Here is a 72089-nt window from a genome sequence, read left to right as displayed (position 1 = left end):
TAGATGGGTCCTCCTTTTTTATCCAGTCTGAAACCCTGCGCCTTTTGATGGGGTCATTAAGTCCGTTCACGTTCAGAGTTACTATTGACAGATATGAGTTTAGTGTCATCATGATATCTATTTAGTCCTTGTTTTTGTGGATTGTTCCACTGAACTTCTTCTTAAAGGGGAATTTTAAGAGTCCCCCTTAAAATTTCTTGCAGAGCTGGTTTGGAGGTCACATATTCTTTCAGTTCCTGCCTGTCTTGGAAGCTCTTTATCTCTCCTTCCATTTTGAATGAGAGCCTTGCTGGATAAAGTATTCTTGGTTGCATGTTCTTCTCATTTAGGACCCTGAATATATCCTGCCAGCCCTTTCTGGCCTGCCAGGTCTCTGTGGAGAGGTCTGCTGTTACCCTAATATTCCTCCCCATGAAAGTCAGGGACTTCTTGTCTCTTGCTGCTTTAAGGATCTTCTCTTTATCTTTGGAATTTGCAAGCTTCACTATTAGATGTCGAGGTGTTGAATGGTTTTTATTGATTTTAGGGGGGATCTCTCTATTTCCTGGATCTGAATGCCTGTTTCCCTTCCCAGATTGGGAAAGTTTTCAGCTAGGATTTGTTCAAATACATATTCTGGCCCTCTGTCCCTTTCGGCGCCCTCGGGAACCCCAATTAAACGTAGATTTTTCTTCCTTAGAGTGTCATTTATTTCCCTTAATCTGTCTTCATGGTTCTTTAATTGTTTATCTCTTTTTTCCTCAGTTTCCCTCTTTGCCATTAACTTGTCTTCTATGTCACTCACTCGTTCTTCCACCTCGTTAACCCTCGTCGTTAGGACTTCTAGTTTGGATTGCATCTCATTCAGTTGATTTTTAATTTCTGCCTGATTGGATCTAAATTCTGCAGTCATGAAGTCTCGTGAGTCCTTAATGCTTTTTTCTAGAGCCACCAGTAGCTGTATAATAGTGCTTCTGAATTGGCTTTCTGACATTGAATTGTAATCCAGATTTTGTAGCTCTGTGGGAGAGAGGGCTGTTTCTGATTCTTTCTTTTGAGGTGAGGTTTTCCTTCTAGTCATTTTGCTCAGTGCGGAGTGGCCAAAAACAAGTTGTATTGGGAGAATGAGAGAAAGAGAGAGAAGGAAAGAAAAGAGAAAAAGAAAAAAGAAAAAGAAAAGAAAAAGGAAAGAAGAGAAGAAAAAGGGAAAGAAAAAGAAAGAAAGGTGAAAAAAAAGGGGGTGGGGGAAGCAATCAGAAATCAAAAAGAAAAGAAAAAAGAAAAGAAAAAAAAAAACACGGGGGAGTATTTCTGTAGAGTTTAAGTCCCTTGACTTCCCCTGGAACTGGTCCGTCCAGCTGGTCTTCTGGGGGAGGGGCCTGTTGCGCTGATTTTCAGGTGTTAGCACTTGGGGGAGCTGCTCTGCCCCTGCCTGCTGCAGGGCTCAGAGGGGGTTGTTTACCCCGTGAGGTCTCAGGAGGAACAGTTGCAGTTGCTATGGCAACTCTGGAAGCCTGGATTCAGCCTCCGCAGGAACTCGGGGCTCTCGGCTCTCCGTCCGCAGGGCCTGGAGGCTCCGGGGCGGGGCCGTTGATCTGCTAGCTCGGGGCAGGAGCGTCCTTGCTGTCCTGGGCCCTCCCGGCCTCTGCCTGTCCCGGGGGGAGGCCGGATCCTGGGCTGTGTCCCGGCGCCCTGTGCTCCCGGGCCTGCGTTGTTGGATTTGCGCTCCCGCCCCGCAGCTCCCTCCCTGGAGCCGCTCCCGAGCCCCTCCGAACTGCTCCGGTGCGTGCTGCAGCCCTTAGGGAGCTCGGCGCACTCTCCTGCGCTCGCAGGTGTCTGTTAGTGTCCCCGGGAGCCCGAGGGCATCCCCGCCCTCCTGGGTCCTGCTCCAACTCCCTGCGAGCCCCTTTCCGCCCGCCCGGGAAGGTTGGTGCAGCTCCTGCTCCTCCGGGACGGGGCTCTCCTGTCCTGGGGACACTCGCCCCGGCCTCAGCCCGGCTCCTCGCGGGGCCCCTCCCCCTCGGAGGCCTTTTGTTTCTTTATTTCTTTTCCCCGTCTTCCTACCTTGATAGAAGCGTGAACTCCTCTCACTGTAGCATTCCAGCTGGTCTCTCTTTAAATCTCAGGCCGAATTCGTAGATTTTCAGGATGGTTTGAAGGTTATCTAGGTAATTTGTTGGGGACAGGTGATTTGGGGACCCTACTCCTCCGCCATCTTGCCCCTCCTCCCCCCGCAGATCTATTTTTAACTCTTTGAGGAACCCCCACACAGTTTTCCAGAGTGGCTGCACCAGTTCACATTCCCACCAACAGTGTAAGAGGGTTCCCTTTTCTCCACATCCTCTCCAACATTTGTGGTTTCCTGCCTTGTTAATTTTACCCATTCTCACTGGTGTGAGGTGGTATCTCATTGTGGTTTTGATTTGTATTTCCCTGATGGCAAGTGATGCAGAGCATTTTCTCATGTGCTTGTTGGCCATGTCTATGTCGTCCTCTGTGAGATTTCTGTTCATGTCGTTTGCCCACTTCATGATTGGATTGTTTGTTTCTTTGCTGTTCAGTTTAATAAGTTCTTTATAGATCTTGGAAACTAGCCCTTTATCTGATATGTTATTTGCAAATATGTTCTCCCATTCTGTAGGTTGTCTTTTAGTTTTGTTGACTGTATCCTTTGCTGTGCAAAAGCTTCTTATCTTGATGAAGTCCCAATAGTTCATTTTTGCTTTTGTTTCCCTTGCCTTCATGGATGTATCTTGCTAGAAGTTACTGTGGCCGAGTTCAAAAAGGGTGTTGCCTGTGTTCTCCTCTAGGATTTTGATGGAATCTTGTCTCACATTTAGATCTTTCATCCATTTTGAGTTTATCTTTGTGTATGGTGCAAGAGAGTGGTCTAGTTTCATTCTTCTGCATGTGGATGTCCAATTTTCCCAGCACCATATAAGAGACTGTCTTTTTTCCTGTGGATAGTCTCTCCTGCTTTGTCGAATATTACTTGAGCATAAAGTTGAGGGTCCATTTCTGGATTCTCTATTCTGTTCCATTGATCTATGTGTCTGTTTTTGTGCCAGTACCACACTGTCTTGATGACCACAGCTTTGTAGTACAACCTGAAATCTGGCATTGTGATGCTACCAGCTATGATTTTCTTTATTAAAATTCCCCTGGCTATTTGGGGTCTTTTCTGTTTCCACACAAATCTTAAAATAATTTGTTCTAATGCTGTGAAGAAAGTCCATAGTATTTTGATAGGGATTGCATTAAATGTGTAAATTGGCCTGGATAACATTGACATTTTCACAATATTAATTCTGCCAATCCATAAGCATGGAATATTTTTCCATTTCTTTGTGTCTTCCTCAATTTCTTTCAGAAGTGTTCTATAGTTTTTAGGGTTTAGATCCTTTACCTCTTTGGTTAGGCTTATTCCTAGGTATCTTATGCTTTTGGGTGCAATTGTAAATGGGATTGACTCCTTAATTTCTCTTTCTTCAGTCTCATTGCTAGTGTATAGAAAAGCCTCTGACTTCTGGGCATTGATTTTGTATCCTGCCACACTCCTGAATTGCTGTATGAGTTCTCGGAATCTTGGGGTGGAGTCTTTGGGTTTTCTATTTAGAGTATCATGTCATCGGTGAAGAGGGAGAGTTTGACTTCTTCTTTGCCAATTTGAATGCCTTTAATGTCTTTTTGTTGCCTGATTGCTGAAGCTAGGACTTCCAGTACTATGTTGAATAGCAGTGGTGAGAGTGGACATCCCTGTCTGGTTCCTGATCTTAAGGGAAAGGCTCCCAGTGCTTCCCCATTGAGAATGATATTTGCTGTGGGCTTTTCGTAGATGGCTTTTAAGATGCTGAGGAATGTTCCCTCTATCCCTACACTCTGAAGAGTTTTGATCAGGAATGGATGCTGTATTTTGTCAAATGCTTGCTCTGCACCTATTGAGAGGATCATATGGTTCTTGGTTTTCCTCTTGCTGATATGATGAATCACATTGACTGTTTTACGAGTGTTGAACCAGCCTTGCAACCTGGGGATAAATCCTACTTGGTCATGGTGAATAGTCTTCTTAATGTACTGTTGGATCCTATTGGCTAGTATCTTGTTGAGAATTTTTGGATCCATGTTCATCAGGGATATTGGTCTATAATTCTCCTTTTTGGTGGGGTCTGTCTGGTTTTGGAATTAAGGTGATGCTGGCCTCATAGAATGAGTATGGAAGTACTCCATCTCTTCCTATTTTTCCAAACAGATTTAGTAGAATAGGTATGGTTTCTTTAAACGTTTGATAGAATTCCCCAGGGAAGCCATCTGGCTCTGGACTCTTGTGTCTTGGGAGGTTTTTTGATGACTGCTTCAATTTCCTCCCTGGTTATTGGCCTGTTCAGGTTTTCTATTTCTTCCTGTTCCAGTTTTGGTAGTTTGTGGTTTTCCAGAAATGCGTCCATTTCTTCTAGATTGCCTAATTTAACGGCGTAGAGCTGCTCATAATAGGTTTTTAAAATCGTTTGTATTTCCTTGGTGTTGGTAGTGATCTCTCCTTTCTCATTCATGATTTTGTTAATTTGAGTCTTCTCTCTTTCTTCTTTTTAATAAGGCTGGCTAATGGTTTATGTATCTTATTAATTCTTTCAAAGGACCAACTCCTGGTTTTGTTGATCTGTCCCACAGTTCTTCTAGTCTCGATTTCGTTGAGTTCTGCTTGAATCTTTATTAACTCTCTTCTTCTGCTGGGTGTAGGATCTATTTACTGTTTTTTCTCTAGCTCCTTTATGTGTAAGGTTAGCTTTTGTATTTGAGTTCTTTCCAGTTTTTGGATGGATGCTTGTATTGCGATGTATTTCCCCCTCAGGACTGCTTTTGCTGCATCCCAAAGATTTTTGAACAGTTGTATCTTCATTCTCATTAGTTTCCATGAATCTTTTTAATTCTTCCTCAATTTCCTGGTTGACCCTTTCATCTTTTAGCAAGATGGTCCTTAACCTCCACGTGTTTGAAGTCCTTCCAAACTTCTTGTTGTGATTACTTATAATTTCAAGGGATTATGGTCTGAGAATATGCAGGGGACTATCCCAATCTTTTGGTATTGGTTAAAACCTGATTTGTGACCCAGTATGTGGTCTATTCTGGAGAAAGTTCCATGTGCACTAGAGAAGAATGTGTATTCAGTTGCGTTTGGATATAAAGTTCTATAGATATCTGTGAAATCCATCTGGTCCAGTGTATCATTTAAAGCTCTCGTTTCTTTGGAGATGTTGTGCTTAGAAGACCTATTGAGTGTAGAAAGCGCTAGATTGAAGTCATCAAGTATAAGTGTATTATAATTTGTCTTAATTTTGGTTATGAATTGATTGATATATTTTGTAGCTCCCACATTCGGGGCATATATATTGAGGATTTTTAAGTCCTCTTGTTGGATAGATCCTTTAAGTATGATATAGTGTCCCTCTTCATATCTCACTACAGTCTTCGGGGTAAATTTTAGTTTATCTGATATAAGGATGGCTACCCCTGCTTTCTTTTGAGCACCATTTGAATGGTAAATGGTTCTCAAACCTTTTATTTTCAGGTTGCGGTGTCCTTCTGTCTAAAATGAGTCTCTTGTAGACAGCAGATAGATGGGTCTTGCTTTTTTATCCAATCTGACACCGTTCCTTTTGATGGGGTCATTAAGCCCATTCACGTTCAGAGTTACTATTTAAAGATATGAGTTTAGTGTTATCATGTTACCTATTCAGTCCCTGTTTTTGTGGATTGTTCCATTGGACTTCTTCTTAAAGGGGAATTTTAAGAGTCCCCCTTAAAATTTCTTGCAAAGCTGGTTTGGAGGTCACATATTCTTTCAGTTCCTGCGTGTCTTGGAAGCTCTTTATCTCTCCTTCCATTTTGAATGAGAGCCTTGCTGGATAAAGTATTCTTGGTTGCATGTTTTTCTCATTTAGGACCCTGAATATATCCTGCTAGCCCTTTCTGGCCTGCCAGGTCTCTGTGGAGAGGTCTGCTGTTACCCTAATAGTTCTCCCCCATAAATGTTAGAGATTTCTTGTCTCTTGCTGCTTTAAGGATCTTCTCTTTATCTTTGGAATTTGCAAGATTTGCAAGCTTAACTATTAAATGTCAAGGCTTTGAACAGTTTTTACTGATTTTAGTGGGGTATCTCTCTATTTACTGGATCTGAATGCCTGTTTCCCTTCCCTGATTAGGAAAGTTCTCAGCTATGATTTGTTCGAATACATATTCTGGCCCTCTGTCCCTTTTGGTGCCCTCAGGAACCCCAATTAAACATAGGTTTTCCTTCCTCGGGCTGTCATTTATTTACCTTAATCTATCCTCATGATTTTTTGTTGTCTCTTTTTCCTCAGTTTCCCTCTTTGCCATCAACTTGTCTTCTTTGTCACTCACTCGTTCTTCCACCTCATTAACCCTCGTTGTTAGGACTTCTAGTTTGGATTGCATCTCATTCAATTGATTTTTAATTTCTGCCTGATTAGATCTAAATTCTGCAGTCATGAAGTCTCTTGAGTCCTTTATGCTTTTTTCTAGAGCCACCAGTAGCTTTATAATAGTGCTTCTGAATTGGCTTTCTGACATTGAATTGTAATCCAAAGTTTGTAACTCTGTGGGAGAGAGGACTGTTTCTGATTCTTTCTTTTGAGATGAGTTTTTCCTTGTACTCATTTTGCTCAGTGCAAAGTGGCCAAAAACAAGTTGTATTGGGGAAAGGAGAAAAAGAGAGAAGACAAAGAAGGAAAGAAAAAAAAGCAAAAGGAAAAAAGGAAGAGAAAAAGGGAAAAAAAGAGAAAAAAGAGAAGAAAAGGAGAAAAAAAGAAAAAAGTGGTGGAGGAAGGAAGCAAACAGAAATCAAAAAGAAAAAAAACAAAAAACAAAAAACAACCAAGGGGGAGTATCCTCTGATTCTGTATACTGTAGGTCCCTTGACTTCCCCTGGAACTTTCCAGTGCTGCTTGGTCAATAATGTTTTTCCCCTGTCCGTCTAGCTGGTCTTCTGGGGGAGGGGCCTGTTGTGCTGATTTTCAGGTGTTAGCACTTGCGGGAGCTGCTCTGCTCCCCGCCTGGTGCAGGGCTCAGTGAGTGATGTTTATTTTGTTTATCCGGTGAGGTCACTGTGAGGCTCAGTGCGGGTTGTTTACCCCGTGAGGCACCAGGGGGAACAACCACAGTGGCAGCGGCCAGCTCTGGAGCCCTGGAGTCAGCTCCCACAGTAACTACAGAGCTCTCCATCTGCAGGGGCCTGGATACTCCGGGGTGGGCCGGTGATCTGCTCAGCTCGGGGCAGGAGCGTCCTTGCTGTCCTGGGCCCTCCTGGCGTCTGCCTGTCCCGGGGGGAGGCCAGATCCTGGGCTGTGTCCCTGGAGCCCAGTGCTCCCGGGCCTGCGCTGTTGGATTCGGCTCCGGCCTTGCAGCCCCCTCTGCGGAGCCACCGCCCGAGCCCCTCCGAGCTGCTCCGGGTCCAGCCGCCTGTGCTGCAGCCCTTTAGGGAGCTCAGCGCGCTCTCCCCGGGGCGCAGGTGTCTGTTAGTGTCCCAGGGAGCCTGAGGGTCCTGCTTTAACTCCCTGCGAGCCCCTTTCTGCCCGGGAAGATTGGTGAAGCTCCTGCTTCTCCGGGACGGGGCTTTCCTGTCCTGGGGACACTCGCCCCGGCCTCAGCCCGGCTCCTCGCGGGGCCCCTCCCCCTTGGATGCCTTTTGTTTCTTTATTTCTTTTTTCCCCGTCTTCCTACCTTGATAGAAGCGCAAACTCTTCTCACTGTAGCATTCCAGCTGTTTTCTCTTTAAATCTCAGGCCGAATTAATAGATTTTCAGGATGATTTGAAGGTTATCTAGGTAATTTGGTGGGGACAGGTACTTGGCGACCCTACTCTTCCGCCATCTTGCCCCTCATCGTCCAGTTGAAGAGTTTTTAATCCTGATATATTTATTCAATAAGATAGAAAAAAAAAGAATCAGGAGTTAACCAGGAGGTTGAGTTATATCTCTTAAAAGATTAATAAATTATGTTAGGATCTATCTGACAATGTGACAATACTTTCATTTGATTAATCTATAGTCTCTGGAGAGAAAATATATATCCATATTGAAAGTATAGGACCATTACCCTATACCATTTTCTGTTTTATCTCACTTGGAGCAATTATTTTAATACACAACACATACAAACCAAATCTATTCTATGACTTGTCTTCATTAATCTGTAAATGCTCCCAAATATCTAGATATTTTAAAACAAAATCCATTCCTCATTACTATTATCCAAAATATATTTCCTTTCAGAAGTCACAAAAAATACCCTAAGAAAAGAATACTTTTGTCATTTTCCTGATCTGGATGACTTCCCAATATCTGCAGTTAGTTTAATGCAGTTTGATGTAAAAGCATCAAATATTAACAACAAATAATTGAAAATAAGAAATAGATATAATAAATACATCAGATTAATATATGTAAAATATTAACAACTACATTGACCAAGGGAACAAATTAGCAATAAGTAGTATTGGTTAGCTATTTAAAATGCACTAGAAAGGTGCTAATTTTCAAATGAAATTCCTCAATATAGCAAAATATCTAAAAAGTCACGATGATATTTTTTGATTTACACATATAGCATGCACACAAAGAAAAATATAGATGTACTTAAAAGGATGAGCAGATGATATAATATAAAAGCCATTCCTCAGCTCTAGATAAGGTGGACTTGTAAAATCAGAATAACTCCTTCTCCCTAAGCAACTAGATACTGTCTGAAAACAAAACAAAAAGGGCAGTGCAAATAAGTTTCCTTTCTTATTCTAGTCAAAATGTATAATGTACAGAAAAGAATAAGGCAAGATGAAGCAAGAAATGTAAACTGTAGTCCTTAAAACTGACAGGGAGATGACCATATTTTAGGAGGAACACAGAAAAAAATTTAAGTCTGTTCTGTAGAATGCATAGAAAATTATGACTGTGTGTTAATAGATCTCATAAGAAAAATGGAAATTATAAGCATGAATAGTAATTCTAGAACTTAAAACTACAATATATCTTTAAAAATAATAGATGGAGCAAAATGACAAAGTAGGAAATTCCTAGCTTGTGTGCCCCAAGACAAACAGTGGATGGCAGCCATCCATGGATAAAAATGCCTTTGTGAGAGCTTTGGGATCTAGGTAGGAGATTGTGAAATTCCAGTAGAGACCCAAGACTAAAGAAGGCTGCTTTAAGAAGGCAGGCTCATACCCTCCTTAATAGTAAACTCACTAAACGTAGTCTTATTTGCAGATTGAAAATAATATCATCCCACTATGGGTTCAGCTCCAACTCTGCTTCGTTGTGGTCTTGCACGCAGCCTCGTTCACCAAGAGACCCTAGAAGAGCTATGCTCACCTGTGACCCTGGTAGTAGTTTGTCAGTCTCAGACCTGACTGTGAATACTGAAGTGGCTCTATGGACTGGCCCTAGAACTGTCTGCCACAGTCTGGAGTCATTCTTGCCCACTCAGATACATGGGAGGAAACACACCCATCTCTGCTTCTGGTTACTGACCCACTGACTTTAGTCTCAACTGCAGATCCTCACATAGCCCTAAGACTGATCTACTGGCAACAGTGTATAAAGAAAGGAAGATAATTTTTTTCTGTCAAATATGTGGACATCAGTGCTACTCTACATAAATCATGAATCAAGAATCAGGCAAACATGAAACCACCAAAGGTAACTAAACAAGCTTCAATAAATTAACCCCAAGTAAATGTAGATTTATGAATTTCCTGACAAAAAATTCAAAATTATTGGGTAAGGGAGGATGGTGGTGGACTAGGAGGATCCTAGACTCACCTCATCCCATGAACACAACTAGATAATATCAATCATCCTAAATACCCCAGAAATAGACCTGAAGGGTGACAGAACAAAATCCACAACTAAAGGGGGAGAAGAGGCCATACTGAAGAAGCTAGGAAGTGTAGAGACATGGTTTATGGGAGAAATGGGTTGCAGGTGCTTCAGAGAGAAGGGAACCATGGTCACAGAGAGCAGGGAGAAAGACTGGAGTACACAGGGGAATACACAAGGAGAACATTTCCCCAAAGCCATTGGCTTGAAAAATAAGATGAGTTGAGCTTTACAAGTTCTTACAACCAGTGGGGCTTTTTTTTTATAAATTAATTTTTATTGGTGTTCAATTTACCAACATACAGAATAACACCCGGTGCTCATCCCGTCAAGTGTACCCCTCAGTGCCCGTCACCCATTCACCCCCACCCCCCCACCCTCCTCCCCCTCCACCACCCCTAGTTCATTTCCCGGAGTTAGAAGTCTTTATGTTCTGTCTCCCTTTCTGATATTTCTCACACATTTCTTCTCCCTTCCCTTATATTCCCTTTCGCTATTATTCATATTCCCCAAATGAATGAGAACATACACTGTTTGTCCTTCTCCGGTTACTGTGGCCAAGTTCAAAAAGGGTGTTGCCTGAGTTCTTCTCTGGGATTTTGATGGAATCTTGTCTCACATTTAGATCTTTCATCTATTTTGAGTTTATCTTTGTGTATGGTGCAAGAGAGTGGTCCAGTTTCATTCTTCTGCATGTGGATGTCCAATTTTCCCAGCATCATTTATTGAAGAGACTGTCTTTCTTCCAGTGGATCGTCTTTCCTCCTTTATCGTATATTAGTTGAGCATAAAGTTCAGGGTCCACTTCTGGGTTCTCTGTTCTGTTCCATTGATCTATATGTCTGTTTTTGTGCCAGTACCACACTGTCTTGATGAACACAGCTTTGTAGTACAACCTGAAATCTGGCATTGTGATGCCCCCAGATATGGTTTTCTTTTTTTAAAATTCCCCTGGCTGTTTGGGGTCTTTTCTGATTCCACACAAATCTTAAAATAATTTGTTCTAAGTCTCTGAAGAAAGTCCATGGTATTTTGATAGGGATTGCATTATACGTGTAAATTGCCCTGGGTAACATTGACATTTTCACAATATTAATTCTGCCAATCCATGAGCATGGAATATTTTTCCATCTCTTTGTGTCTTCCTCAATTTCTTTCAGAAGTGTTCTGTAGTTTTTAGGGTATATTTTGAGAACCATTTGAATGGTAAATGGTTCTCCAACCTTTTATTTTCAGGTTGTAGGTGTCCTTCTGTCTAAAATGAGTCTCTTGTAGACAGCAAATAGATGGGTCCTGTTTTTTTATCCAGTCTGAAACTCTGCGCCTTTTGATGGGGTCATTAAGCCCATTCACGTTCAGAGTTACTTGAACTTCTTCTTAAAGGGGAGTTTTAAGAGTCCCCCTTAAAATTTCTTGCAGAGCTGGTTTGGAGGTCACATATTCTTTCAGTTCCTGCCTGTCTTGGAAGCTCTTTATCTCTCTTTCCATTTTGAATGAGAGCCTTGCTGGATAAAGTATTCTTGGTTGCATGTTCTTCTCATTTAGGACCCTGAATATATCCTGCCAGCCCTTTCTGGCCTGCCAGGTCTCTGTGGAGAGGTCTGCTGTTACCCTAATATTCCTCCCCATGAAAGTCAGGGACTTCTTGTCTCTTGCTGCTTTAAGGATCTTCTCTTTATCTTTGGAATTTGCAAGCTTCACCAGGAGGGCGGGGATGCCCTCAGGCTCCCTGGGACACTAACAGACACCTGCGAGCGCAGGAGAGTGCTCCGAGCTCCCTAAGGGCTGCAGCGCGCACGGAGAGACCGACCGGAGCAGCTCGGAGGGGCTCGGGAGCGGCTCCGCGGAGGGGGCTGCGGGGCGGGAGCGCGAATCCAACAGCGCAGGCCCCGGAGCACAGGGCGCCGGGACACAGCCCAGGATCCGGCCTCCCCCGGGACAGGCAGAGGCCGGGAGGGCCCGAGACAGCGAGGACGCTCCTGCCCCGAGCTGAGCAGATCAGCGGCCCCGCCCCGGAGCCTCCAGGCCCTGCGGACGGAGAGCCGAGAGCCCCGAGCCCCGTAGTTCCTGCGGAGGCTGAATCCAGGCTTCCAGAGTTGCCATAGCAACTGCGCCTGTTCCTCCTGGGGCCCCACGGGGTAAACAACCCCCGCTGAGCCCTGCAGCAGGCAGGGGCAGAGCAGCTCCCCCAAGTGCTAACACCTGAAAATCAGCGCAACAGGCCCCTCCCCCAGAAGACCAGCTAGAGGGACCAGTGATACTCCCCCGTGTTCCAATACAACTTGTTTTTGGCCACTCTGCACTGAGCAAAATGACTAGAAGGAAGACCTCACTTCAAAAGAAAGAATCAGAAACAGCCCTCTTTCCCACAGAGTTACAAAATCTGGATTACACTTCAATGTCAGAAAGCCAATTCAGAAGCACCATTATAAAGCTACTGGTGGCTCTAGAAAAAAGCATTAAGGCCTCACGAGACTTCATGACTGCAGAATTTAGATCCAATCAGGCAGAAATTAAAAATCAATTGAATGAGATGCAATCCAAACTAGAAGTCCTAACGACGAGGGTTAACGAGGTGGAAGAACGAGTGAGTGACATAGAAGACAAGTTAATGGCAAAGAGGGAAACTGAGGAAAAAAGAGACAATCAATTAAGGGACCATGAAGACAGATTAAGGCAAATAAATGACAGTCTAAGGAAGAAAAACCTACGTTTAATTGGGGTTCCCGAGGGCGCCGAAAGGGACAGAGGGCCAGAATATGTATTTGAACAAATCCTAGCTGAAAACTTTCCCAATCTGGGAAGGGAAACAGGCATTCAGATCCAGGAAATAGAGAGATCCCCCCCTAAAATCAATAAAAACCGTTCAACACCTCGACATCTAATAGTGAAGCTTGCAAATTCCAGTGGGGCTTAAATACTGGAGTCTTAAAGGTTAGTATATTTGGCAGTGATAGAGTCCCAAGGACATTATTCTGCTCCTGGAGAGAAGGTAAGCAAAAACAGTATAAAAACAGCAATATGAAGAAAACCTGGGGCACACAGTGGGAAGATTATTTTCTCTTCTTGGAGCATACCCCTGATAAGGATTATTCAGAAAGATACCTCTTTGGGAACAAAGAGCTGGCCAGAGCCATTTCTGTCGCTAGACTCTCAGCAAAAATACACAGCCACCTGTGGGAATCAGTACTCATTGACACTGGATACATAACTTGCATGTACCAAGACCTACCACCCTGGGACTGGTGGTAATCTGTAATCTGGTGGGACTGCCTCCTCAGTCACACATGCATGAAGCCCAGTATAGTGGGCCCATTCCCCCAAAAGACCAGCACAAATTAGTCTCACACCATGTCACCAGAAAGTTCTGTAGGGCCTCAGATCCAGTGGAAGTGGTGACAGGTATAATTTCACAAGCAAACAAAAACACACCTAGTTAAAACTTGCCACATTCAGGTCAGGGACAAACATTGCCCATAGCAGGCAAGGAGAGCCTCTGCAGATGACTGGCCTGAAGGATAGAACATCCAAAATGCAATAGCAGAGCATATACAACACACCAGACACACTCCTTGAAGTGCCAGGCTCTGGGCACTGAGAAGAAAAGAAGAAGAAAGAAGAAGAAAAGACTTCTTCTTCATAAGGCTATTGCTTTCAGGAGTAGTAGTCATAACTACCACAGGGAAGAAGGCAGAGACTTCGACAAAATGTGAAGATGGAGAAGGTTATCCCAAATAAAGGAACAAGCTAAGGTCATGGCCAGAGATATAAGCAAAAGACATAAATAACATGTCTGATGGAGAATTTAAAGCAACAATCATAAGGATATTCACTGGGTTTGAAAAAATAATAGAAGATATCAGGAGACCATTACCAAAGATATCAAAGAGTTAAAAAATATCCATTAAAGATGAAAAGTACAATGTTTAAGGTTTGAAATATACTTGATGAAATGAACAGAAGGCTGAAGGAAACACACAAACAAATAGTGATGTAAAGACAAGGTAGTGGAAAGCAATGCTAAAGAAAAAATAGAAGAAGTATGCAACACAAGAATAGACTTAGGGAACTTACTGACTACATCAAACATAATAGCAGTCATATTATAGGAGTCCTAGAAGAAGAAAGAGAAAAGGGGGGTAGAAAATTTATTTGAAGTAATAATACCTGAGAATTTCTCTAATCTGGGGAAGGAAACAGACATCCAAATCTAGGAGGCAGAGAGAACTCCCATTGAAATCAACAAAAGCAGGCCAACACCAAGATATATTGTAACTAAATTTGAAAATATATTAATAAGGGAAAAATCTTCAAATAAGCAAGACAAAAGAAGTCTTTACCTTACAAGGCAAAAACCTAATAAATCTACCTGGAGATTTCTCAAAAGAAATTTGACAGGCCAGAAGAGAGTGGCATGATATATTCAAGCACATATATTCATGTGCTGAATGGTAAAAATGTACAATCAAGAATACTCTACCCAGGAAGGATATCACTCAGATAGAAGGAGAGAGAGAGAGATAAAAAGTTTCTCAAACAGAAATGAAAGGAGTTGTAAGGACTAAATGAGTCCAGCAAGAAATATTAAAGAGGACTCTGTGTGGAAAGGAGAGACCCAAAGTGACAAAGGTAAGAAAGGATCAGATCAGAGAAAAATCTCCAGAAACATTATTTTATTGTAATAGGATCATAATAAAAATATCTGTCAATTATTACTTTTTAAAATTTAAATTCAATTAGCCAACATATAGTATATACTTGGGTTCAGGTGGAGTGTTCCATAGTTTATCAACTGTATATAACACTCAGTGCTCCTGTGCCCTACTTTATGCTCATCACCAAATTACCCCACCCCACCACCTCTGCTCCAGCAACCTTCAGTTTGTTTCCTATAGTTAATAGTCTCTCTTGGTTTTTCTCCCCTCTGATGACTTCCCATTTAGCTTTCTCTCTCTTTTTTAATATGTATATTTTTATTGGAGTTCAATTTGCCAACGTATAGTATAACATCCAGTACTCATCCCATCAAGTCCCCCCTCAGTGCCCATAATCCAGTCACCCCATCCCCCTGCCCACTTCCCCTTCCACTACCCCTTGTTCGTTTCCCAGAGTTAGGAGTCTCTCATGTTTTGTTGCCTTCTCTAATTTTTCCCACTCATTTTCTCTCCTTTCCCCTATAATCCCTTTCAGTATTTTTTATATTCCCCGTATGAGTGAAACCATAAAATGTTTGCCCTTCTCCGAACTTAGCATAATACCCTCCATTTCACTTAGCGTAATACCCTCCATTTCCATCCACACCGAATCAAATAGTGGGTATTCATCATTTCTAATGGCTGAGTAATATTCCATTGTATATATATATACCACATCTTCTTTATCCATTCATCTTTTGCCCTATGATCCTTTGTGTTTTTGCTTGTATTCCCCATATGAGTGAAACCATATACTTGTCTTTCTCTGATTATTTAATTCAGCATAATACCCTCCAATTCCACCCACATTGATGTAAATGGTAAGTTTTCATCCTTTTTGAGGAGTAAGAAATATATATATTTGATTTGTGAATGTTGACATTTTATAGGCATTTTAATAATCTTTATTTTTCCAAATATATATATTCTATTATCCATCTTTCTATCTCTATCTATCTCTATATAGATCTTCTTTATCCAGCCATCTGTCAATGATATCTTGTCTCCTTCCACATTTTGGTATTGTGGGCATTGCTGCTATGAATATTGGGGTGCAGGTGCCTCTTCAGATCACTACATTTATATCTTTGGGGTAAATACCTAGTAGTTCAATTGCTGGGTAGATCTAATTTTAACTTCTTGAGGAATCTCCGTACCATTTTCCAGAGTGGCTGTACCAGCTTGCATTCCCACCAATAGTATAAGAGGATTCCCCTTTCTCCACATCCTCTCCATTTGTTGCTTCCTGTCTTGTTAATTTTCACCATTCTCACTGGTGTAAGGTGGTATCTCATTGTGGTTTTGATCTGTATTTCCCTGATTGTAAGTGATGTGGAGCATTTTTTCATCTCTTGGCCATTTCTATGTCTTCTTTGGAGAAATATCTGTTTATGTCTTCTTCCCATTTCTTGACTGGATTGGTTTTGGGGGGTTGAGTTTGATAAATTCTAGATCTTGGATGCTAGTTCCCTATCTGATATTTCATTTGCAAATATCTTTCATGAATAAATAAATAAAATGTTTTCCAATTCTGTAGGTTGCCTTTTACTTAGGTTGACTGTTTCCTTTGCTGTGCAGAAGATTTTTATATTGATGAAGTCTCAATTGTTTCATTTTTGCCTTTGGAGATGTGTCTAGCAAGAAGTTGCTGTGGTCAAGGTCAAAGAGGTTTATGTCTGTGATTTTGATGGATCCCTGTCTCGCATTTAGGTCTTTCAAACATTATGAATTTATTTTTGTATATGGTGTAAGAAAATGATCCAGTTTCATTTTTCACAAGTGGCTGTCCAATTTTCCCAACACCATTTATTGAAGAGACTGTAATATTTCCATTGTATATTATTTTCTGCTTTGTTGAAGTTTACTTGACCATAGAGGTGAGAGTCCATTTATGGGTTCTTTATTCTGTTCCACTGATCTGATCTGTGTGTCTGTTTTTGTGCCAGTATCATACTGTCTTGATGATTACATCTTTGTAAACACAGCTTAAAGCCAGACATTGTCATGCCCCTGGCTTTGGTTTTCTTTTTCAACATTCCTCTGGCTATTCAGGGTCTTTTCAGGTTCCATAAAAATTTTAGGATTATTTGTTCCAGCTCTGTGAAAAATGCTGATGGTATTTTGATAGGGATTGCATTGAATATGTGGATTGCTCTAGATAATATAGACATTTTAATAATATTTATTTTTCCAATCCACGAATGAGCATGGAATGTTTTTTACATCTCTCTGTGTCTTCCTCAATTTCTTTCATAACTGTTCTGTTCTATAGTTTGTAGAGTACAGATCTTTTAACTCTTTGGTTAAGTTTATTCCTAGGTATATTATGATTTTTGCTGCAATTTTAAGTGGTGTCAATTCCTTAATTTCTTTTTCTTCTGTCTTGTTGTTAGTTTACAGAAATGCAACTGATTTCTGTGTATTGATTTTTATATCCTGCAACATTGCTGAATTGCTGTAGGAATTCTTGAAATTTTGGGGTGGAGTCTTTTGGGTTTTCCACATAATGTATCATGTCATCAGAAAAAAAGTGAGAGTGTGACTTATTCTTTGCCAATTTGAATAACTTTTATTTCTTTTTGTTGCCTTGTTGCTGAGGCTCAATCTTCTTGTACTATGTTGAACAACAGTGTTGAGAGTGAACATCTCTGTCGTGTTCCTAATCATAGGGGAAAAGCTCTCAGATTTTCCCCATTGAGAATGATATTTGTCATTTCTAATGGCTGAGTAATATTCCATTGTATACATAAACCACATCTTCTTTATCCATTCATCTCTTGATGGACACCGAGGCTCCTTCCACAGTTTGGCTATTGTGGACATTGCTGCTATAAACATCGGGGTGCAGGTGTCCTGGCATTTCATTGCCATCTGTATCTTTGGGGTAAATCCCCAGCAGTGCAATATCCACCATTTGCTTCGACCTGGATGGAACTGGAGGGTATTATGCTGAGTGAAATAAATCAATCGGAGAAGGACAAACATTATATGATCTCATTCATTTGGGGAATATAAAAAATAGTGAAAGGGAATAAAGGAGAAAGGAGAAAAAATGAGTGGGAAATATCAGAAAGGGAGACAGGCCATGAGAGACTCCTAACTCTGGGAAACAAATGAGGGGTGGTGGAAGGGGAGGTAGGCGGGAGGTGGGGGTGACTGGGTGATGGGCACTGAGGGGGGCACTTGACGGGATGAGCACTGGGTGTTATTCTCTATGTTGGCAAATTGAACACCAATAAAAATAAATTTATGTAAAAAAAGAGAATGATATTTGCTGTGGGCTTTTCATATATGGCTTTTATGATATTGAGGTATGTTCCCTCTCCCTATACACTGTGGAGGGTTTTAATCAAGAAAGGATGGTGTATTTTGTCAAATACATTTTCTATATCAATTGTATTATATGGTTCTTGTCCTTTTATTAATGTGATGTATCACTTTGATTTGTGAATGTTGAACCATCCTTGCAGCCAAGAAATAAATCTCACGTGGTCATGGTGAATAATCATTTTAATGTACTATTGGATTCTATTGGCTAGTATCTTGGTGAGAATTTTCATCCATGTTCATCAAAGATATTGATCTGTAATTCTCCTTTTTGGTGGGGTCTTTGTCTGGTTTGGGGATCAAAGGAATGCTGGTCTCATAGAATCATTTTGGAAGTTTTCCTTCCATTTCTATTTTTTTTAAAACAGGTTCAGGAGAATAGGTATTAGTTCTTTAAATGTTTGGGAGAATTCCCCCAAAAAGCCATCTGGCCTGAACTATTATCTGTTGGGAGATTTTTGATGGTTCAATTTCTTTGCTGGTTACGGGTCTGTTCAGGTTTTCTATTTCTTCCTTTTTCAGTTTTAGTTTTTTTTTAAATTTTATTTATTTATTCATGATAGGGATCCCTGGGTGGCGCAGCAGTTTGGCGCCTGCCTTTGGCGCCTGTCTTTCTCTCTCTTTCTCTGTGACTATCATAAATAAATAAAAATTAAAAAAATAAAATAAAAAAATATTTATTCATGATAGAGAGAGAGAGAGAGAGAGAGAGAGAGAGAGAGAGAGGCAGAGACATAGGCAGAGGGAGAAGCAGGCTCCATGCACCGGGATCCCGATGTGGGATTTGATCCCGGGTCTCCAGGATCGCGCCCTGGGCCAAAGGCAGGCGCTAAACCTCTGCGCCACCCAGGGATCCCTTTTTAAAAAATTTTATTTAGTTTTAGTAGTTTTTAAGTCTCTAGGAATGCATCCATTTCTTCCAGATTGTCTAATTTGTTGGCATATATTTGCTTCTAATATGTTCTTAAAATTGTTTGTATTTCCTTGGTGTTGGTCATGATCTCCTCTTTTTCATTCATGATTTTATTAATTTGGGTCCTCTCTTATTTTTGATAAGTAATGCAAGGGTTTTATCAATTTTATTAATTCTTTCAAAGAACTAGCTTCATTGGAGCCTCGGTGCCCATCGAAAGATGAATGGATAAAGAAGATGTGGTTTATGTATACAATGGAATATTACTCAGCCATTAGAAACAACAAATACCCACCATTTGCTTCAACGTGGATGGAACTGGAGGGTATTATGCTGAGTGAAGTAAGTCAATCGGAGAAGGACAAACAGTGTATGTTCTCACTTATTTGGGGAATATGAATAATAGTGAAGGGGAATATAAGGGAAGGGAGAAGAAATGTGTGGGAGATATCAGAAAGGGACACAGAACATAAAGACTTCTAACTCTGGGAAATGAACTAGGGGTGGTGGAAGGGGAGGAGGGCGGGGGGTGGGGGTGAATGGGTGACGGGCACGGAGGGGGACACTTGACGGGATGAGCACTGGGTGTTATTCTGTATGTTGGTAAATTGAACACCAATAAAAATTAATTTATAAAAAAAAAAAAAAAAGAACTAGCTTCATTGATATGTTCTACTGTTCTTTTAGTTTCTATTTCATTGATTTCTTCTCTAAACTTATTATTTGTCTTCTCCTGCTTGTTTTTTTAGGCATTATTTTCTGTTCTTTCTCCAGATCCTTTAGGTGTAAGTTTAGCTCTAGTATTTGAGACTTTTTAAATTTTTTGAGAAAGGGTTGTATTGCTGTGTGCTTTCTTTTTAGGAATGCCTGTACTGCATCCAAAATGTTTTGAACAATTGTGCTTTCATTTGTTTCCATGAATTTTAAAACTTCTTCTTTAATATCCTAGCTGATGCATTCATTTTTCAGTGACATGCTCTTTAATGTCCATGTATTTGAGTTCTTTCCAAATTTACTCTTGTGTTTAAATTCAAGTTTCAAAGCATTGTGATCTGAAAATAAGCAAGGAATAATCCCCATCTTTTGGTATCAGTTGAGATCTGATTTGTGAACAAGCATGTGTTCTATTCTGGAGAATGTTCCATGTGCAGCCAAGAAGAATGTGTATTCTGGTGCTTTAGGAATGCTTTGTATATATCTGTGAAGTCCATCTGGTCCTGTATGTCCTTCAAAGCCCTTGTTTTCTTGTTGATCTTGTTGAAATGGTAGATTATCCATCCATTTCTGTGAGCGGAGTGTTAAAGTCCCCTACTATTATTGTATTATTATCAATGTGTTTATTTTTTTAATAATACATTTATTTTTTATTGGTGTTCAATTTTCTTCAGAGAGTTAGAACAAATTATTTTAAGATTTGTGTGGAATCAGAAAAGACCCTGAATAGCCAGGGGAATTTCAATGTGTTTCTTTAAATTTGTTATTCATTGGTTTATATAAGTGGCTGCTCTTATCTCTATGTTCTTGTTGGATGGGCCATTTAGGTATGATATGCTGTTCCTCTTCATCCCTTACTACAGTCTGGTTTAGAAACTAATTTGTCTGATATAAGTATTGCTACCCCAGCTTTCTTTTGATGTTCATTGGCATGATAAGTCATTCTCTACCCCTTCACTTTCAATGTGGAGGCATCTTTGGTTCTATAATGAGTCTCTTGTAGATAGCATATGGATGGGTCTTGCTTTTTTATCCAACCTGATACCCTGTGTCTTTCAATTGGGAATTTAGCCCAATTACATTCAGAGTAACCATTTAAAGGTACAAATTTAGTGCCATTTTATTACCTGTAAAGTCCCTGTTTCTGTAAATTGTCTCTGTTCCTTTCTGATCCATATTACTTTGGGCTCTTTCTTTGCTTACAGGATCCTCTTTAATCTTTCTTGCAGGGCTGTTTTAGTAATCACAAATTCTTTTAGTTTCTGTTTGTCCTGGATGCTCCTTATCTATCCTTCCACTCTGAATGACAGCCTTGCTGGATAAAGTATTCTTGGATGCATGTTTTCCTCATTTTGTAATCTGAATATATTATGCCAGTCCTTTCTGGAATGTTAGGTTTCTATGGATAGGTCCGCTGCCAGTCTAATATTTCTAGCCTTGTACATTAAAGACCTCTTGTCTGAGTTACTTTCAGGATTTTCTCTTTATCTCTGAAATTTGAAAGCGTTACTATTATATGTCAGGGTGTTGGTCTATTTTATTGATTTTGAGGGGGTTTCTCTGTGCCTCCTGGACTTGACTGCCTGTTTCCTTACCCAGATTAGGGAAGATTTCAAGTATGATTTGGTCAAATATACCTTCTGTCCCTCTCCCTCTTTCTTCCTTTGGGACCCCAATAATTCTAATATTATTTCACTTTATAGTATCTCTGATTTCTTGAAGCCTTCCCTAAAGGTGCATTAGTGTTTTACTTTCTTTTCCTCAGCTTCCTTCCTTTCCATCATTTTGTCTTCTATGTCACTGACTCTCTCTTCTGCCTCATTTACCCTAAGCTGTTAAAGCATCCATTTTAGGCTACATTTCAGTTAAAGCATTTTAAATTTTGACCTAATTAGATGTTATTTCTGCACTAAGAGATTCTCTACTGTGTTTTATGCCTTTTTTTTGCAAGCCCAAGTAGTAATTTTATCATCCTTATTCTGAATTCTAGTTCTGACATTTTACTTATATCCATATCAATTAGATCTATGGCAGAAAGTTATACCTCTGGTTCTTTCTTTCACCATGAATCTCTCCTAGTCATTTTGTCCAGAGAAGAATAGATGAGAGAACAAAATAAAAAATATCAGTGAAATACACACTAGACAAATCCAAAGAGGTCAGAAACCAAAGAAAAGAAAATAAAATTAAAAGGGAAAAAAGAGAACATATAATTTCACACGTGGATGAAATAGAGTGATCCACTTGGTCCTGTGTCAGAGGACACGAAATCCCAAAATTGTAAAGAAAGAAAAATTGTAAAGAAATTGTAGACGAATATGATTTCACTACAAAGAGGCTACCATGGTTCTGAATGAATGTCAAAATCATTTCCATGAAAGTACATTGAAAAGCAGTTTTGTACTTTCGAGGGCAGTCATTCAGAAAAAAATGCTAAAAGGGATGGACACCAGATGCCTCACTGGGCAAAGTTTAATCAATCAGAGAACACATCAGAAAAACCTGGCAAAACCAAGAAAGCACAGTTTCTTAAATTTATGTGATGAAGTATTATGAGTCAAACCTCAGCCTGCAATACAGCTATCAGAATCTTCAGATAGTCCCCAAGTGTAACCAATGGCATGAGTAAATTCCTACATCTAACAAGCTGGATGCCATAGGTGTAAAACCACGACAATAGAAATTCTATTGTGACTCAAGTGAAAACCATGGCATTCATCATTGATGAAGCTTACAGAGTTACTGGCTTCAAGCTCACCATGCATGACAAGGGAAAATGTTAACTGGGGCCAGTGAGAAAGGATGCCTTACATTGAGAGATGATCCCATTTAGGCAAGTTAAAAATGTTTCATATTAAAAAAAATGTTTCATATTCCTGGCATGATATATTGAAGGGCTAACACTCAAGAAAACTCTTAATCTATACTTAGGTAACCAGAAAAGTAAAAATTATTTATTGTTTTGTGTTTAATCTTTTTCTATTAAAGAGCATTCATTTTTTATTCAACTTAATAGTTAAATTCTAATTAGTTAACAAATGGTGTGATATTAGTTTTAGGTGTAGAATTTAGTGATCCCACACTTACATACAATACCCAGTACTTATCACCCTAAGTGTCCTCCTTAATCTACATCACCCATTTAATCCATCTCCCCTCTGGTAACAATCAGTTCGTTCTCTATAGTCTGTTTCTTCATCGCCACCCTTGATGTTCATTTTTTTCTTAAATTTCACATATGAGTGAAATAATATGGTATTTATCTTGCTCTGACTGACTTATTTCACTTAGCATAATACTCTCTATCTCTATCCAGTTCATTGCAAGTGGCAAGGTTCATTCTTTTTGATGGCTGAGTAATATTCCATTGTGTATTTGTGTGAGTGTGTGTGTGTGTGTGTGTGTGTGTACACATCTTTTTCTATTCATCAGTCAACAGACACCTAGGCTGTTTCATAATTTGGCTATTGTAAATAATGCTTCTATAAACATCAAGGTATATGTATCTCTTTGAATAAGTGTTTTTGTATCCTTTGAATAAATACCTAGTAGTGCAATTGCTGGGTTATAGGGTAGTTCTAGTTTTAACTTTTTGAGGAACTGTTTTCCAGAGTGGTTGCATTCCAAAATGCATCCATTTTGCACTCCCACCAACAGTGTAAAAGATTTCCACTTTCTCCACATCCTTACCAACACCCGTTGTTTCCTGAGTTGTTAATTTTAGTCTTTCTGACAGGTGTGAGGTAATATCTCATTGTAGTTTTGATTTTTTCTCCCGATGATGAGTAATGTTGAGTATCATTTCATGTGTCTGTTTGCTATCTGAATGTATTCTTTGAAAAAAAAATGTCTATTCATATCTTCTGCTCACTTTTAAACTGGATTATGAAACTTAATACCAAAAACCCAAATAAGTTCTTTATAGATTTTGGATTACTAGCCATTGGATATGTCATTTGCAGATATCACCTCCCATTCCATAGGTTGCCTTTTAGTTTTGCTGATTATTTCCTTCACTCTGCATAAGCATCTTATTTTTATAAAGTCACAATAGTGTATTTTTCTTATTATTTCCCTTGTTTCAGGGGACATATCTAGATCCTAAGTTAAGATAGTGGAGTAATAGAGGGGCCCTATTGTTGGCTCCTCTCTTGAATAGTCAGTTAAATATAAAATCTTTTTGAGCACCCAAGAAATCTGAGGACAGAGAACAAATTGCATATCTAGAAAGAGCAAAATGGCCACATTGTGGAAGATAGGAGGTGCAGAGAGTTGATTTGGGGGACAAAAGAATTGTGGGTGCTGTGGAAGAGAGGGAGCCTTGGTCACTGAGAGGAGAGAGAGAGAGAGAGAGAGAGAGAGAGAGAGAGAAAGCAGCACACATGTGGGATTGCACACACATTAAAAACTTCCCAAAACAATTGACTGGGAAAAGAGAGAATATTGGATGGATCCAAAAGGTGAAATGAAACCTGGAAGAAAAGGTATTTCCTTTAAATCCTGAGCAATGGAGCCAGCTGAAGGAACAGACTTCTGACATTGATGATGCAGTAAGAAAACTGTAAAATCAGAGCCATATAAAACCTGTACTGTTCTAGTTGTTTTAATCTGTCTTTTTACATTGGCTTTTGTTTTCTAAACATTGTTTTCCAAGATACTGTATATTTGGATTGCAGAACAATTTGTAAGATGAATACTTTCTTTTTATGTGTATTATTAAAAGTGTTCTGAGTGAAGCTAATTGTCAACTTGATTAAGGAATATTGCTTTGTGCCCACCACCTAGTGTAAAATAAAATCGAGTAATACAATCTTAAAAAAAAAATTATCCGTTCAAAGCCAGCTCCCTGCCAATGCTGGAAAAAGGAGAGGGGTTAACTACCACAGTGTTTATATGCAATAGAGCTCAAAGTCTGAAGCTTTGTAAGTCAGTGCCATTGGTCAGGGTTGTGCCTAATGGACTTAGAGGTGCTCTGGTGGGGGAAGGAGGGCAGAGACCTGGGAGTATGGGCAGTGTGGTTGGAAGATCCCCTGGATCACATAGGGAGAAATAGTTCCCCTCCTTGGAGTGCAGTTGGAGGACCTAGCTTCTTTTAGCAAGCTAACCAAAGCAAAGCTAGTTACAACTTGCCACACACTGGACAAGGTCTAAACATTCCTCACTGCAGACAAGAAGCAACTCTGAGAGGACAGACCTGAGAGAAGGATCAGGCAAAACACAACAGTAGAGTGCACACTCTGAAACACTTTCTGAAGACCAGGTCCAAGAAAGACAACACAGGACCTCTTCTTAATATAGTCATCACTCTCAGGAGCAGGGATAAACCAGGTTTCCTGATACACAACCCCCACCCCACACATACAATGACCTAGACAAAATAACAACATGGAGGTATTCACCCCATAAGAAATATCAGGAAGAAGTCTCAGACAAGATTTAAAAAAATGTAAGAAAGATGCCTGAACCAGAATTCAAAGCAATAATCATAAGGATACTGGTCTTGAGAAAAGCATAGAAGACACTACAGAATCCCTTAATGCAAATATCAAAGACCTAAAAACTAGTCAGGCTGAAATTTAAAAATGCTATAAACCAAGACACAATACCTACTAGATGCAATGACAACGAGGATGGATGAAGCAGAAGAAGAAACCAGTGATACAAAAAATAAAATTATGGAAAATAATGAAACTGAAAAAAGAGGGAAAGGAAAGTATTAGATCATGAATGTAGACTAAGGGAACTTAGTGACTCCTTAAAATATAATAACTTTCACATCAGAGGAGTTCCAGAAGAAGAAGAGAGGGGGAAAGGGCAGAAGATTGGAGGAAGGGTTAAGATGACAGAGAAGTAGGGGGAACCTGGGTTCTCCTTATTGCTCAAACATAGCTGTATTGAGATAAGATCACTTGGAACAACCAGTAAATCAATATAAGGACTGGGAGAAGGATCTCCATGATTGGAGAGAGACAGACTCGCAAGTGTGAGGTGTGTGGAAGTGAATTCTGGTAGAGTAAAACTGCATTTCTGTGGAGAGAAGGTAATCCTTTCTGTGGGGAGAGAAAAGCGAGAGAGAGAGGGAGGGTTTGAGAAAGTGCAGTGTCAGTGCAGTGTTTTATACAGGATGAAAACCTCCACAGAAATTGGACTGGGGAGTGAGAGTGAGGGAAACTGAGTGTCACAGGTGTTTGTTTTTTTTTTTTTATCAGATAGTGTGTGAAGCACAAACTCGGAGGTTTTGGAAGTGTGTGACTTTTTCCAGAGCGGAGCTGTGGTGTGCACTCCTGTGGAGAGGGCCTGGAATGCACACAGTGGTGTAGGGTTCTCCTGGGTTGCACTGGGACAGAATATTTATTCCCCTTCCTGAAGTACATTTGGAAGAGGTAATATTGCCTCTCCGAGGACAAAAGATCCTGCAGACACTCCTCTTTCATTGTCAGGGGACTGCACAGGCACAGGACTGTTTTTCTTGGATGAAGGACACCAGACACAGGACAGCGAGGCTGTGCTTCTGAGGGTGGGGAATGGTTCCCCATGGTGGCTGGTCTGGTAAGATTTGGTTTTTAATCCCAGCTACATGCTGAAGATAAAACACAGGAAAGCTGTGATGCTGGATGCACTGACAGCCCTCACTTTTCCGTGAGGGCTTCCTGAATGGTAGGGGGTGTGAGATCTCCTGTCTGGGACAAGAGAGTGGAGTGAAGCCATTTCCCCCCTCACCACCAAAATGACTGGACTTCAGAGAGCAGCACAGCAGCCCCCTGTGGAGATAGAAGCTGCTTACACTAAACACAGCCCTTTAAGCCTGTCAAATATGTATTCAAGAATACTTTATCTAGTAATGCTGTCATTCAGAATAGAAGGAGCAATAAAGCACTTTCCAGACTGACAAAAACTAAAGGAGTTCATGACCATTAAGCCAGTCCTGCAAGAAATAATTAAGGGGACTCTTTGAGTGGGAAAGAAAGACCAAAAGCAGCAAAAACTAGAAAGTAACAAAGAGCATTACCAGAAACATCAACTCTACAGGTAACACAATGGAACTAAATTCATTTATCTATAATAGTTACTTTGAATATAAATGGACTAAATGCTCCAATCAAAATACAGGGTATTGATTTAAAAAAAAACAAGACCCATTTATATGCTGCCTAAAAGAGACTTATTTTAAACCTAATGTCACCAGCAGACTGAAAGTGAGGGGATGGAAAACCAACTACCACATTAATGGATGTGAAAAGAAGGCCAGAGTAGCCATACTTATATCAGAGAAACTAGATTTTAAACCAAAGACTGTAACAACAGATAAAGGAAGGCACTATATTATATTAAGGAGTCAATCCATCAAGAAGATATAACTGTAAGTATGTATGCCCCTAAATTGAGAGCATCTAGATACATAAATCAATAAAAACATAAACCTCAATCATAATAATACAATAATAGTAGGAGGCTTCAACACCCCACTTACAGTGGTGGACAGATCATTTAAGCAGAAAATCAAGAAGGAAACAAACAATGGTGTTGAATGACACGCTGGACCCGGTGGATTTAATAGATATATTCAGATCATTCCATCCTAAAGTACCAGAACACACATTCTTCTCGAGTGCACATGGAACATTCCCCAGAATAGGTCACATATTGGGTCACAAATCAGGTCTCAACTAATTCGAAAAGATAGAGATCATGCATGCATATTTCCAGACTACAATGCTATGAAACCTGAAGTCAACTACAACAAAAAATTGGAAACACCACAAATACATGGAGATTAAAGAACATCTTACTAAGGAATGAATTAGTTAACCAGGAAATTAAAGTAGAATTAAAAAAAAAGACATGGAAGCAAATGTAAATGAAAACATGACAATCATGGAATCCCTGGGTGGTGCAGCGGTTTGGCGCCTGCCTTTGGCCCAGGGCGCAATCCTAGAGACCCAGGATCGAATCCCACATCGGGCTCCCGGTGCATGGAGCCTGCTTCTTCCTCTGCCTATGTCTCTGCCTCTCTCTCTCTCCCTCTCTGTGACTATCATAAATAAATAAATAAATAATTAAAAAAAAAAGAAAACATGGCAATCCAAAACCTTTCAGATGCATTAAAGGCTATCCTAAAAGGGAAATATATTGCAATACAGGCCTACCCCAAGAAGCAAGAAATGTCTCAAGCACATACCCTAAACTTAAAATTAAAATAAGTAGAAAAGGAACAGCATATATAGCCTAAAGCCAGCAGAAGATGGGAAATAATAATAATTAGAGCAGAAATAAATGATATAGAAACAAAAACCAGTAGAACACATTAATGAAACTAAGAGCTGGTTCTTTGAAATAATTAATAAAATTGATAACCTCATAGCCAGACTTATCAAAAAGAAAAAGGAAAGGAAGCAAATAAAGAGAAAAGAGGCAAATAAAAAGATCACAACTAACACCAAACAAATGCAAACAATTTTAAGAGAATATTATGAAAAAAATACATGCCAACAAACTGGGCAATCTGAAAGAAATGGATAAATTCTTAAATACATACAAACTGCCAACACTGAAACTGAAGGAAATAGAAAATTTCAACAGACCAATAACCAGTAAAGAAATTGAATCAGTAATCAACAATCTCCAAACAAACAAGAGTCCAAGGCCAGAGGATTTCCCAGAGGAATTCTACCAAACATTTAATGAAGAGTTAATACCTATTCTTCTGAAATTATTCCAAAAAGTAGAAATGGAAGGAAAACTTTCAAAGTCATTCTATGAGGTAAGAATTACCTTGATTCCAAAACAAAGACTCCACCGAAAAAGAGAATTATAGAACAATATCTCTGATGAACATGGATGCAAAAATTCCCAACAAGATACTATCAGATCAAATCAAACAGTACATTAAATAAATTATTTACCATGGGGTGCCTGGGTAGCTCAGTTGGTTAAGTGTCTGACTCTTGGTTCCAGCTCAGGTCATGATCTCAGAGTCATGAGATAAAGCCCCATGTTGGGCTCTGGGCTCACCATGAAGTCTGCTTGGGATTCTTTCCTCCTTCCTCTTCTTCTCCCTCCCTCTCTGATTGTCCCCCCTCATCTCCTTCTCTCTCAAAATAAATAATTGAATAAAATTTCTTAAAAAAGAATATTTCATTATGATTAAGTGGGATTTATTCCTGGGCTCCAGAGGTGGTTCAATACTTGCAAATCAATCAATGTGATACACTCGTCATCAGGGAAATACAAATCAAAACCCAATGAGATACCACCTAACACCAGTCATAATGGCTAAAATTAACAACACAGGAAACAACTGGTGTTGGTGAGGATGCAGAGAAAGGTGAACCCTCTTCCACTGTTGGCGGGAATGTAAACTGGTGCAGAGACTCTGGAAAACAGTGTGGAGGTTCCTCATAGAGTTAAAAATAGAGCTACCCTATGACCCAGAAATTGCACTACTAGGTATTTACCCCAAAGATGCTGACGTAGTGAAATGCTGGGAAACCTGCACTCCAATGTTTATAGCAGCAATGTGTGCAATACCCAAACTGTGGAAGGAGCCTCAGTGTCCTTCAACAGATGAATGGATAAAGAAGATGTGATAATATATATCACACACACACACACACACACACACACACACACACACACACATATATATATATATATATATATATATATATATATATATACAGAGTACAGGTCTTTTACCTTTTTAATTGGGTTTATTCTTATGATTTTGGGTACAATTGTAAATGGAATTGATTCCTTTATTTCTCTTTCTGTTTATTCATGTATAGTAAGGCAACAGATTACTGCACATTGATTTTGTATCCTGTGACTTTATGAATTTGTCTATCAGTAATACCAATCTTTTGGTGGTTTTGGCTTTTTATATAGAGTATCACGTCATCTGAAAATATTGAAAGTTGACTTCTTCCTTGCTGAGTTGGATGCCTTTTATTTCTTTTTGTTGTGTGATTGCTTCCAGCTCACCAGTCCAGTGGTGAGACTGGACATTCCTGCCTTATTCCTGATCATAGATGAAAGCTCTGTTTTTCTCCACTGAGAATCTTATCTGTGGGTTTTTCATTTATGGCCTTTATTTATGTTGACGTATGTTCCCTCTAACCCCATTTTTTTTAGTTTTTTTTTTAAATCAAGAATGGATGTTGTACTTTGTCAGAAGATTTTTCTCCATCTGTTAAGATCATATGGTTGTTATCCTTTCTTTTACTAATGATCCTTTCTTTTACACATTGATGATTTGTGAATAATGTTCTACTCTTTAGATCACACCAATCATCTTGAATGATTCTTTTATTTGATTTGCTAGTATTTTCTTGAGAATTTTTGCCTCTATGTTTATCAGTGATATTGGCCTATAGTTCTGTTTTTTAGTGGAGTCTTGATCTGGTTTTGGTATCATATAATGCTGTCCTCATATATTGAATTGTGAAGTTTTCCTTCCATTTCTATTTTTTAGAGTAGTTTGAGAAGATAACATATTAACTCTTCCTTAAGTATTTCATATAACTTAATTGTGAAGCCACATAGCTGTGGATTTTGTTTATTGGGAGATTTTTGATCACTGATTCAATTTTTTTTTTGCTGGTTATCCATCTGCTAAGGTTTTCTATTTCTTTCTGTTTCAAGTTTGGTATTTTATATGTTTCCAGGAATTTATCCATTTCTTCCAGGTTGTCCCTTTTGTTGCCATGTAGTTTTATACAATATCCTCTAATAATTCTTTGTATTTATCCTCTCTCATTTGTGATTTTACTAAGTCTAGCTAAGAGTTTATCAATTTTATCAATCTTTTCAAAGACAAGCTACAAGTTTTATTGATCTGCTGTGGTTTTTAGTTTCCATATAATTTATTTCTGCTGTAATCCTTATTATTTCCCTTCTTTGGCTGGCTTTAGGCTTTATTTGTTATTCTTTTTGAGCTCCTTTAGGTGTAACATTAGGTTGTCTGATATTTTTCTTGCTTCTAATGCAGGCCTGAAGTGCTATATACATCTGTCTTAAGACCATTTTGCTCCATCACAAAGATTTTGGACTGTTGTGATTTCATTTTCATTTGTTTACATGTATGTATTTTTTCTTTGATTTACTTGTTGACCAATTCATTGTTTAGTGGCATGTTGCCTATCTTCATGCATTTGTGGTCTTCCCTTTTTTTTTCTTGTGTTTCATTTCGTGTTTCATAGAATCATATGAAAATATGTACAGGGGATACCTGGGTGGTTCAGCGGTTGAATGTTTGCCTTCAGCTCAGGACATGATCCTGGGGTCTGGGATCAAGCCCTGCATCAGGCTCCTTGTGGGGAACCTACTTCTCCCTCTGCTATGTCTCTGCCTCTCTCTCTGTCTGTGTCTCTCATTAATAGATAAATCTTTTTTAAAAAGAAAATATGTATGGTATGATCGCAGTCATTTTGTTCTGCTGAGATCTGATTTGTGAACTAGTATGTGATCTATTCTGGAGAATGTTCCATGTTCACTCAAAAAGAATGTGTATTCTGCTTCTTTAGAGTGAAATGTTCTGAATATATATGGTAAGTCTATTTGGTAGACATTCAAAACCATTGTTTCCTTATTGATTTTCTTCACAGATATCTGTTCTTTGATGTAAGTGTGGTGTTTAGGTGCCCTACTATTATTGTATTATTATCAGTGAGTTCTGTTAAACTTGTTATTGTTTTTTTTTAAGGATTTTATTTATTTATTTATTCATGAGAGACACAGAGAGAGAGGCAGAGACACAGGCAAAGGGAGAGGGAGAAGCAGGTTCCCCCCAGGGAGCCTGACATGAGACCCCATCCCTGAACCCCAGGATCACACCCCAAACAGAAGGCAGAGACCAACCGCTGAGTCATCCAGGCATTCCGTTATTAATTGTTTTATATATTTGGGTCCTCCAGTTTGGGAGCATAAATATTTACAAGTGTTAGATCTTCTTGTTGAATAGATCACTTTATTATAATATAGTACCTTTCTTCACCTCTTGTTAGAGTCTTTGGATTAAAATCTAATCTAGTGAACATAAGTATTGCTATTCTGTCTTTCTTTTGATGTGTTATTGCATGGTAAATGTTTTTCCACCTCTTTACTTTCAGTCTGGAGATGTTTTTAGGTCTAAAATGAGTTTCTTGTAGGCAGCATATAGATGGGTCTTGGATTTTTATCCATTTTGACACCCTAGTCTTTTTTTGTGACTTTTCTTTATTTTTATAAATTTATTTTTTATTGGTGTTCAATTTGCCAACATATAGAATAACACCCAGTGCTCATCCCGTCAAGTACCCACCTCAGTGCCTGTCACCCAGTCACCCCCACTCCCCGCCCACCTCCCCTTCCACCACCCCTAGTTCGTTTCCCAGACACCCTAGTCTTTTGATTGTGGTATTTAGTCCATTTACACCTAGAGTAATTATTGTCAGATATGTATTTAATGCCACTTTATTACTTGTTTTACCATAGTTTCTGGAGATTCTCTCTGTTCCTTTATAGTTATTGTCACTTTTGGTATCTCCTTTCCACCCAGAGTCCCCTATAATATTTTTTGAAGGGCTGAGTTAGTGAACATGAACTTCTTTAGTTTTTGTTTGTCTGGGAAACTCTTCATGTCTCCTATTCTGAATTATAGGTTCGGTGAATTCTTTGTAGTAGATTTTTCTCATTTTTTTAAAAAAAAATCTTTATTTTTTTATTTATGATAGTCACACACACACAGAGAGAGAGGCAGAGACACAGGCAGAGGGAGAAGCAGGCTTCATGCAAGGAGCCCAATGTGGGACTCGATCCTGGGACTCCAGCATCATTCCCTGGACTGAAGGCAGGTGCTAAACCACTGAGCCACCCAGGGATCCCCAGATTTTTCCCATTTAGCATGTTGTATATATCATGCCTTTTTTTCTGGCTTGTCAAGTTTCTGTGGAGAAGTTTGCAGCTAGCTTTATGGGTCTTCCTTTGTAAGTTAGGTACTTCTTTTGTCTTGCTGCTTTACGATTTTTTTCTTTATCACGACAATTTGCAAGTTTAAATATGATGGGTCTTGGTGTTGGCCTGCTTTTGTTGATTTTAATGGGAGGTTTCTGTTCCTCCTGGATTTAGATATCTGTTTCTTCCCCACATTGGGGAAATTTCCAACTAGTATTTCTTCAAATAAGTTAGCTGCCCCCATTTTTCTCTGTTCTTATTCTAGATACCTATAATACAAATGTCATTACATTTTATGAAGTCATTGAGTACATAAGTCTATTCTTGTGTTCTATAATTCTTCTTTCTCTTTTTTCATCTTCATTTTTCCCATTATTTTGTCTTCTATAAAACTTACTTGTCCTCTGCTACTTCTATTCTTTTTTTTTTTTTTTTTGCTACTTCCACTCCAATGGTCATTACATTTGGTCAGTTCTGAATCTCAGTTATTGCATTTTTAATTTCTGACTTTTTAAAAACTCTTTTATTTCTGTGGTAATGGTCTCCCTGATTTCTTCCATGCTTTTCTCAAACCTAGTGAGTGTCCTCATGATTATTGCTTTCAGTTCTTCATAAGGAGTATTACTTATATCTGTTTTGATTAGATCTCTGGCTGAGGGCTTATCTTGTTCTTTCTTTGGGGATGAGTTACTCTGTCCTGACATTATGTGTAAGTCTCTGTCTTCTCTGAGTTAGAAAACCTGTTATGTTTTCTGCTTCTGGAGGTAATGGCTTTGTTAAGAAGAGATCATATAATGCTCAGAGCCTGGCACTTCAGGAAATGTCTCTGATGTGTGCTGTATGCACTCTGCTGTTGTGTTTTGGCTGGTCTATTCTGTAGGCCAGTTGCCTGCAGATGATCTTCTTGCCTGGACTGGGTAGTGTTTGGAACTTGGTAGTGATTTGACTAGGTGTGCTCTAGTCTCCATGTTAAATGATATCTGATACTACTTCCACTAGCAATGAAACTTTGTAGAACTCTATGGTCAGATGTTGTGGTGTGACTGGGGGTTTATGTTCATCTTCTAAGGAAGGTGTCCACCACACTTGGAATGGGGCAAATTTGAACTATAAGGGCATTATTGGAAATGTGAAGAAGTGTGTGAACTGGTTTAAGCAGGTTAGGCAGTAACTGTTGGCATTGTGCTATTTATGGAAGGTGATTATGTGTTTGTTCTGAGGCGTGGTGGAAGAGAAACAGTGCCAGCCAGATGCTCTTGCCCTGGAAAGGGGTTTTAGTTCTTGCTGTCCTCAGGGAGGCACCCTAAGGGTGAATTATCTCCTCTGTGAGTGTCTCAGCTATTTTTCAGTGTCTGTTTTCATACTGTATGACTCCATGTAGTTTACTTACTTTCTTGGAGCAACACAGTATTGTCCATATGCTATCTAAACCAATCCAGCTATCACTTGAGAATCCAGACTTTAGGGACACTTGGGTGGCTCAGCGGTTGAGTATCTGCCTTTGGCTCAGGGCATGATCCTGGAGTCCTGGGATTGAGTCTTACATCGGGCTTCCTGCATGGAGCCTTCTTCTCCCTCTGCCTATGTCTCTGCCTCTCCCTCTCTCTGTCTCATGAATGAATGAATAAATAAGTAAATAAGTAAATCAATCAATCAATCAATCTTTAAAAAAGAATCCAATCTTTAAAAAAGAAACTGACCAAATGGGCAGAAGCCTGTCCTGGTCTTCTGGAAGAGGTATTCAGTGTGCTGAAACTAAGGAAGTTTTAACCAAGAATGGCAGTCTTGCCAGAGCACAGGGTACTAGAATGAGGAAGAAGCAACTATGCAGCCAGTAATGGGGATGAGCTGCACTTGGCAGGTGATTCTGCATAGATGCACTTGCACAGCAGAAAAATGGAAATCACTGGATCCTTTGTCCACTGAAAGGCCATTCTATGAAAGTGACCTATCAGAAGTATGGTCAGAGAGGAGTAAATGATCTCTCACTACTGTGACCCACATGATACTCAGATCCCACCATTGGGCCAGAGATTTTGCTTACATTTTTGCTAAGAGAATGGCAATGCCCTCAAATTTCTATCACAAAAAATGCCTGCTGACTATAAAACTACAGTTCTCAAAACCATCTGGTTACAAAAATTAGCCTTTATGCTTTTTCTAGGCAATGTATTGGGAGATCTGTCTCCCTGTGTGTTCCCAAGTGTACTCCATTATATTTGTCTTTTCTACTACAAGAGCTCCAAACCAGTCATATATCAGTGATAAATTTCTACCAAAACCATCATCTTCACACAATTTGATTTTCTCCATATGGCATCCTTTCTCTTCAATGCTGTGGAGAAGGATAAGTCAGTATTTACTATGATTTCCTGCTTATTCAGAATGATTTGACAATTACCTGTTTCACTCAGAGATTACAACTAGATTTGCCTAAAAAACCAGTGTTGACCTAAGAAAATGTGAAGCACACAAGAAATGCCAAGTTCATGTTTCAGAATGCTGGCTAAAGTGCTCAGCTGGGAAGTTCCAACTGGGAAGCCCCACACAATTCAATTCCCTTCAGTGACTCCTATGGTTGTCTTTGGCACACGTCAATTCCACGACACATAACACGATGAAACAATCCCCAAATTCCCCACTAAAACTGAAAGAAACATAATTACTCAAGCACAGCATTCTATAGTTGGGCATTTAGATTGAGGAGAAAGAGGCCAAAAGACCAGGGGTGGAGTAGACTTCTCCAGATATTCCAGACATTGTCATATGTACAGGGAATATTTGACATCTGGGCCAAAAGCAAGAACAGAATTGGTGTATAGTGTCCAGCAGGAGGCCTGGAACTCCTGCTTACCTATATGGACAAACATTGGCATAGATGGTGAACCACTTGGCAGGCAGTGATAGGAAGGGCCAGGAAAAAGTTGATGTGATGTGAAGAGTGGGGCAGGGCAGGATGGTCATGTGGGCTCAGGATCTGTGGGGAGAGAGTTGGGCCAGATGTCCAAGAACCCCAACAGCATGGCTAATGCACTAGGGGCCCTGAGATGTGGGAACACGATGCAGGGCAAATGTTTTCAGGCTTGAGGCCGGTGGCCTATCTTGGGGGACCTAAAGGAGGCCATGGGGGCTTGAGGCATGGAGCCCATGTCAGGATACCCAAAAATCAGGATGACTGCTCCACAAACCTTGGGTCAGAGGGCGGGGTAATTCTTGGTGGGCCACGACAGGCAGGGGTGGGACCTCGCCTTATCCCGAAATCTGGTCAGGGCAAGATGCCCAGGGTAGGCCCACAGCCCTAGAAGACTTGGGAATCCAGGCCACCCAGCACCACAGGAGAGCTGAATGAAAACTAAAGTTCGTGTAACCACAACATGCTTCCCAAGCAGACAGAGCCCTATTCAGGATTGGGAGTGAGGGCTCCCCTAACAGCCGCTGGAGTTGATGTCCAGGACTACTGTCCAACACCATCCCCGATGGCCTGAAGGCATGCCCGGGGGTGCCTTCATGGGCCCTGGGTTGGTGTTACCATTCCAGCAGCCAAGGCCAGGTCCCTTGATGGTGCATGCCGCTCTGAACATACTTCAGAGCTGGCTTGCTGTAAGGGGAAGTTGGTGCTATCTGTGCCCACAGCACCCTCCAAGGTAGAAGTAGCTCCATCAGCATGGCACAGAACAGGGACTTGGCTGAAACTGGCCAAGGGGATCTAATGTTGACCCAGGAGGTCCACCATCATTCTCAACAGGGAGCAGCTGAAGCACACAAAGCCAAATGGCCTGGCATAGTACCTCCCTATATGGCACATGCAAGTGACTCTGGGCTGCCCTGGCCACATTTGGCCAGCATGTTCCAGTGCTCTAGGGAGGGGGAGATCTTCCTAAGGCACTAAACCATCTCAGGTATTGCAGCGGTCCAAGCTATACATCTGGGCATGAGTCTCACAAGAAAAGATTCTGAAAATCGAGGTTGGTTGCAGCCTGTAGACTATAAATATGGCATACAAACCTATATGATTGAAGTAGAAGAGAGACCCCAGGAGGCATGGTCCAATAAGACGCAAAGGAACCAGAGAGGCAGAGCAAGAAGCCTGGGGGAGGCATGACTGAAAAGCAATGGGTCGGGACCAACCCAAAGGCCTGAGCCAGCACCTAGAGGCCCAAAGCCACGACCTCGCCATAAAGGGCAGTTTGGAAAGATTGGTAGCCTCAAGGCCCAGGCGGAGGGGAAGCATACCCAGTACCAAACGTAGGCCCAGAATACTAAGCATGGAACAATATCTTCCATTGGTCCAAAGCTTAATCCTATTGAGCATGATCTTCATGTCATCATCTCTCTTTGAGACAATATGAGTTCTCATCACTGACACAAGCACAGTACTGGTCATGTGTGTGGGCCTCTGCCCCTGAAAAGGCTTACCGGTGGTGCTTCATGCTGAGCTGCATGCCTTGTGGACTGGAGCATTTGGGCCTCTTCTCAAGACTGGACCCAGCTGATGTAGTATGTAGAAGGGTGCAGTGGCATGATCCACTGGGTTCACGGTTTGTGGGGCTATGAGGCCCTCCATCAAGAAGCCCATCCCGGGGGCAGCTAAGCTTCCAACTGGAGCAGACCCGTGGGGGCTCAATGAGGGTTTTGGGGTTCAAGATGAGGTGAATGGCCTGCATGGTGGAAGCAGAAAAGGGCCCAATAGGGCATGTGGCCCCGAATCTGTGCTGGGATACACAAATAGTCCGTTGAGGGCTTCCCCAAGGGGGCTGAGGAATGGGGCCCACTGACCGGCAGCAGGTTGGGCACCAGGGTTTCCCATGGTAACCCTCAGATTGTGGTGGTAGGCAACACGGCAGACCAAGAGTAGGATGGCTGGGACCTGGTCTTGGTCAGCAATCTCTTTAGGATCATATGGCTGCAGTAACCTTGGGCACTTGAGGACATGGGGAGCCAGGCCTTTGGGCATCTTGGGAGGCCACAGGGCACGCTGAGTTCCTGCAACCCCACCTTCTGCCCAAGAAGGGAGAGCCCTGTCCAGAAATGAGAGGAAGGGTGCCCGGGATGCCTGCAAGCAATTGAGGGCCCAGGGCTGGGGCCCTGCACCATCCCTAATGGCCCAAAGGCATGCTTGGATGCCCACCCCAGGGCCCCAGCTAGCCCTTGCCTTCCCAGATCCAAGGCCAGGTGAGGGAACCAAGCTGCCACCCTGGGCAGCCAGTTCAAACCTCCTTGGGAGGCGGCAGGTCCAAGGGGAGGTCAGTGCCCTCACAGGCCAGGAAAACACCCAAAGCAGCAGTGGCTAGATGCAGCAAGGCCCAGATGAGTGGCTCCAGGGCCCCAAAGGAGAGGGGACCCCAAGGTCACTGAAGCAGAGCCCCATAGTGATAAGCAGGGAGCAGCAGGAGTCCGCTGCTTCCCGTGGCCTGGAGTTGCCCCCCAGCTGCGCACACTGGGGTCCCACTGGGCTACCCTGGCTACATTTGGGCCCATTCTTCCCTGCACCTTAGGGATGGGAGGCCTTCAAAGGCAGCAATGTTATGTGTCCCTGCACGGGTAGACCTGCACACAGGGACCTAAATCACCCTCAGGCTTGCCTCCCGAAGGCCCCTTGGTCCCCTGGACTTCGACTCGCCTCGTGGCATCAACTCACCAAACTTAGTTGAGGCGGGGGTGAGAGCCTGGACAGTGCAGCCCCCTGAAAGACACAAGGACACCAGAGAGGCTTAGTAAGGGTCTCAGGGCAGTTGTGGTGGGAGGAGCAAGGGTTGGCCCTCAGGCCCAAAGGACTAAGTTCTTTAGGGCAGACAGAGACCCATGTCCAGACCCTAGCCAAAAAGGGCAATTAGGCAGGACCCGTAGCCTGAAACTCCAGGCTGAGGGGAAGCACCCCCAGCACAACTGGAGCACCCGATTCCTCCGCCCAAGACAGTCCCCTCCATTGGACCTCAGCATAATCCTATTGAGCATGATTTTTATGTCATCATCTCTCTTTGAGACAATATGAATTCTCATCATTGACCCAAGCACAGCCCTTGCCAGGTGTGTGGGCGTCTGCCCCTGAAACAGCTTACTGGTGGTGCTTGCTGACGAGCTACATGCCTTCGTGCTGGAGCCTTTGATCCTCCTCTCAAGACAGGATCCAGGAGATTTGGTGGGCAGAAGGGTGCAGCAGCACAATCAACTGGGTTCAGGGTCTGTGGGTATACGAGAAGCCCTCCATCTAGACACCCATCCCAGGGGGACCTACGCTTTCAACTGGAGCAGACCCATAGGGGATAAACGAGGGTTTGGGGGTTCAGGATTGAGGTTGATGGCCTGCCTGGTGGAAGCAGAGAAGGGCCTAAGAGTACAAGTGGCCCCAAAGATGTGCTGGGATACACAAAGAGCTACAGGAAAGCTACAAAAAGGGGGCTAAAACATGGGGGCCCACACCCCAACATCCAGTTGGGCACCAGGGTTTCCCTTGGGTCCCTTCAGGTGGTGGGCAGTGGGCAACATGGCAGGCAAAGACTAAGATGGCTGGCACCAGGACTTTGTCAAAATTCTAGTCAGGGCAGAATGGCTTTAGTAGATTAAAGGCCGGCAGGACTGGGGAGCCAGGGATTTGGGCATCAAGGGAGGGCCCCGGGGCAGTCTGACGTTTGCAACCAGGCCCTCCGCCCAGCACGGAGAGCCATGAGTGGGACTGGGAGGGAGAGTGCCCGGGATGGCCTCCAGAGGTTTAGGGCCCAGGACTGGGGCAATACACCATCCCCAGTGGCCCAAAGGCACGTCCGGATGCCCAGCGCAGGGCCCTGGTGAGCCCTTGCCTTCCACAATGCCAAGGTCGTATGAGGGAATCAGACCCCGGACCTGGGCAGCCATTGCCAACCTCCTTGGCAGGGGGCAGGCCCCAGGGGATGTCCGGGGGATGCCAGCCGAGGGCACCACCACAAGCAGCGGTGGCTAGACGCATGTCCTGACTGAGGGGCTTCAGGTATCCACAGGAGAGGGGACCCCAAGTCCACCGAGGGGCACCCCATAGTGATTAACAGGGGGCAACAGGAGTCCACCTCCTCCCACGGCCTGGTTTTGCCCCCCATCCCCCACCCCAGCCGCACACGCTGGGTCCCTCTGGGCTTCCCTGGCTACATTTGGGCCCATTCTTCCCCGCACCCAGGGGATGGTGGCCCTTCAAAGGCAGCGACACTATGTATCCCTGCACAGGTGGGCCTGGCCTGCACACAGGGACCCAAATCACCCTCAGGCTTGCCTCCTGCAGGCCACTCAGTCCCCTGGACTTCAACCCACCTCGCGGCGTCAACTCACCAAACTTAGTTGAGGTGGGGCCGAGGGCCTGGATAGCGCGGCCCCCTGGAAGACACAAGGGCACCAGAGAGGTTGAGCAAGGGTCCCAGGGTAGGTGTGGTGGGAGGAGCGGTGGGTCGGTCCCAGGCCTGAACAACTAAGCTCTCTCGGGCTGACAGACGCCCATGTCCAGACGCTAGCTGCAAAGGGCAATTTGGCAGGATCCGGGGCCTGAAACTGCAGGCTAAGAGGAAGTACCCCCAGCACAACCGGAGCACCCGGATCCTCTGCCCAGGACGGTCCACTCCACTCCACTCCACTGGGCCTCAGCATAATCCTATTGAGCATGATTTTTAAGTCCTCATCTCTCTTCGAGACAATATGAATTCTCATCGTTGACCCAAGCACAGCCCTTGCCACATGTGTGGGCGTCTGCCCCTGAAACGGCTTACTGGCAGTGCTTGCTGATGAGTTTCGTGCCTTCTGGGCTGGAGCCTTTGATCCTCCTCTCAAGACTGGACGCAGCTGACGTGGTGTTCAGAAGGGTGCGGCAGCATGATCGACCAGGTCCAGCCTCTTTGGGATAGGAGCAAGCCCTTTGTCTAGACGCCCATCTGAGTGGCCGCTAAGCTTCCCTGTGGACTTCCCTGAGAGAGGAGGAGGCTCAACGAGGATTTCGGGGTTCAGGATTGCGGTGGGCAGCCCACCTGGTGGAAGCAGAGGAGGGCCCAAGTGTTCACGTGGCCCCGAGCCTGTGCTGGTATACACGAACAGCCACACGAAGGCTCCCCCAAGGGGGCTGAGCCACGGGACCCACAGCCTGGCGCAAGTCAGGCACTGGGGTTTCCCTTGGGTACCCCTTGGGTGGTCGGGCTGTGGGCAACTTGGCGGGCCAAGACCAGGATGGCTGGCACCTGGCCTTGGCAGGCATTCTGGCCAGGGCAGAATGGCCTTAGTAGATGTGGAGCCCTTGAGGGCTCGGGGAGGCAGACCTTTGGGCATCATGGGAAGGCCCCATGGCACGTCGAGTCCCTGCAGACCCACCGTCCACCCAAGCAGGGAGATCCCTGTGTGCCCGGAGAGCGAGAGCTCCTGGGAAGGCCGTCAGAGCTTGGGTGCTCATGGCTCTTGCCCTGTGTCAACCGGACTTGCAGAGGGCATCCGGGCTTGTTGGTGGATGTGGCCTGGACACACTGGTGCTCTGAAAGACACAAGGGGACCATAGAGTTTGAGTAATGGTTCCCGGTCAAGATAGGACGGATGCTCTGCAGCCAGGATCGAAGGCCTCACCCCACTCAGGCAACTGGAGTCCCATGGCCAGGCCCCAGCCCCCCTTGCAGTTTGGCAGGATCTGTGGCCTGCAACTCCAGGAGAAGCACCCCCAGCTCCCTTCTAGCCTCCATATCTTCAGCCTGGGATGGTCCCCTCCATTGGGCCTTAGCATATTTTTTTGAGTTGGTTTTTATGTCATCATGTCTTAGAGACAATATAAGTACTCATCATTGAGTAAAGCACATTACTGGTCATGTGTGTGTGCATCTACCCCTGAAGCAGCTTACCTGTGTTGTTGCTGACAAGCCATGTGCCTTGTGGGTGGAGCCTTTGGCCTCCTGTCAAGACTGGACCCAGCTGTCGTGGTGTGAAGGACAGTGCAGCGGCATGATCGACTGCATTCATATTCAGTCCAGATCAGAGCAAGCCCTCTATGTAGTTGACCTTCCGGGTGGCTGCTAATCTTCCCTGTGGAGCAGAGATGTGCGAGCTCATTGAGGGTTACAGTTTCAGGATGTAAGGTGGGCAGCCCACCTGTTGGAAACAGAGGATGGCCCATGAGGGCACGTGGCCCTGAAGCTGTGCTGGGATACACGAATAGCAGATGTGGGCCCCCCAGGGGTTCTGAGCAATGGGGTGCAACACCAGGCAGCAGGTCTGCACCAGGGTTTCCTTTGGGTACCCCTTGGGTTGTGGGTGGCCAGCAACTTCATGGGCAAGACTAGGACTGCTGGGCCCTGGCCTTGGCCGGCAATCTGTTCAGGGCAGTATGGCCTTAGTAGGTTCAGGGCCCTCAAGGATTTGGGGACCCAGGACTTTGGGTCTCATAGGTGGGCCCCAGGGCATGTCAAGTTCTTGCAACTGCACCCTCTGCCCAAGCAGGGTGTGTCCTGTCTGGGACTGGGAGCAAGAGCACCTGGGACAGTCGCTAGGGCTTCAGTGTCTAGGGACCGGAGCCCTGGGCCATCCCCACCACCCAAAGCCCTCCAGGATGCCCACCCCAGGGCCCCAACTACCCCTTGCCCTCCCAGTTGCCAAGACCAAGTCAGGGAACTAGGCTCCTGCCCTGGGCAACCAGTCCCAACCTCCTGGGTGGCATCAGGCCCAAGGGGAGGTCAGTGGATCCCAGCCCAGGGTACCACCCCAAGCAGCAGTGTCTCAACCTTGCATGGCCCAGCCATGTGTCTCATCATTCCACCACAGGAGGGGGGACCCAAGTTCCAACAAGGTGGCATCCCTTGGTGATCAGCAAGGAGCAGCAGGAGTCCCCTGCTCCCTGTGGCCTTGCTTGGCCCCCCATCAGCCCAACGTGGGTTCCCTCTGGCCCGCCCTGGCCACCTTTGGGCCCATTCCTCCCTGCGCCCTGGGGATGGTGGGCCTTCAAAGTCAGTAACACTATCTGGCCATACATGGCTGGGCCTGCATGCAAGGGACCCAAGTTGCCCTCTGGCTTGCCTCCCAAAGGCCCTCTCATTACCGTGGCCTGTGACCCACTTCACAGCATCCACTCACCAAGCCTTGTTGAGGTGGTGGTGAGATCCTGGACAGCGCAGTCCCCTGAAAGACACAAGGGGACCAGAGAGGCTGAGCAAGGGCCCCAGGGGAGGCATGGTGGGAGAAGCGATGTGTCTGCACCCAGCCCAAAGGCCTGAGCCCTCTCAAGCACCCTGAAGCCCATGGACAGGCCCCAACCCTGATAGGCAGTTTGGAAGGTTTGGGGGCCTCAAGGCCCAGGCTGAGGGGAAGCACCCCTAGTGTCACATGAAGACCCGCCTGGTATTTGTAGCCCTAGGCAGTCCCTTCCATTGAGCCTCAATGTAATCCTAGTGAGCATGATTTCTACATCATCATCTGTCTTCAAGACATTATGAGCTCTCATCATTGACCCAAGCATAGCACTGGGCACGTGTGTGGGCGTCTATCCCTGAAGCAGCTTACCAGTGGTGCTTGCTGCCAAGCGGCATGCCTTGTGTGTTGTAGCCCTTGGAACTCTTCTTAAGACTGGATCCAGCTGACGTGGTGTGCAGAAGGGTGCAGTGGCATGATCAATTGGGTTTGGAGTCTGGGGTGATAGGAGCAAGCCCTCCGTCTAGACGGCCATCCAGATGGCAGCTAAGCTCCCCTGTGGAGCAGAGCCATAGGCACTCAATGAGGCATTGGGTGTTCGGGATTGAAGCTGGAAGCCCACCTGGTGGAAACACAGGAGATCCCAGAGGGCATATGGCCCCAAAGCTGTGCTGGGACACACAATAGCCAGACTAGGGCTCCCCAAGGTGGCTGAACAATTGGGCCACCACCAGGCAGCAGATTGAGCACCAGGGTTTCCCTTGGGTACCTACCCCTTGGGTTGCAGGTGGTGGGAAACTTGGCGGGCCAATACTAGGATGGCTCAGACCTCGCCTTGGCCCCGAATCTGGTCAGGGGTGTATGGCCTTAGTAGACTCGGGGCCCTCGAGGATGTGAGGAGCCAGTCCTTTGGGCATCATTGGAGGGCCCCAGGGTAGGTTGAATTCCTGCAACCCCTCCCTCCACCCAAGCAAGGAGATCCCTGTCTGGGACTGGGAGCAAGAGCACCCGGGCTAGCCACCAGCTCTTGAGGGCCCAGGCCTGGGTCCCTGGCCATCCCCAATGGCCTGAATGTATGCCCAGATGCCCATCCCAGGGCCCCAGCTTGCCCTTCCCTTCCGGAATTCCAAGGCCAGGTGAGGGAACCAGTTTCCCCCTGATCAACCAATCCCAACCTCCTTGGGAGGCGGTAGGCCCCAGGGGGCATTGGTGGCTCCCAGCCCAGGGCTCCACCCCAGGCAGAGTTGGCTAGATGCGGTACGGCCCAGCCAAGAGGCTTCAGGTTCTCACAGGAGAGGGAACCCCAAGTCCACTGAGGTGGTGCCCCTGTTGATCTGCAGGGAGCAGCAGGAGTCCCCTGCTCCCTGTTGCCTGGTGTGTCCCCCCAGCCACCCACACTGGGGCCCCTCTGGGCTCCCCTGGCCACCTTTGCGTCCACTCCTCTCTGCTCCTTGGGGATGGTGGGCCTTCAAATGGCAGGAACACTATCCATCCCTGCATTGGTGGGCCTGCACAGAGGAACCCAAGTCCCCCTCAGGCTTTCCTCTCTAAGGCCTCCAGGTCACCTAGGCCTGCAACCCGCCTCGTGGCATCCACTCACCAAGCTTAGTTGTGGCGGTGGTGAGACCCCGGCTAGCATGGCCTCCTGAAAGACACAAGGGGACCAGAGAGGCTGAGCAAGGGCCCCAGGGGAGGTGTGGTGGGAGGAGCAATGGGTCAGCACCCAGGCCCGAAAGCCCTAGCCTTCTCAGGCACTCGGAAGCCCATGTCCAGGGCCCAGGTCCAATGGGCAGTTTGAAAGGATTGGGGGCCTCAAAGCCCAGGCTGAGTGGAAGCACCTTCAGCACCATTTGGAGTCCCCGTATCCTCCACTGGGGTTGGTTCCCTCCATTGGGTGTCAGTGTAAGCCTATTGGGCATGATTTTTATGTCATCATCTCTCTTCGAGACGATATGAGTTCTCATCATTGACACAGCACAGCACTCTCCACGTTGTAGGCCTTTCACCCTGAAGTTGCTTACCGGTTTTGCTTCTAGGGCTTGGTTGGCTGGAGACTTCAGTTCACCTTGACCAAGCTGAGGTGGCCTTGGGAGGGCTTGGCAGGATGGGTTAATATATTTGGTGTCCTTTGGCAGAGAGAATGCCAGTCGTCTAGAAGTCAGCCTTGTGGCAGCTATCCCAGGGTGCAGAGCTGTGGTGGGTCAAGCATATTTCAGTGCTCTGTATGTTAATTTCAGGCCCATCTTTGGGACCAGAAGTATTTTGATAGGGTGCAACCCTGGACCCCATGTCAAATTTAACAAGCCTCAGTTCAAGGGTTCCCCCAAATGGTGCTGAGCATATGTGCCTACAATCCTTCAGCAGCCATCCAAACACCAAGGCTTCCCATTTGGACCTGCGTTGGGTCTTGGGGTAGTGGGCTATGCCAGGGAGGGCATGGACTTGGACTTAGCCCTCATTCTGGTCATAGCAGGATGGCCGGGATGGGCCTTGGGCTTTGGAGGACTCTGGGACCCAGGGCACAGGGCAGCATGGGATGGCCCAGGGCACGCTGAATTCTAGCAACTCCAACACCCAAGCAGGTGATCCCTGTCTGAGATTGGGAGGGAGGGCTCCCTGAGTGGCCCCGTCAGTTTAAGTACCCATGGTTGGGGCCCAGCACCATCTCCATTGACCCAAAGGCTCACCTGTGTGCCTCCTACCAGGTCCAGGGTCAGCCCTTGCCATCCTGGCAGCCAAGGGCAGTAGAAGCCCATAGCTCCACTTGGACACTGGGTTCCCTCTGGGCTGTCCTGGCCACCTATTGGTCCACCTATTCCTGCACCCTGGTGATGCCAGACCTTCCTGGAACTGTCAACCCTTTCTGATGTTGCAGGTGTTTCACCTAGATGCTGGGTCTCGTGTCACCTTCAGGCTTGCCTCCCCTTGGCCCCGAAGTTGACTGCAGCCTGTGTCCCAGCCCAGAGACATTTGCTCACCTCACGTGTTTGTAGCAGAGTTTAGACTCTGGCCAGCATGTTCCACTGAAAACCTCAAGGGTACCATCTATGCTATTCAACTGCATCTGTATAGGAATCTTGGGTTGAGCAATGGGTGGTTACCTAAGGTGAATAATTGAGTTTATCTTGTTCACTTGGTGTTCTTCAGACATGTCCCTGCTACAGAGGGGAGTCTGAGGTATCATTTTTCTTATTCCAAATCTACAATGCCCTCCAGGTCATATTGACAAGGATACAATATGGTATTGTCCTGTACATTCATTCTCAATAGAATTTCTTCAAGCATGATTATGTCATCATTTCTCTTTGAGTGAACTTTTTTTTTTTTACTAATGTCCTATGCAAAGCAGGTCCCAATCATCAGGAATTCCCCCTTGAATCTTCTTACCATGGTTTTTTAATGCATATCATGATGCCCAGGTTGTTCCTGATTGGGCTGCTTCCCTGGTCTGGAATTAGGTGATATGGAGTTCTCCATGGGATCTTGATTTGAGGACCTGTTCTGAGAGTGTTAGGCCTGCTCTTCAAATATCCTAGGCAGTTTCAGTTGTCTTTGTGTGCCAGAGTTGCTTGTTCTGAATTTGTGGTGCTGGGATTCAACATGTGATACCATCTTGCAACCACAGGAGACCTGAGGGAAACATCAGAGTGCAGAAGATCCTGCGCCCTTGCCTTAAATGATATACCACGGAATGTCGGACCCCAGTGATGAGCTGTGTATGATTGATTCACCACCCATCAGTGGTCCAGGGTTACTACAGGGCATGATGCCCCCGTACACACAATTTTGGTCCTCTTCCGGTAGCTTAGCAGTGCTGATATATGCTTGAGCATTTTGGATTTCTTCCTTCTCCAGAGCCATCTGTTTAATGAGAAGTAGGGTTTTTTTTCAGAAACACCTTTACAGCTGTGTCATTTTCCCAATGCATTTTCTTTATATATGTATCAAACATTTAATACACAAATGTGTCCAGAATAAGTGAACTAATGGATGTTTTATTAGAATGTAGCAATAAATCCATATATACCTACTTTCCTAAATACATGTTAAATTTGCCCATAGTCTTCTTTTATGTTTATAGATTTACCCTCATCTGTAGGCCTCTTTTGATTCGTTATATAAACTCTGCTGTTTTAATGATTTTACTTTTTAGATTTTTTAATTTTTGGCTTCAATTTCGTTTTCTTTGAAGAACAATTTAATATATCTCTGGAACACTTGTGAACTGACAATGTAATTTAATATAGATTTATTTTTCAGGAAACCATATCTCCCATCATTAAGAGATACTTTCCTTAAGATCAAATCCCTGCCCTGGAACTTTCAGTCCATTTTTCAAAAGTCATGTTTCTTTTGTTCATATCAACCTTCGAAGTCCTGCTAACAGTATTTAAATTCTGATTAATATACTCCATCATCCTAGTGTACAGATGAACTTATGTGATCCACAAAATATGAGGTCATGAGGGAGTTGCTTTAATATTTTGAAGAATTTCCCAATTTATTTCTACAAAGGTACTTTTGAAAAAGTTTTTTTTTTCGTATTCCTTATTGTTTCATTTTTTAAGACATACATTTTCCCCAATAAATTTCCCGAGTGATATGGATACCAGTGTCCTTTTTTGGTAAAATGTATTTTGTCAGATTTCCCATCATGAAAATCTGACAATACCAATAGCTCACAATTGTTTTCTTCATTTAAATTGAATTAGCCAACATATAATACATTACTATAAACTATCACTAGTTTCAGATATGGAGTTCAGTAATTCATCAGTTGAATATAACACCTGGGTCTCATCATGTTACATGCCCTCCTTAATGCCCATCACTGATTAACCCCTTCCCCCTACACAGCAACCCTCAGTTTGTTTCTTTTATAGTAAAGAGTCTCTCATAGTTTGTCTCCCTCTTTGATTTCCGTGGATTCAGTGTCCCTTCCCTTCCCCTATGATCCTCTGTGCTGTTTTTATATCCCGCATATGAATGAAACCATATGATAATTTTCTTTCTCTGATTAACTTACTTTGCTTAGCATAATACCCTTCAGTTCCATCTATTTTGATGAAAATAAGATTTTATCCTTTTTAATGACTAATAATCCATTTTATATATATCACATCTTTATGCATTCATCTGTCAATGGACATCTGTAGCCCACAATTTCTTAAATTGTCATAGGAAGTTTTATCAATCCACCAGAGTCACAGGTAAGCTATCTGAATCTTTTTTCAGTGTCCACAAACTGAAATACATGGTATGAATTTTTGCTTCTCATCTTCTGTACACCATGGAGGTCAATCTTTTCTAGAGGAAGTGGTCTGAGACACAAATGCAGACTTCTGCTGTTGTCAACTATGAAGTTTATTTGAGATATTTTCCTAACCTGGACACATACTGACTTGCATCATGTTTCCCAGTGGCCATGAAGGACAGATATCCTCTTCTGCCTTCTTATACATTTCTTTGGAAATGACAAAGTTATGCTTTCCAGAGATACTATCCTGTCAAGATGATACAGGAAGAAATCAATCCTCTATTATTTCATTTTGCAAAAGGAATAAAACATATTTATTGACTTTACATGGGCATTCTCTTTTGTCCTAGCTTCTTTTTTGGCCTGTATCTATGATCAAAAGTATCATCTCACCTTGTATCACTATAATAATCATTGCCTGAATGTTCAACTGAAGACACAATGGGGGAAAAAGAGGTATGGAATTGTTCCATATAAAGGCTCCTTTGAGGAAACATGGATCATCTAACAAAGACTAAAATATGAGCATTTGTTAGGTACATTGAATCTTATAGACATTGTATACCACAAAGGATTGCCATGGGGGATTGGTTATCTCCTGTCTGAAATTCCATAATTTCTCCAGTGATAATGGATAAATCAAATGAATGGTTAATCAATTAATTAATAACAGAAGAAACAAATATAAATTTACCTTATGAAAATGCTGAGCACCACTCATTCACCATAAAGAGATGTCCATGTAAACAAGCTCCGAGATAAGAAAAGCACTCAGGATGTGTCTGGTAAAATCAAGTTCCCTATGGTTGATTTTTTGGTCTATACAGCAATACTGTTATGTAGAAAACTGGGCTTGGTTATTGGCCTTGAGTATCCACAAAATGACCTTGTAAAATTATGCAGAAGTAGTTTTATTGAGATAGATATCTGGAATCTTAAAAATATGCTTATTACCATCCCTGAGGCAAACCCTGCATGAGGCTTTTTAGGCCATGGCCTGAATGACATCTTTTTGTTCAGACTCCTTTTTTGTGTTCTTATCTGAAGATCTTGCTGATCTTCCAATCAGCAATGCAAAATTTTTTCTTTGTAATATATATCTTTATTTCTGTACTTTGGCCAGACCAAACCTCATGATGGAGATGATACCATGGCTCCAACAATCTCAACATTATATTTATATAAGCACTTCCAAAATTGTTTTTGTTTTCCCTTATGGTGCCACCTTCTAAAGGACTTGTGTCTTGAACTTCAAATGTGAAGCTAGTGTTCCATTTGGCAAAGCTAAACAGATTAAGGGGCCAATTAAAAAAACTGGCATCACCAATAAACCCATAATTCCTTAAATTGACATTTTAAAACCCTAATAATCCTCCAAGGTCACAGTCCCTTTGAGCCAAAACCCAATGGCAGATTAATTCTTGCATTTCATTCTCTGGATGCCATGGGCATGATTCTTCCTTAGAGGAATTTGTTTCGAATATCCAGTAAAGAGCCCAGCAGTTATTATCTCTTATATATATTAGATAGTTTCTAACCTGTGCACACACAGATGGTAAGTTTCCTGGTAATGTTTCCAGGGGTAATGAAGGAAATATTTCCTCCATTTGGAGTGTGAGCCATTTCAGGTATAACTTAAAATGTTTCTAATTATGCAACTCCAGTGGCCTAGCTCCCAAACAGAAATTAAACATCTACAATACTTAGCTTTCTGAAAGGATCCACTTATTTATCTTCTTAAGTCAGGCCTCTTATATAGTGTAATTTTCTATGTCATCTATATCTATGATCAAACATGTCCATTCACCTTGATTTTAATGCAACAGCGAAATTCTTTCCAGAACTTCTAACTGAATAACCTGATGAGAAAAATATAGGTAAGGATTAGTGTTGAGGATGGCCCTCTGTGACTAAATATGGCTCACCAAATATAGCCTAAACTTGAGGATGTGTTGTTATCTTGAAACCTATAGAGAAGATTCCCTGAAGGGACTTGTTGCCTGAAGACTCAAATCCTGTTACTCTATAAGGGAAACATGGAACGTCAACGTTTTGCTTTGGCGTTACTGACTACATTGTACTTCAGTGTAAAGTTATTAAACATGATTTTTAGGCCATCATTTCTCTACAAGATAATATGAGTTCTCATCTTTGATTAAACCACAGCATTACCTGCCAATTTATACACTTTGACATGTATATGCTCATCAGAGATAGATTTTAGAATTTGCGATGTCAAAATAGACATGACTTTTGTCATTTACTATCATGAACACCTGGCTGACATAGGCTCATTCTGTGGCAACAGTCAAACTATGCTTTTTTTGAGTCATTTTCTGTGTGGACAGTTGTAAGACAGATAAAATATTTTACTGCATCTTTCATGGACACATGATTTATCCATACTCTATGTTAAGCAATTACTATGATCATTTCTGCAAATATGACTTATTACAGAGTTGGTGCAGCTTTCATTCACTCAGCAGAAAAAGGACAATATATACAGGTTTCTTAACTTTGTATAAACATGTAGGTGATGTTTGCAGACATGGGAGACATTCATTGTCAATCTTATTCTATCTCGTCAAGAGCTCATCAGGATATTTGCCATGGTTCATTGCATATAAACTCAAATAAAATCATACTCTTTCAGCTACATCAAACTCTGGATCTAGAAATCAGATGTCAGGACACTAGAAATTGTGATCACTTTATGAATCCTTTGGAACCATATAAGAAACTTTTATATGATGGCCAATAAGCCAGTGTGTTATATTGTAAGTCCTCTTCAATGTCTTACAATCTTGACAAGAGCAGAACAAAGAAAAATACAATAATTAATGTAAATATGTATACTTGTATACTTAGACCAAAGAAGCTAACAAAATGGAGTAGGAACCATACTCAGAAAAATTCTATACTTTCAATAAACTTTCAGTAAAACAGTAATGTTTTCTCACTTATCATCAGGAAAATACAAATAAGATACCACCCAGCACCTATCATAATGGCTAAAATTAACAATACAGGAAACAACTAACATTTACAAGGATGCAGAGAAAGAGGTACCCTCTTGGGATGCCTGTGTGGCTCAGTGGTGGAGCATCTGCCTTCAGCTCAGGGCATGATCATGGGGTCATGGGATCAAGTCCCACATAAAGCTCCACTCAGGGAGCCTGCTTCTTCTGCCCATGTCTCTGCCTCTCTCTGTGTGTCTCTCATGAATAAGTATATAAAATATTAAAAAAAAGAGGTGCTCTCTTATACTGTTGATGGGAATACAAACTACTTCAACCACTCTGGAAAACAGTATGGAGGTTCCTCAAAAAGTTAAAATAGAACTACTCTATAACTCATCAACTGCACCACTGGGTATTTACTTAAAGGATACAAAAATGCTGATTTGAAAAAAAATACTGATTTGAAGGGGCACATACACCCCAGGGTTTATAGCAACATTATCAATAATAGCCAAATTATGGAAAGAGCACAACCAAACCTCCATTGATTGATGAAAGATAAAGAATACTTGGTACACACACACAGAGGAATATTACTCAGCCATGAAAAAGAATGAAATCTTGCCATTAACAATGTTGTGTGTGGAGCTATAGTGTATTATGCTAAGCAAAATAAGTCAGTCAGAGAAAGGTAAATACCATATAAATTCACTTGTATGTGGAATTTAAGAAACAAAACAAGTGAACTTAGGGGAAGGGGATAAAAGGGAATCAACTATGAGAGACTCCTAACTATAGTAAACAAACTGAGGGTTGCTGGAGGATGCGTCTGTAGGGCCTGGAGTAATTGGGTGATGGGAATTAAGGAGACCACTTGATGTAATGAGCACTGGATGTTATGTGTAAGTGATGACTCACTAAACTCTACTGCTAAAACTAATACTACAGTATATGTAGATAACTTGATTTAAATAAAATCTTGAAAAAATAAAAATAAAAATAAAAGTATAATGGTCAAGATAATTAAGAAGAAATTAAGAAATCAGTTTATCTATCGTATTAGAGGAAGTATCTCTTTAGCTCAAAGTCCTTAATGATAATTAAACCCTGCTCAATTATACTTATTAGTCTCACATATGACGTTTGCATCCAGTTGGGTTTCTCCTTTACCTTAATGGTAATGTTTTATCAACATCACCTGGTAGGACTCTGTTTAATGGATGACCGTCAGTCTATCAGTGTAACACTTTAATATGGACCAGGTCTCCTGTTCAGTGATGATAACTCATCTCCTCAGGAGGATTTTTTTCAGCATCTGGTCAAATGATGACATAATGAGCCCAAGGAAACCCACAAACTCTAAGTATTTTATATGATAGTGACTTGTTTTTCTTGTATCAGATAATAGGGTAGGCTTAAACCCTAAATTTATAGATTTTCCAAACTCAAAGAAAGAAATGCCATACTTACTACACGGAGTTAATATTATTTTTAATAAAGTCAAGTGGTAAGGCTTGGGGCTACTATGAAAAAAAATGGCTTGGTATAATTTAGCCAAATAATTACTTCTCGTATGGTTTATTTATTTCACTTGTCCAGAAATTTGCAGATGATTAAAAGTAGTCAAATGTTGAGTACTTGTAGAATATTACGAAGCTCCTGAATTACCACAGATATAAATTCTACATGTTTAAGAATTCCAAGTTTAGGTGATATAATTTAGTAAGGTACTGTTCACAATTTGACTATCAGCTTTAGCCTACAGACACACACATGGCCATATGGACATTATACATAACATTACTGAGAATATTTAATACCTTCTAAAGTTGGATTCTCAATAATGTCCAATTGCCATCACACTCCAGGTAATATTGGACCTCAGTTTGACTTATCTATGTGTTCCCTGTAAAGAATTTTCTTGACAGAACTGTTTCCTGAATTATCTAATCCTATACAAGTGTTAAAAGATTCCAAAATGTTCAGCCTATTCCTTCTGTATGAATGACTTTGTTGGTTTTATGAAAAAGCCACCCATTTAATTCCCATTTTCCTATGGTATTCTTCTTAGGTCCTCTTGATTTCTAATTTTCTAATTCTTAGAGAGTTAGATATTTCTAGAGTTGTCATTTAGAGCCCCTGGATATGAGTAATAGGCATTTCATTTTATGTTCCAAAAATTAGTACCTCTTTTCAAGCTTGGTCTACAAGTTTCTTTTTTAAAAAATATTTTATTCCTGTTTTCAAGTATAGGTTTTAAAATAAATAATATAAATATTTTAGAGAATTTTCTATGATTCAAGTAAATCAGTAATCTCCCATATAATATTTTAGTTGCCGTCTATTCTTCAAAGTTGGATGGTTGCAAAACAGACCACAAACCATATTTAAGCCTCTATTCTTTCAAAGTTGGAGGGTTGCAAAACAGATCACAAACCATATTTATTAACAATATAAATATTTACTTTAAGACTAAAGGCTAATATACAGTGACATCAGCAAGATGGCAAAATAGAGGTCTCTGGTCCTAATTCACTCACAGAAAAATCAATTTACAAAAATGCCTTTATGAGAATCCCAGACCTCAAAGGTAGTGTTTCAGCACATTATAGGAGTGCAAAACTTAATTTTAAAATATTTAAAATGGTCAGAGTGAAGGTCTTACTTCATACTTTCACCCTTCCTCAAAGCTGACACAGAACTACACAGAGAAAGATCTCCTTGGCACATGATTTCTCCGGGGGGGGGGGAGAGACTAAGACATACATCCAACTTTTCCAGTGTTTTTGAACGCTAAGATACCTACACTTATCTCTTCTCACATCGAACAGGGGGGATTAGAATTGGTAGACTACATAGGACCATTAGAAACAGGGAAAAACGATCTGGGCTCACAGGAACATGGGTTCATGGGTGCTGCAGATATTAGCAGAAGCTCTGTACCCCCAACAGCAGTTTGGAAAACCAAAGCTCTTTCCAGCATCATTGCTACAACAAGGAATATCCCCAACTATCCCCATCTAAACAAGGAGCCCTGGCTGACCCCACTGTAGGACCCAATCACTTCTGCCAGCCTAAGAGCTGAGTCACAAACACACCCCAAGGTGTAGCCCCACCAGCAGTCCTGTCTATGCAGTAAGCTCCAGTGAAACTTAGAATCCAACTACTGGCCCTACAAATTCATAAAGCCCACTCCACCTAATGAAGGAGCCCAGCCAGAATCACCATCTGACTAGACAACCCATCAGGGTCTCCACCTAAATGCAAAGCCCAACCAATGGCCTCTGCAACTGCAGGGCCCAGACAGCATACCCACCCAATTTCAAAGCACTAGTACCTTGCCCTACTGTTTGGTGGATGCTAAAGCTGGTCTACTCAGAATCCTAGGCTTGGGTGATTGGTAAAAGACTTTTCCTTGCTAAGCCAAGCTATAAAGACTGGAAGAGGTTACTACTTTCTCAAATGTACAGACACCAATACAAGGACACAAGAGTCAGAAAGAATCAGGGAAATATAGCACTATGAAAGGAAATAAATAAAGCCAGTAACCAATCCTGAATAAACAGAACTACAAACATCCTGATAAAGAACATAAAACAATTGACTTAAATAAACTCAGCAAACTAAAAAAAAAAATAACATACATAGACAACTGAATGAAATCAAGAAAATAATAAATGAACATGAGTTCAATTAAAATAATTTAAAACCATAAAAATCAAATAGAAATCTTAGAGATTAATAATACAATGACCGTACTAAAAATTTGAATAGAGAAATTCAACAGCATGCTCAGAGGAAGGAATTAGTAAATTTGAAGACTAATCACTTGAGATTACCTGGTCAGTAGGACAAAAAGGTAAAAGAATTTAAATGAATATAGAAAGCCTACAGAAATATGGAATGCCATGAAAAAACAAAACAATATTTGCATTATGGGAGTACCAGAAAAAGGGAGACCAACTGGGGCAGAAATTCTATTTAAAGAAATAGTGGTTGATGGGGAGGGAAATGAAATTAATGAAGCCCAAAAGTCACCAAATAGATTGAATCCAATAGGTCTATACCAAGATACATTATAATTAAATAGTCAAATTCAAAGACAAAGAGTTTTGAAAGAAGCAAAATATAAGCAATTTAGCACATACGAGGGAACTCCCAAAAGACTATAGATTTCTCAATAGAATTCTTCCATGTCAGAAGACAAAGGGATTATATATTTAAAACACAGAATGAAAAACATTTGCTAACCAAGAATATTAAACCGGGAAAAACTTTTTAATATTTTAAAATAATTTTAATTTATTTTTATATTTTAACATGTGGCATTTGCAAGATTCCTTTAAAAAGAATAAACATATTTTTCCCTTTTTTATTTGACTATAGTAGAGACACAGTGTTATGTTGGTTTCAGGTGTACAACATAATGATACTACATCTCTTTATGTTATGCTATACTTACTATAAGTGTAGTTACTATGTGTCTTCAAACAATGGTATGAAAATTTAATTGACTATATTCCTTATACTATACTTGTATTCTCATGACTTATTCATTTCATAACTGGTAGCCTGTATATCCCACAAAACATTTCAGTGAAAGAAAAATACTTTCACAATTAAACAAAACAATGAGGGAGTTTGTCAGCACTAGATTTGCCTTACAAGAAATGATTAATGGAATTCTTCAAGTTGAAAAAACAAACACTAAACAGAAACAATAAGTATATGAAAGTACAAGTCTCACTAGTAAAGTTAAGATATAGACGAAGAGAATACTGCAATAATGCACAATAGCATATAAATTACTTTAACCCTCGTAATAAAAGTGTAGATCTTTTGTATGCAATTGAAATTAAATTGTTATCAGATTAAATTAGACCATTATAACTATATGTAGTTCAATGCAAACCTCATGGTGACCACAAAGAAAAACTTATAATAGATATACAAAAGCTGAAGAGTAAATAAACCATATAACTACAAAATATCATCAACCATAAAGAAAGGCAGTAAGAAATGAATAAAGGAACAAATGAAACAAAATAATTAACAAAATGGCAATACTAAATCCTTACCTGCCAATAATTACCTTCAATGTGAATGAGTTAAACTAATGAGTTAAAAGACATAGAGTGGGAAACCCCTGGGAAGATGGCAGAGCAGTAGGGCCTTGATTGAGTTCACCCCATCTGACATTTTCAATTAGATATCCTCCACATATAAATCAACAAACCAGAAACCAATCCAAAGACTGGAAGAATGAACACCACAACTAAGTATAGAAAAGAAACTGCAGCTAAAAATTTAGGAAGTTCAGAAAGCCAGAGCTAGAATTTGACCACAGCAAGGAGGGAGCTGTGCATGTGGAGAGGGCAGAAAATGGGTGTTTGTACCAGGGAGCTCACACAGGGAAGACTAACTCCCATGTTTGGCTTTAAAAACATAAAGACTCCTAACTCTGGGAAACGAACTATGGGCGATGGAAGGGGAGGAGGTTCGGGGGGGGGGAATGGGTGACGGGCACTGAGGAGGGCACTTGACGGGATGAGCACTAGGTGTTATTCTGTATGTTGATAAATTGAACACCAATAAAAAATAAATTTATTATAAAAAAACCAAAGGGACTAAATTCCATGAGTGTATAAAACCAGTGGTACTTGGAGCCTAGAGCCTTAAAAGTCTGCTGACTCAGGACTGAGCCATCAGGGAAGGTGAGTGATAGCTGGGTTAGTATTCTTAAAGTGACAACAGCTTGCATAGAGAGGCAACAACAAAATAATGTCTGTTTGCACATTATATGATCTATTCATACTACTTTTGGAGCATGTTGGAGGGACTTCTCTCAAAGTGTGGGAGTTGACAGGTGCCATTTTCCTCTTCTGCCCCCAGCATAAACACAGAACTACTTTCCAGATGTAGGGCTGTACAGACCCTGGCTGCCTGACATTATGCCAGTGCACCATACCCATGAGTCCTTCTGTGGACTAGCCCACTACAAGCATGTTGGCCTTGGCCCTGAGAGCTCAGGGAAAATTTTGTAAAAGCCATTCATGTGCCCTGACCAGACACCAGGTGCACATACACAACAGTGTATGTTCCCCAGCCACTATACCAGGCCCAGGCACTATTCCATACCCACCCTTATGCCCTGGCAGCCCAGACATTCAGCCCCAAGGTACCAAAACTATTTCAAGGATCCAGCATAGAGCTAGTATCCCAGCACAGATTTTGCTACTACTGCTATGCCATTCCCAAGTTCTCTGGTGGGCACATACCCTCAGACCTATCCTGACTAGGACCTACTAACACCACAGAGAGAAAGCATAGCCCACAACAGGTAGAAAATCAATGTGGACAACCTCACTGAAAGGAAAAGTGACTCAGACAACAGCAGAATGCAAGCAATACATAAAGGATACTCTCTTGAAGTGCCAGGTTCTGGTGAACAGGAAACACACACTGCAGGGCATCCTAGGACCTCTTATTCATAATGTCACTATTTTCAATACCAGAAGATGTGGCTGACTTTCTTAACACAAAGAAACAGACACAGAGAGGCAGAAAAAATGAAGGGATAGAGAAATTTATTCCAAATAAAGGAACAGGGCAAGGCCACAGCTAGAGATCTAAGTGAAACAGATATAATTAACATGTCTGAAAGAGAGTTTAAAGTAATTATAATAAAGATACTCACTGGACTTGAAAAAAAAGTGGATGTATCAGTGAGATCTTTAATACAAATAAGGAACAACATAGCAGAGATAAAGCACTTAGTAAATAAAATGAGAAATAAACTTGATGTAATGAATAGCACAATGGAAGAAGTAGAGGAATGAATTAGTAACCTGGAAGACAAAGTAATGGAAAGTGATCAGCTGAACAAAAGAGAAAAGAAATAATTACACAAAATAAGAATAGACTTGGGGAACTTAATGACTCCATCAAATGTAATATCATTTGTATTGTAGGAGTCCCAAAAGAAAAGAGAAAAAATTAAAAGGGCAGAAAATGTGTTTGAAGAAATACTAGCAGAAAATGTCTCTAATCTGAGAAAGGAAACAGATATCCAGATCTGAGAAGCACTGCAAAGTTGCATCAAAATCAACAAAAGTAGACCCACATCAACACATAATTAAGATTGCAAAATATTGGGTAACTCCAGTGGATCAGTGGTTTAGTGCCACCTTCAGCCCAGCACATGATCCCGAAGACCTGGGATCGAGTCCCACGTCGGGCTCCCTTCAGGTAGCCTGCTTCTCCCTCTGCCTGTGTCTCTCATGAATAAACAAATAAAATCTTTTTTAAAAACTGCAAAACATTGTGATAAAGAAAAAATTTAAAGTAGCAAGTGTAAGAAGTCACTAATTTACAAGGGAAAACCCATAGCAGGAGATTTATATCAGAAACTTTTCAAGCAAGAAGAGAATGGCATGATATATTCAAAGTGCTAAATGGGAAAATCTGCAGCCAAGAATACCATATCTGGCAAGGCTATCACAAGAATAGAAGGAGAGAAGAGAGTTTTTCAGACAAACAAAAACTAAAGGAATTTGTGACCACTAAACCAGCCCTGCAAGAAATACTAAAGGGGACTCTCTGAATGGAAAACACAGACCAAAAGTGACAGTATAAGAGTGGGAAACATGAAAACAGTGAAAATGAATATTTCTATAAAAAATAAAACTTTTTATTTATTTAGTTCCTTTAGTCAAGGAACTAAAATAATGATATAAAATATAATAACATATACTTAAAGCATGGAGTAGAGGTGGAAAGAATGGTTTCAAACTTAAATGACAATCAACTTAATACAAACTTTTTTATGCAGAATATGTTATATACAAACCTAAGAGTAACTACATAACAAAAAAACACTAATAAGCATGCAAGGAATAAAGAGAAAGAAATCCAAATATATCACTAAGTAAAATCAGGAAACCATGAGACAGACAAGAAAGAATGAAAGAAAATCTACAAAGACAACCACAAAACAGGAAATAAAATGACAATAAACACATACTATCAATAATTACTTTGAATGGAAACGGACTAAACACACAAATCAAATAACAGAATGGATTAAAAAAAAAAGTCCCATCTATAAGTTACCTACAAAACTCATTTGAGAACAAAAGACAACTCAAAATTGAAAATGAAAGAATGGAGAAACATCTATTATGCAAACGTTAATTAGTAGAAAGCTGGAGTAGTAATACCTATTTCAGAGAAAATTGACTTTAAAACAAAAATTAGAGACACCTGGGTGGCTCAGTGGTTGAGTGCCTGCCTTTGGCTCACATTGTGATCCTGGGGTCCTGGGATTGAGTCCTGCATTGGGTTCCCTACAGGGAGTCTGCTTCCCCCTCTGCTTATGTCTCTGCTTCTCCCTCTATGTCTCTCGTGAGTAAATAAATAAAATATTTTTTAAAAAATAAATAAAACAAAGACTAAAAAGAGACAATGAAGGATATACAGTGATAAAGGAGACAACCCAACAAGAAGATATAACAATTGTAAACATTTATGAATGCAATCCAGGAGCACCTAAATACATAAAACAGTTAATAAAAACATAAAGAAACTAATAGATAATAATACAAAAGTAGTAGGGACTTTAACACCCTACCTACATCAAAGGGCAGATCATCTAAACAGAAAATTAACAAGGAAATGATGACTTTGAGGGGCACACTGGAACTGATGGGCTTAACAGATATATTCAGAATATTTCATCCTAAAGCAGCAAAATACACATTCTTTTCAAGTACACATTGAACATTTCAATGACTAGATTGCATATTAGCTCACAAACCCAGTCTCAAAAAAACTCATGAAGATCAAAGCCATACCATGCATCTTTTCTGACCACAATGCTATGAAGATAAAAAAAATCTGAAAAGACCAGAAATACATGGAGGTCAAATGACATGGTACTAAACAATGAATGAGTAAACCAAGATATAAAAGAAAAAAAAAATTAAAAGTCCCCATGGAAACAAATTAAAATGGAAACACAATGGTCCAAAGGCTCTGGGATGCAGCAAAAGTAGATTTAAGAGGGAAGTTTACAGCAATACAGACCTACCTCAGAAGTAAGAAAAATGTCAAATAAACTACCTAATCTTGCACCTAAAAGAGATAGCAAATGAACAACAAATGAAGGCTAATCCAGCAGAAGGAAGAACATAATCAAGGTTAGAGGAGAAATAAATGATATAGAAACTAAAAAAAAAAAAAAAAAAAAAAAAAAAAAAAAACAATATAAAAAAATCAATGGAGATCCTCCAGGATGGCAGAGGAGTAAGGAATCCTAGTTTCATGTGGTCCTTGGAAATCAGCTAGATGATTATCAAATCATTCTGACAACTTACCAAATCAACCATAGATCTGAGAAAAGAATTGCTACAATTCTACAAATAGAATAGTGACCACTTTTTGCAAGGTAAGAGGTGTGGAGATGTGAATCCAAGGTGATATCAGAAGATAAACAGAGGGGGAAGGGACCCTCTGTAAGTCAGGTACTGGGAGTGTTACAAGAAGTGGAGCTCAAAATTGGAACTTTTGTAAGTTTACCTGAAAGGTGCTCAGAAGGTGAAGTGGGGACGAATCTCAGTGGAGGACAATGTGGTCTCAGGATCCCCAGGGTCCCAAAGGGACAAGGGTGGCAGTGTGGCAGAGTTCCCAGGCATTGGAGTGGGAAAGCTGATTGCAAGCAGTGAGACCAGGCACCAGCTTTCTACCCAGTGTTGCCATAAGCCACAAACCGCTACACAGTTGGGTGACTGTTCTCTGAACAGGGGCCCATCAAGAGGCAGAACTGTGGTGAGATCTCACTCCCCACCCTGGGAGGAGCAACACAAGTGCCCACCAAAAGAGTCCATAAAGTTTAGAGTCTGGAAATGGGGTCACATGCCTGAGATAAAAATGCCCAGTCACAAGCTGGGTGAATAGAGTTCTGACAGAAACCAGGAAGACAAGAGTGATTGCTTTTCTGTGAGGGTTTGCTGAAGAGTGGGGGAGCTTGATATTTCAGTTATTGGGCTAGAGATCTGCGGACCACCATTTTAATTCCTCCCTCACCAGCTCTGGAGCTGCTTAAACTGAGCTCAGCCCCTTGAAAGGGCAGTGCAATTCCCCCAGGCAAAGACATCTGAGAATCAGCCCAACAAGCCCCTCCCCCAGAAGACCAGCAGGCACTTCCAGCTAATACAAAGTTTACTGATTATACAGAACTGTAAAACCCCTGCTCTTGGGGAAAGAAGTATGTGGCATTCATGTGTTTTTCTTGTTATTCTTTAGTCCTTCAGTTTCTTTATTGTAGTTCACTTTATTTTTTATATATATAAATTTTTCTTACCTATTTTGGGGTCTAGTTTCTTCTAACAAACAGACCAAACCACACTCTGGATCCAGTTTATTGTTCTGTTCTGTTCAATTTCTTGTCTTACTTTACTCCCATTTTTATCCTTTTTTTCCTATTTAGTTAGCTTCTGTTCTCTTCGGATTAGTGTAGTGTATCTTTCTGTGGTAGAGTTATTCATTAGTCCTTCAGTTTTATATTTTATTAACCTTTTCAGCTATTTTCCTTTCTCATTAGTTTTAAATATTTTTTATTTTTCATTTTTACACTGAGTATATATACTAGAATTCAAAACAATGACTATGAAGTTACTAGCTGGGCTTGAAAAAAAGCATTGAAGACTCTAGAGAATCCATTACTAGAGAAATAAAAGAACTAAAATCTAATCAGGTTGAAATAAAAAAGGCTGCCATGATATTGGAGGCTCTAATAGGATAAATGGGGCTGAAGAAAGGGTGAGTGATATAGAAGACAAAATGATGTAAAATAAGGAAACTGAGAAAAAAAAAGTTATAACACTACTGGATCACCAGAGAAGAATTAAAGATATCGGTGATACTATAAAGCAATACAATGTTAGAAGAGTTGGGCTCCCAGAGGAAGAGGAAAGAGAGAGAGGTACAGAAGGATTATTTGAACAAATTATAGCTAAGAAGTTCCCTAATCTGAGGAGTGAAACAGGCACTCAAGTCTAGGAGGCACAGAGAACTCTCTCAAAAATCAATAAATATAGATCAACACACCGACATATAATAGTGAGGCTTGAAAACTTCAGAGACAAAAAATTCTGAAAGCAGTTTGAGACAAATAGTGAGGCTTGAAAATTTCAGAGACAAAAATTCTGAAAGCAGTTTGAGACAAAAGGTCATTAACCTACAAGGGCAGGAACATAAGGCTGACAGCAGACCTGTTCACAGAGACCGCAGAGGCAGAAGGGACAGCCATGATATATTCAAAGTGCTAAATGAGAAAAAATATGCAGCCAATTCAGAGTAGAAGGAGAGAAAGAGTTTCCAGGATAACCAGAAACCAAAGAATATGTGATCACTAAACCAGCCCTGCAAGAAATATTATGGAGGATCCTGTAAGAAGTGAGAGTGAGCCCAAAAGTAACAAAGACCAGAAAAGAACAGAGACAATATACAGAAACAGTAACTTTACAGGTAATAAAATGGCACTAAATTCATATCTTTCAATAATTGCTCTGAATGGAAAAGGCCTAAATGCTCCAATCAAAAGATACAGGGTATCAGAATGGATTAAAAAAACAATACACATTGATATACTGTCTATGAGAGACTCATTTTAGACTCAAAGACACTTCCAGATTGAAAGTGAGAGAAGTATAGAACCATTTATCATGCTAATGGATAACAAAAGAAAGCTAGGGTAGCAATCCTTATATTAGAAAAATTAGATTTTAAACCAAAGACTTTAATAAGAGATAAAGAGGGACACAACAGCATAATAAAAGGGTCTGTCCAACAAGAAAGTCTAACAATTATAAATATTTGTGCTCCTAACTGGGAGCAGCTAATTATATAAACCAATTAGTAATAGAATTAAAGAATCATATTGATAATAAAAGAATAATAGTAGGCGGCTTTCACACCTTACTCAGAGCAATGGACAAATCATCTAAGAAGAAAATCAATAAGAAAACAAGGACTTTGAATGACACACTGGACCAGATGGACTTCATCTTAAAGCAGAAGAATGCACATTCTTCTCAAGTGCACATGGAACATTCTCCAGAATGGATCAAATTGTGAGTCACAAATTAGGTCTCAACCAGTACCAAAAGATTGGGATTATTCCTTGCATATTCTCACACACAATGCTTTAACACTTGAATTCAATGAGATGAGCACTGAGTGTTATATTATATATGTTGGCAAACTGAATTTAAATTTAACAAAAAGAAACCAGGATTTTTAAAGTTCTCAAACTCATTAATTTACACCACACTGACTCTGAACTACCGCTTTTTGCTTATGTAATGGAAATATTTATTTTAAGTAAAGGAACCTCAGATGATTAAAAAAACTTGAATTTAATGATAAGAGAACATTTGGAACACAAATACATTGAGGTTAAAGAGAATCCTACTAATAAAAAAGGAGGAAAAATGAGTGAAAATATCAGTGAGGGTGACAAAACATGAGAGACACCTAACTCTGGGAAACAAACAAGGGGTGGTGGAAGGGGAGGTGGGCAGGGGGTTAGGGTGACTGGGTGACAGGCACTTGGGGGTGCACTTGGTGGGATGAGCACTGGGTGTTATGCTATATGTTGGCAAATTGAACTCCAATAAAAAAAATGGATCAGGGCACCTGGGTGGTTCAGTGGTTAAGCATCTGCTTTTGGCTCAGGTGATGATTCTGGGGTCCTGGGATTGAGTCCTACAGCAGGCTACTTGCTGGGAGCCTGCTTCTGCCTCTGCCCATGTCTCTGCCTCTCTGTGTGTGTCTCTCACGAATAAATAAATAAAATATTTTTTAAAAATGAATGGATCAAAAAGGAAGTTTAAAAATTTCATAGGAGCAAATGAGAATGAAAATACAACTGCTCAGAACCTTTGGGAGGAAAGAAAGTCAGTCCTGAAAGGGAAGTATACAGCAATACAAGGCTTTCTCAAGAAACAAGAAAAGTCTCAAATACACAACTTAAAGTGGAGAAAGAACAACAACAAAGTACAAGAAAGAAGTATACAGCAATACAAGGCTTTCTCAAGAAACAAGAAAAGTCTCAAATACACAACTTAAAGTGGAGAAAGAACAACAAATAAAGCAAATAAAGCTTAAATCCAGCAAGAAAAGAGAAATAATAAAGGTTAGAGCATAAAACAGTGAAATAGAAACCAAAAGAAGAGTAAAACAGGTCAACAAAATTAGGAGCTAGTTCTTCGAAAGAATTAGCTTAAATTAATAAACCCCTCGCCAGACTTCTCATAAAGAAAAAAGAAAGACCCAACTAAATAAAATCAGAAATGAAAGAGGAGAGATCACTACCAAAACTGAAGAAATATGAACAATAATAAGAACATATTATGAGTAGTTATATGCCAACAAATGACTTAATCTGGAAGAAATGTATTCCTAGGAGCATATAATCTACTAAAACTGAAAACCTGTAAAGAGCCATAACAAGCAAAGAAATGGAAGCAGTAATCAAGAATTCCCAGGAAACAAGGTTCCAGAACAAGATGGATTCTCAGGGGAATTCTACCAAAAATTTAAAGAAGAATTAATACCTATTCTTCTGAAGCTGTTTCAAAAAAATGGTAATGGAAGGGGGCCACCTAGGTGGCTCAGTGGTTGAGCATCTGCCTTTGGCTTGGACCCAATGCCAGAGTCCTGGGTCAAGTCCCACATCAGGCTCAGGTGATGGCTGATGGAGAGCCTGCTTCTCCCTCTGCTTATGTCCCTGCCTCTCTTTCTGTGTCCCTCACGAATAAATAAATAAAATCTTTAAAAAATAGTAATGGAAGGAAAACTTCCAAACTCACTCAATCAGGCAAGTATTACCTCATTTTCAAAACCAAAGACCTCACCAAAAAGGAAAATTACGCAAATAACCTTGATGAACCTGGATGCCAAAATTCTCACCAAGATACAAGCTAATAGGATCCAATGGCATACTGAAAGGATTATTCACCACAACCAAGTGGGATTTTTTTCCTGAGCTGTGAGTGTGGGTTATATTCACAAATCAATCAGCATGATACATTACATTAACAAAAGAAAGGACAAGAACCATGTGATCTTCTCAATAGATGCATAAAAGCATTAGACAAAATACAGCTTCCTTTCTTGATTAAAATTCTTCAAAGTGTAGGGATAGAGGGAACATACCTAATATCATACAAGCCATATATGTATAGCCCACCATGAATATAATACTTAATGGGGAAAAATTGAGAGCTTATCATCAAGGTCAGGAAGATGACAGTGATGCCCACTCTCACCACTGTAATTCAATATAGTACTAGAAGTCATACCCTCAGCAATCAGACAACAAAAAGAAATAAAAGTATTCAAATTGGCAAAGAAGTCAAACTTTTTACTCATTGCAGGTGAAATGATACTCTAAGTGGAAAACCCAAAAGACTTCACCCCAAAATTGCAAGCTGTCAACCAGAAATTCAGCGATGTGGCACAATATGAAATCAATGCACAGAAATCAGTTGCATTTCTATACACTAACAATGAGATTGAAGAAGAGAAATTAAGGAATTGATCCCAATTACAATTGCATCTTTTGATGCACCATAATATACCAAGAAAGAAATCTAACCAAAGAAGTAAAAGATCTGTACTCTGAAAACTACAGAACATGTATGGAAGAAATTGAAGAAGACACAAGGAAAAGGAAAAATATTCCCTGCTCATAGATTGGAAGAACAAATATCGTTAAAATGTCTATGTTACACAGAGAAATCTACATATTCAATAAATCCCTATCAAAATACTGTCAACATTTTCCACAGAGATGGAACAAAAAATCCTTAATTTGTATGGAACAACAGAAAGACCCTGAATAGCCAAAACAATATTGAAAAAGACGGGATCCCTGGGTGGCGCAGCGGCTTGGCGCCTGCCTTTGGCCCGGGGCGCGATCCTGGAGACCAGGATCGAATTCCACATCGGGCTCCCGGTGCATGGAGCCTGCTACTCCCTCTGCCTATGTCTCTGCGCCTCTCTCTCTCTCTCTCTCTCTCTCTCTCTGACTATCATAAATAAATAAAAATTAAAAAAAACAATATTGAAAAAGAAAACCAAAGCTGGAGGCATCACAATTCCAGACTTCAAGCTGTATTACAAAGCTGTGATCATCAAGACAGTATGGTACTGGCACAGAAGCAGACACATAGATGAGGTAGCATAGAATAGAGAACCCTCACTCTATGGTCAACTAATCTTAGACAAAGTGGCAAAGAATATTCAATGGAAAAAAGACCATCTTTTCAACAAATGCTATTGGAAAAATTGGACAGCCATCTAGAGGGGAATGAAACTGCACCATTCTCTTACATAATACACAAAAATAAACTCAAAATGGATGAAAGACCTAAGTGTGAGACAAGAATCCATCAAAATTCTAGGGGAGAATCTAGGCAGGAACCACTTTGACCTCAGCCACAGCAACTTCTTGCGAGACATGTCTCCAACGGCAAGGGAAACAAAAGCAAAAATGGACTACTGGGAATTCTTCAAGATAAAAAGCTTTTGCCCAACAAAGGAAACAATAAACAAAACCAAAAGGAAATCTATAGAACAGGAGAAGATATTTGCAAATGTCTTATCAGATAAAGGGTTAGTATCCAAGATCTATAAAGACTTTATCAAAGTCAACACCCAAAAAGCAAATAATCCAGTCAAGAAATAAGTAAAGACAAGAACAGATATTTTTCCAAAGAAGACATGCAAATGGCCAACAGACAGATGAAAAAAATGTTCAACACCACTTGGCATAAAGGAAATACAAATCAAAATCACAAACGAGATACAGCCTCACTGCAGTCAGAATGGCTAAAATTAACAATTCAGGAAATAACAAATGTTTGCAAGGATGAAGAGAGGGGGAACCCTCTTATACCACTGGTGGGAATGCAAGCTTGTATAGCCACTCTGGAAAAAGGCATGCAGGTTCCTCAAAAAGTAAAAAATTGAACTACCCTACAACTCAGAATTTGCACTACTAGGTAATTAACCAAAGGATACAAACAGTGATCTGAAGGGACACCTGCACCCCAGTGTTAATAGCAGCAATGTCCACAATAGCCAAACTATGGAAGAACCCAGATGTCCATTGACAGGTGAATGGATAAAGAAAATGGAATACTGGGAGGGAGGGGCAAGATGGCGGAAGAGCAGGGTCCCCAAATCACCTGTCCCCCAAAAATTACCTAGATAACCTTCAAATCATCCTGAAAATCTACGAATTCGGCCTGAGATGTAAAGAGAGACCAGCTGGAATGCTACAGTGAGAAGAGTTCGCGCTTCTATCAAGGTAGGAAGACGGGGAAAAAGAAATAAAGAAACAAAAGGCCTCCAAGGGGGAGGGGCCCCGCGAGGAGCCGGGCTGAGGCCGGGGCGAGTGTCCCCAGGACAGGAGAGCCCCGACCCGGAGGAGCAGGAGCTGCACCAACCTTCCCGGGCGGCAAGGGGCTCGCAGGGAGTTGGAGCAGGACCCAGGAGGGCGGGGATGCCCTCGGGCTCCCTGGGACACTAACAGACACCTGCGCTCCTGAGAGTGCACCGAGCTCCCTAAGGGCTGCAGCGCGCACGGCGGGACCCGGAGCAGCTCGGAGGGGCTCGGACGGCGGCTCCGCGGAGGGGGCTGCGGGGCGGGAGCGCGAATCCAACAGCGCAGGCCACGGAGCACAGGGCGCCGGGACACAGCCCAGGATCCGGCCTCCCCCTGGGACAGGCAGAGGCCGGGAGGGTCCAGGACAGCAAGGACGCTCCTGCCCCGAGCTGAGCAGATCAGCGGGACCGCCCCGGAGCCTCCAGGCCCTGCGGTCGGAGAGCCCCATAGTTCCTGCGGAGGCTGAATCCAGGCTTCCAGAGTTGCCATAGCAACTGTGGCTGTACCTCCTGGGACCTCACGGGGTAAACAACCCCCACTGAGCCCTGCAGCAGGCAGGGACAGAGCAGCTCCCCCAAGTGCTAACACCTGAAAATCAGCGCAACAGGCCCCTCCCCCAGAAGACCAGCTGGACGGACCAGTTCCAGGGAAGTCAAGGGACTTAAAGTATACAGATTCAGAAGATACTCCCCCATGTTCCAATACAACTTGTTTTTGGCCACTCTGCACTGAGCAAAATGACTAGAAGGAAAACCTCACCTCAAAAGGAAGAATCAGAAACAGTCCTCTCTCCCACAGAGTTACAAAATCTGGATTACAATTCAATGTCAGAAAGCCAATTCAGAAGCACTATTATACAGCTACTGGTGGCTCTAGAAAAAAGCATTAAGGACTCACGAGACTTCATGACTGCAGAATTTAGATCCAATCAGGCAGAAATTAAAAATCAATTGAATGAGATGCAATCCAAACTAGAAGTCCTAACGACGAGGGTTAACGAGGTGGAAGAACGAGTGAGTGACATAGAAGACAAGTTAATGGCAAAGAGGGAAACTGAGGAAAAAAGAGACAAACAATTAAAGGACCATGAAGACAGATTAAGGGAAATAAATGACAACCTAAGGAAGAAAAAGCTACGTTTAATTGGGGTTCCCGAGGGCGCCAAAAGGGCCAGAGGGCCAGAATATGTATTTGAACAAATCATAGGTGAAAACTTTCCTAATCTGGGAAGGGAAACAGGAATTCAGATCCAGAAAATAGAGAGATCCCCCCCTAAAATCAATAAAAACCATTCAACACCTCAACATCTAATAGTGAAGCTTGCAAATTCCAAAGATAAAGAGAAGATCCTTAAAGCAGCAAGAGACAAGAAGTCCCTGACTTTCATGGGGAGGAATATTAGGGTAACAGCAGACCTCTCCACAGAGACCTGGCAGGCCAGAAAGGGCTGGCAGGATATATTCAGGGTCCTAAATGAGAAGAACATGAAACCAAGAATACTTTATCCAGCAAGGCTCTGATTCAAAATGGAAGGAGAGATAAAGAGCTTCCAAGACAGGCAGGAACTGAAAGATTATGTGACCTCCAAACCAGCTCTGCAAGAAATTTTAAGGGGGACTCTTAAAATTCCCCTTTAAGAAGAAGTTCAGTGGAACAATCCACAAAAACAAGGACTAAATAGATATCATGATGACACTAAACTCATATCTGTCAATAGTAACTCTGAACGTGAACGGGCTCAATGACCCCATCAAAAGGCGCAGGGTTTCAGACTGGATAAAAAAGCAGGACCCATCTATTTGCTGTCTACAAGAGACTCATTTTAGACATAAGGACACCTACAGCCTGAAAATAAAAGGTTGGAGACCCATTTACCATTCAAATGGTTCTCAAAATATACCCTAAAAACTATAGAACACTTCTGAAAGAAATTGAGGAAGACACAAAGAGATGGAAAAATATTCCATGCTCATGGATTGGCAGAATTAATATTGTGAAAATGTCAATGTTACCCAGGGCAATTTACACGTTCAATGCAATCCCTATCAAAATACCATGGACTTTCTTCAGAGACTTAGAACAAATTATTTTAAGATTTGTGTGGAATCAGAAAAGACCCCGAACAGCCAAGGGAATTTTAAAAAAGAAAACCATAGCTGGGGGCATCACAATGCCAGATTTCAGGTTGTACTACAAAGCTGTGGTCATCAAGACAGTGTGGTACTGGCACAAAAACAGACACATAGATCAATGGAACAGAATAGAGAACCCAGAAGTGGACCCTGAACTTTATGGTCAACTAATATTCGATAAAGGAGGAAAGACGATCCACTGGAAGAAAGACAGTCTCTTCAATAAATGGTGCTGGGAAAATTGAACATCCACATGCAGAAGAATGAAACTAGACCACTCTCTTGCACCATGCACAAAGATAAACTCAAAATGGATGAAAGATCTAAATGTGAGACAAGATTCCATCAAAATCCTAGAGGAGAACACAGGCAACACCCTTTTTGAACTTGGCCACAGTAACTTCTTGCAAGATACATCCACGAAAGCAAAAGAAACAAAAGCAAAAATGAACTATTGGGACTTCATCAAGATAAGAAGCTTTTACACAGCAAAGGATACAGTCCACAAAACTCAAAGACAACCTACAGAATGGGAGAAGATATTTGCAAATAACATATCAGATAAAGGGCTAGTTTCCAAGATCTATAAAGAACTTATTAAACTCAACAGCAAAGAAACAAACAATCCAATCATGAAATGGGCAAAAGACATGAAGAGAAATCTCACAGAGGAAGACATAGACATGGCCACCATGCACATGAGAAAATGCTCTGCATCACTTGCCATCAGGGAAATACAGATCAAAACCACAATGAGATACCACCTCACACCAGTGAGAATGGGGAAAATTAACAAGGCAGGAAACAACAAATGTTGGAGAGGATGTGGAGAAAAGGGAACCCTCTTACACTGTTGGTGGGAATGTGAACTGGTGCAGCCACTCTGGAAAACTGGGTGGAAGTTCCTCAAAGAATTAAAAATAGACCTGCCCTACAACCCAGCAATTGCACTGTTAGGGATTTACCCCAAAGTTACGGATGCAGTGAAACGGCAGGACACCTGCACCCCGATGTTTCTAGCAGCAATGTCCACAATAGCCAAACTGTGGAGGGAGCCTCGGTGTCCATCGAAGGATGAATGGATAAAGATGTGGTCTATGTATACAATGGAATATTACTCAGCCATTAGAAACGACAAATACCCACCATTTGCTTCAACGTGGAAGGAACTGGAGGGTATTATGCTGAGTGAAGTAAGTCAATCGGAGAAGGACAGACAGTGTATGTTCTCATTCATTTGGGGAATATGAATAATAGTGAAAGGGAATATAAGGGAAGGGAGAAGAAATGTGTGAGAAATATCAGAAAGGGAGACAGAACATAAAGACTTCTAACTCTGGGAAATGAACTAGGGGTGGTGGAGGGGGAGGAGGGCGGGCGGTGGGGGTGAATGGGTGATGGGCACTGAGGGGGACACTTGACGGGATGAGCACTGGGTGTTATTCTGTATGTTGGTAAATTGAACACCAATAAAAATTAATTAAAAAAAAGAAAAGAAAATGGAATACTACTCAGCCATTAAAAAATGAAATCTTACCATTTGCAATGATGTGGATGGAACTAGAGGGTATTATGCTAAGCAAAATAAGTCCATCAGAGAAAAATAACTATCATACAATTTCACTTATATGTGGAATTTATGAAACAAAACAGGATCATAGGGGAAGCAAGGGTAAAATAATATAAAACAAAATCAAAGAGGGAGAAAACCATAAGAGATTTCTATCTATAGGAAATGAACTGTGGGTTGCTGGAGGGCTGGCCAGTGGGTGGGGAGAAGGGGTAACTCGGTGATGGGCATTAAGGAGGGTGTGTGATGTAATGAGAACTGGGTGTTATATGCAACTAATGAATCACTGAACTCTACTTCTAAAACTGATAATACATTATATGTTAATTAACCCACCATTTGCTTCGACATGGATGGAACTATAGGGTATTATGCTGAGTGAAGTAAGTCAATCGGAGAAGGACAAACATATGGTCTCATTCATTTGGGGAATATGAAAAATAGTTAAAGGGAATAAAGGGGAAAGGAGAAAAAATAAGTGGGAAATATCAGAAAAGGAGACAGAACATAAAGACTTCTAACTCTGGGAAATGAAGTAGGGGTGGTGTAAGGGGAGGTGGGTGGGGGGTGGGGGTGACTGGGTGACGGGCACTGAGGTGGGCACTTGATGGGATGAGCCCTGGGTGTTATTCTATATGTTGACAAATTGAACACCAATAAAAAATAAATTTATTGAAATAAATAAATAAATAAATAAATAAATAAATAAAATTTAAAAAGATTTTAAAAATTAAAAAGTCAAAATGAAAAATCAATATAACTAGGAGCTGGTTCTTTTTAAAATTAGTAATATTGATAAATCTCTAGGCAGACTTTATCAATGAGAAAAGAGATAGGAGCCAAATAAGTAAAATCATGAATAAGACAGTAGAAATAAAAATAAATGTCACAGAAACAAAAAAAATTGTTAGATAATATTATGAAAAACTATATCCAAACAAATTGGACAACCTGGAAGAAGTGGAGAAATTCCTAGAAACATATAAATTACCATTTTTGAAACAGGAAGAAATAGAAAACTTGAACTGATAACCAGCAAAAGATATTGAATCAGTAATAAAAAAAATTCCCAAGAAACAAAAGTCTAGGACCAGATGGCTTGACAGGCAAATTCTACCAAACATTTTTTAAAGCTTTTTTTCCCTCAATTCCAGTTA

At 41.5% G+C, this 72089-nt stretch overlaps 6 non-coding genes across 6 annotated transcripts; all 6 read right to left on the bottom strand.

Moving 5' to 3' along the window:
- Positions 1–36733: 36733 nt before the first annotated feature.
- On the bottom strand, positions 36734–36813 carry LOC129510690 (small nucleolar RNA SNORD115). The gene has a single exon (XR_008664658.1). It is a non-coding gene; the product is annotated as a small nucleolar RNA SNORD115 (small nucleolar RNA).
- Positions 36814–38375: 1562 nt separating this feature from the next.
- LOC129510687 (small nucleolar RNA SNORD115) lies at positions 38376–38456 on the bottom strand. Its single transcript, XR_008664654.1, has one exon. It is a non-coding gene; the product is annotated as a small nucleolar RNA SNORD115 (small nucleolar RNA).
- A 1587-nt stretch (positions 38457–40043) lies between these two features.
- On the bottom strand, positions 40044–40124 carry LOC129510686 (small nucleolar RNA SNORD115). Its single transcript, XR_008664653.1, has one exon. It is a non-coding gene; the product is annotated as a small nucleolar RNA SNORD115 (small nucleolar RNA).
- A 2677-nt stretch (positions 40125–42801) lies between these two features.
- On the bottom strand, positions 42802–42882 carry LOC129510688 (small nucleolar RNA SNORD115). Its single transcript, XR_008664656.1, has one exon. It is a non-coding gene; the product is annotated as a small nucleolar RNA SNORD115 (small nucleolar RNA).
- Positions 42883–44452: 1570 nt separating this feature from the next.
- LOC129510689 (small nucleolar RNA SNORD115) lies at positions 44453–44533 on the bottom strand. Its single transcript, XR_008664657.1, has one exon. It is a non-coding gene; the product is annotated as a small nucleolar RNA SNORD115 (small nucleolar RNA).
- A 5362-nt stretch (positions 44534–49895) lies between these two features.
- On the bottom strand, positions 49896–49975 carry LOC129510691 (small nucleolar RNA SNORD115). The gene has a single exon (XR_008664659.1). It is a non-coding gene; the product is annotated as a small nucleolar RNA SNORD115 (small nucleolar RNA).
- Between the last annotated feature and the right edge of the window lie 22114 nt (positions 49976–72089).

Source organism: Nyctereutes procyonoides, unplaced genomic scaffold (assembly GCF_905146905.1).
Source record: "Nyctereutes procyonoides isolate TBG_1078 unplaced genomic scaffold, NYPRO_anot_genome, whole genome shotgun sequence".
NCBI lineage: Eukaryota > Metazoa > Chordata > Mammalia > Carnivora > Canidae > Nyctereutes > Nyctereutes procyonoides.
The sequence above is the reverse complement of the archived record's forward strand: the minus strand, read 5'-3'. Positions and strand labels throughout refer to the sequence as shown.